Genomic DNA, 60,948 nt, shown 5'->3' with positions numbered 1-60,948 from the left:
GGTCTGGACCACTCTTAGCTTTACCTTATCACTGTTGCAGGTCTATATGAATATAATTCAGAAGTTTTAATACACCCAGACAGTGTTCAGTTAGGCTAATTCAATTGTTTTCATGCAAAGAGTAAAATTGTCATTACAATGATTGTTGTTAGAATTTTAATTATGTTATTATATAATACAATTTTATAAATTTATTTTAATTAAAGAGCGCTTTTAAAGGCCAGTGAAAGCATAGGCTACTGTCAGTTAAGTCCTATTCGGACGCTAATATTGTTTCTCATGGGCTTGTACGGTATTTTAAACATTTACAGGGGTAAGTCGGTTATTTCAGTGTTTTTTCTCACCCAACCTGTGTAAAAATCCCTGTCCAAATTAGTACCTACTGTTTTTTGACAAACAGGTCGTGTGGGAATTTAATTGCCGTCTGAATCCACATTTCCGAGTTTTCAAAAAGAGATTCAAAATCCACTGTTTAAACCCTTTTGGATCACTGCCGAGCACCGTACGTGACGTACACTTTTATTTACTGAAATGCTGGAAAGTATTTACAAGAACAATATTTCATCGCAGCTCCACCTCAGCGAACAAAAATGGGAAAGAGAAGAAAGCACATAAAAAATTAAAATGGTTATTATGGCAGCAATATATGATAGCCTATAATTTTAAAATATGTAGGCAAGTATAGGCTAGTATAGTTTGGATTATTTTTTTAAATATCCCATGAGTCCTAATAAATGCAATTTAAATTATTTCTGAAGTGATTATTTTATAAAGAACACCACTTTCTAGCTTAACGCAGTGAAACAGCCCCTGCACGAGAGAATAATTGATTCTCGAGCCATCGATTTCAACCAATTCAGCACCATCGCCACGGATAACGGGTAACGTCGCACATAAGAAGGTATATCTTAAGCAGCTTCCTAAGGTATGGTTCGGGGAACACACCTAGAAATGGTATACCTTCAGTTAAGTTATACCTTAAGAGTCTTCGTAGCGCGCTAAGAGACAACGTTATCGGAGAACGCACCCCTGCATTTTATTCTCTGCTATGTACAGCACTTTGGTCAGCCTTGGTTGTTTTTAAATGTGCTTTATAAATAAATATTGTATTGTATTGTATTGTATATCCAGGCTGCTATTTTACATACAAGAACGGAAAGTGAATATGTCTTGTACCATAAAAGTAGTTCATTCATCTTGCACATATTCCAAGTCTTCTGAACTGAAGTCAATTAATGGTTTATAATGAACTGACTGAAATTTATTTTAATTTGAGTCTGTTCCTCACACAAAGCCTCATATGATTTCAGCAGTCATATCGACTAACAGCAAGAACAATCTCCAAAATTTGTTTCACAATAGGAAAAAAAATCTGTTTTTTAACTTTTCCTCTAATTTTACCTAAATAGACCCCTTATGAATATTCAAATTATGTTATACATGCTATGTATTTTCTTTTTAGGGCCCAAGCCCTGAAAGGGCGAAGGCCCTATTGTTTCCGTAAGGATTATTTAGGGCCCAAGCCCTGAAAGGGCGAAGGCCCTATTGTTTTCGTAAGGATTATTATTTTTTTTTTTCTTCATTATTTTTTTTTTTGCCTTTTTGCCACTTTTGGGGCCCTTAACATGCTCAAAAACTCTTGAAATTTTGCACACACGTCAGAACCTGCGGCCATCAGGGCCGGGCTGAAGCTGGTACTGGGGCGTGGCAGGGGGGCTCGACAGCGCCCCCTGGAATGGGGTCCGAAAACTTGGTCCATAAATCAAACACGCTTGCATGTAATAATATGAAACTCAGTACACATATAGATCTCATCGGGCCGAACAACTTTCGTGCTCTAAGTTTTACAAAAGCCCAACAGGAAGTCGGTTATTATACGTTGTTTGGAAAACGCATACAATGGAATGTGAAATACTCCTCCTAGGGATTTCATCCGATCGCCACCAAACTCGGTGAGAATAAAGTCAAGACATTGAGGATGAATTCTTGCGAACGGATTTTTGATATCTCGAACGGTTTGGCCGTGGCGAGGAAACAAATTTATGGCGAATAATGGGACACAGGAAGTGTGTTATAACTTCTGCATACATTAACTGATCTTGATGAAACTTCAGCAGTGTGTTCGTTGTAAGAGGCCGATCACATGGATGTGACTATTGTGAGTCAAAGTTATAGCGCCACCAACTGGCAGCAGGAAGTGTGTCACTTTCAAAATGCTTTGAAGTCACCCTCTTAATTTTACCCGATTTGCTTCAAACTTTATGTGTATAATGTAAACACAGGGCAGATGTAGACCTGTGAAAGGATTATTGATATCTTAGATACTGTTGCCGTGGCAACGCATCAAGTTTTAATATTCTTTTTGGATGCGTTTGAGACTCTTAACATGCTTGAAATTGGATGAAACTCGACAGACACATAACACTTATTAGCCAGTAGACATGTGAAAAGTTTCAGAAACGGGCGTGGCAGGGGGGCTCAACAGCGCCCTCTTGAACAGGGTCTGAAAACTTGGTCCATATATCAAACACGCTTGCATGAATTAATATGAAACTCGGTACACATATAGATCTCGTCGGGCCGAACAACTTTCCCTTTGTCAAGTTTCACGCCAGCCCAACAGGAAGTCAGCTATTATGGGTTGTTTGGAAAACGCTTGCTGTGGAATGTGATGTACTCCTCCTAGAGAATTCATTCAATCACCTCCAAACTCAGTCAGCATGAAGTAAAGACATTGAGGATGCTAAATTGCGGACGGATTTTTGATATCTTGAACGGTTTGGCCGTGGTGAGGAAACGAATTTATGGCGAGAAAAGAGAGACACGAAGTGTGTTATAACTTCTGCATACATTAACTGATCTTGATGAAACTTCAGCAGTGTGTTCGTGGTAAGAGGCCGATCAGATGGATGTGACTATTGTGATTCAAAGTTATAGCGCCACCAACTGGCAGCAGGAAGTGTGTCACTTTCAACATGCTTTTGACAAAAGTGGGGGGGTTAGTTTTAAATACAGTAAAAAAAAATTGTTTTTATATTGTTCTCATCAAGCCGGACAACTTTCTAATTTACGTTCATTAGCTCAGAGCAAAAGGAAGTCAGATATTTTGTTCTGAATGTGGATTTTTTTGCAAAATCAGCCTATGAATTTTTAGCCACTCCTCTTAAACTATTTATTTTATTCCCACCAAACTTTTTCAACATGATGAAAATACATTAAATATGCTAAATTGTGAACGGATAATAAATATCTCAAACGGTTTTGCTATGGCGAGGGATTAAAGTAATGTCCAAAAAGGAAAAACTAAAAGCCTCAAATTTTCTAAAAATGTAATTATATACCATTTATTTCTATATAAAAGTATACAAACATCACAACTAAACATTTTATTCTTTTTTTCAATTTAACCTGTTAACCGTTGCCAGAGCGCGGGCGCACTGAAGCGGTTTTATTTATATATAGTTCAAAGTTACTATCAGATTTAATGTTATACCTTGACAAACTATACATCATTAAAAAGATATAAGACTCAAGTTTCAGAATTTGACCACTATTGTATTCTGAGAAGCTTATAGCGACAGTTATTTCTTAATTTGTGTCAGGAGTTATGAAATGAAAAAATGAGTCGATACCTTTGATATGAATTATGCGTGTCAGCCGCTTTCATTCATAAAAAAACTCCCGTGCCGTCGTCATGACAGCGATACACAAAACACCGTCCTTCTAGGCTTTAGCTCAAAAATGTGCAGATTTGGAGAAATATTGATATATTCTCATAGGTTTACATCAGATTTCTATAGACAGGAATAATATTTATTGAATTTATACCCAAATGCGTCGATGTAATCATTATGAGCGTTTGTATACTCTGTTAATGTGTTTTCAATTCATACCAAAAGCCTGAGGGCGCCCTCGCCGCCCTGTGCACAGTATTAGAACATGAAGAAGTGCCATAATCATGTGACAATCCAGGAAGCCTCGAACACACACACAGCTAACAACAGATCGCGCTGTAACATGGAGAAACAGTCGTTTTGAAGACAATAAACATGTTTGCTATGATATTTGAGTTACCTGTGTTTTTCAATCCATGCCAGGTATTTCCATAATAATAGATTATATTTATAATGTAATGCTAATCTATATAGAATCGTTGTGCAGAACAGTATTAGACATTCTCTGACAATAGTATATTTTCTGTCTGATTTTTTATCTGAAGCCAAATTAGATCACAGAAAATTATTTAAAATACTCGATTTGCTTTATAAAGTAAGTTTATAAGCACAAACATGGTTTTAATCTCATAAATTGTCGTGTATTGATGGTGTGCTAAGCTAACATGCTAGCTAGCCCTAGGTGCACCTGCCACCTAGAAGTTATATTTTTATTATTTTTTGAAAGCTTGCTGAAATGTTTCTTTATTCAAGAAATGCATTAGATACAGTTTAAAATGTAAGGGTGAACTTTGAGAAAAGAAATTGGTGATTGAAAGTGAAACCATATGAATAGCCAGTCGTTAGTAACTATAATGCAGACAAAAGAAATGCATATTTACAGCCATAACCAGGCTGGAGAGGTGTGAATGTGTTCAGGGGGAGACTGAGACTGAATGGGGCTCGTTTGCACCACAAAACAATAAAGACAATATACTGGATAGATGGTTAGAAGATGGCAATAAACATCAGAAGCATCTTAGCGTCAAATCAAAATAAGGTCACATGACATGGTCTTGAAAAACATTTCACTAAATACAGAGTTTTGGACTTACTATCTTAAGATTTTAAACATAAAATGTTTAGACATGTGGCATTAGCTGTAGTGCATTTCTAGATTGCTCCAGTGCCAACTTCAATTTTATTTTCATGAGGATATTTCATAAAAAATAATTTCTAATAACTTTACAAAACTTTGAAGCTATTTATAACAATTTTTGTCATTATGACAATAATTAATTCTACATTTACAATAAACTGCCAGGTGTCAGCTTTCAAATGAGATCATACTTGTGCTTTTAGTACAAAGGGTTCATGAACTGTATCTGTTTCAGTTTGGGTATGTCATTTCTTGGGATTTTTCAAAAGTGGGGTTGCAGCTTAACAGGTTAAGAATGAATTTTAAGTTTAAAAACTGCCAGAATGGTTGTTTAGTCTAAACAATACATAAATAAAGTCAAACATAGTGCTATACTGCCCTCTTGTGTTCAAAATCAGGTAGGCCTATTATATCTATATAAAAATATACTAGGTATGTGACGGTGAGAATATTTTACCACCGGTTAAAGCTACAATATGCAAGAATTTTTTGCCACGAGAGGGCGCTACATTCCAAACAACAACAACGGCGTAGCTTGATGACGATGTGAAGGAGCGGGAATGATGGGAACTGTCGTTTTAAACTCCACCGTGGATGTAAATCAGTCAGATGGGAATCGAAAAATCATGTTCATGGATGAGGCTAAGTTCTATTTTTATAATGACATGCTTTTTGTGGCGAGGGGGGCATGGTTCAGCGCGGTCTGTAATGGGAGAGAGAAGAGAAGAGCGTGGGACGCAAGTAGGTCAAGTGCAAATGACGAACACCTGTGTCTTATTGCTGTGATCCGCTTGGAGAGACTGCTTATAAGCCGCGCTGGAACGAGAGAGAGACTGAAGAGAAAATTGGACGCAGAGAAAGAAAACCGGTGGATCTGAGCTCTCATTTTTGAACTGTTTTGTGCCGTCGCGGTTGCCACGGTGAATGCGCGTTGTGCATGACTTTAGTTTGTTTTGCTTTATTTTAATAAAGTACCAGTCACGCTGACCCCTGTCTTCTTCCTTCCTGACTCTTAAACCTCATCACACTTTTATTTCATTAAAATTAATTAACCGCAAGAAAAGTAAGGTTTAATACTACACTGGTTATCATAGATGTTACTGTGTATGTAGAATTCATTGTTGTGATAAAGCGGCGCAGTTTTACGTGTTCTAAACCATTGTTGTAAAAGTACATTCGAACATACCCACATCATTTGCCAAAATACTGATTAATCTTTATGTATAACACATGCTATATTTATTTACATGGCCATAAACACCAGACATGATAAACAATGTCAATGAACTAAACACAAATCTAAAGCAATAATACTTCCCTTACATAACTATTACAGAATGCTACATTTGGAAAATATAAATTTAAGCATGCTTTGTCGACAGAACCAGCTGCAATCGGTAAAGAATAATTGTGTTCCATAACGACTGCACGAAACAAGCTAACGTTTGTTGCTTGATAGACGCTACAATTACAACTTCCGCATTTGTCTAGGACTCCACGCAGTACGAGCGGAAACAGAGGGTAACGCGGATGTGACGCAATTGACTGGCGACTCCCAGGTCCCCCCTGCTCTAACGCCCCATTTCCTTGGTTAAAATCGCAATTTTCTCACGATTTAAAAATAGTTGGAAACATTTGGGATATTGTAAGTAATCAACTTAACAAAATATATAACACTGGCCTTGAGATTATGGGATATTTTAATGCAAAATTATTGCATATTGTACCTTTAACTGACGTGTGACACCGCTGGGGGCTTTTTAATCGCTAACTTAAAAACGAAAGTAAAATATGTTCGTCCGCACTGACATTTATATTGGTTGAGCGAGCGTTTCAAATGAATTCCTATGGAAGTAGGAATTAACTGAAAAACGTTCACTCTGTTCTGCTCGTTCCTCGCAGTGGACGCGCACCGTTATGAATGCCCGTGCCGCCATGAGCATTTTAGTTTCATTTTAAAATTAGCGCCTTTCGGGGGGTGGATTGCTTGAAATTATTTTACAAAAGCACAATTTTGTGTTTTATTGCAACTGTACACAAATATAAGTTAACACTTTGCAGTTTGAATGTCGTCCTGTATAATGACGGAGTGTGTTTTTATGTGTCTACTGTTCAATCGCGCCCACGCCACACACACACACACACACACACACGGTTTACTATCTTTGTGGGTACTCTCCATGGACTTAATGGTTTTTATACTGTACAAACTGTATATTCTATCTCCTCACACTAACCCTACCCCTAAACCTACCTATCCCAGAAAACTTTCTGCATTTTTACATTTCCAAAAAAACTCATTCTGTATGATTTATAATCTTGTTTACCCATGGGGACCTCTATTTAGGTCCCCACTGTGACACGAGTCCCCATGAGCCTGTGTGCATTCAGGTTAAAGTCCCCACCGGGATAGAAAAACATGAACACACACACACACACACACACACACACTCCAGCATTACAATCTTGACATCGCAGCCTGTTTATTATAGCCTTAATAAAATATAATAATAAAATAGTCAACCTAACATATAAAAATTACACTGCTCTAAATAGTCAGTAGTACAATTCGTACATTCACAGTAAGCACCGCTCGCTCAACTGTGATGTTTCCAAGCAAATTTTTACGCATGTGAAGAGGATGATTTTTTTCCGTCGATATTGGAACACGAGTGAAGAACAAAGCCTATAATAAAGAATAGTTTAGCATCCAAATACATCGCAAATGTTGAAACATTTTGATTCTGATGAGAGGGTTACGTGAGCCCAACACTGCTTACTTTCATTTTTACTTTACATTAAATTTAAAGGATTTGTTGTGGAATATTTTGAGTGTATCATAAAATCAGAATAAAAAAATAATAATAATAAAAAAATAAAATGAATGAATGAATGAATGAATAAATAAATATATATATATATATATATATATATATATGTATATGTGTATATATATATATATATATATATATATATATATATACATATATATATATATATATATATATACACATATACATATATATATATATATATATATATATATATATATATATATATATATATATATATATTGCAGCGATGAAGGGCCAAAGCCGGCGGCACCGCCACCCTAAAGGCACCGGGGTTGCGGTGCCACCGGCTTGGGCCCGTAATCGCTGCTCGCAGCTATATTTATTATTATTATTATTATTTTGTCAACCTTTCGGCCACTTTTGGGGCCCTTAACATGCTCGAAAACTCTTGAAATTTTGCACACAGGTCAGAACCCGCGGCCATCAGGGCCGGACTGAAGCTGGTACCCGGGCGTGGCAGGGGGGCTCGACAGCGCCCCCTGGAACGGGATCCGAACACTTGTCCATAAATCAGACACGCTTGCATGTAATAATATGAAACTCGGTACACATATAGATCTCATCGGGCCGAACAACTTTTCGTCAACTCTAAGTTTTACGCCAGCCCAACAGGAAGTTGGCTATTTAGGGTTGTTTGGAAACGCATGCTGTGGAATTTAATGTACTCCTCCTAGGGAATTCATCGATTCGCCTCCAAACTCGGTGTGCATGAAGTCAAGACATTGAGGATGCTAAATTGCGGACGGATTTTTGATATCTTGAACAGTTTGGCCGTGGCGAGGAAACGAATTTATGGCGAAAAAATGAAACAGGAAGTGTGTTATAACTTCTGCATACATTAACTGATCTTGATGAAACTTCAGCAGTGTGTTCGTTGTAAGAGGCCGATCGCACAGATGTGACTATTGTGAGTCAAAGTTATAGCGCCACCAACAGGCAGCAGGAAGTACATCACTATTAAAATTCTTTGAAATCACTGTCTTATTTTTACCAGATTTGCTTTAAACTTTATGTGTACAATGTAGACACACGGCAGATGTAAACCTGTGAAAGGATTTTTGATATCTTAGATACTGTTGCCGTGGCAACGCATCAAACTTTAATATTCTTTTTTTATGCTTTTGAGACTCTTAACATACTTGAAATTGCATGAAACTCGACAGACACATCACATTTATTATCCAGTAGACATGTGCATAGTTTCAGAAACGGGCGTGGTGAGGGGCTCAGTAGCGCCACCTTTAGTCATAAGTGGGGGGGTTAGTTTTATCAACAGCAACAAAACTTGGTATGTGTATTGTTCTCATCAAGACGGACAACTTTCTAATTTACATGAACCATCTCTGACCAACAGGAAGAGAGATATTTTGGTTTGAATGTGGATTTTCTGAAGAATTTTCTCTCCCTCTCTTTGTGTCTGTGTGTGTGTGAGGGGAGGGGGGGGATTTGACATATTGTTAATCAAGGTTTCAGGGGCTTTTGGGGTCCTTAACGTGCTCAAAAACTCTTGAAACTTTGCACACAGGTCAGAACCCACGGCCATCAGGGCCGGGCTGAAGCTGGTACCCGGGCGTGGCTGGGGGGCTCAACAGCGCCCCCCTTGAACGGGGTTCTAAAACTTGATCCATATATCAAACACGCTCGCATGAATTAATATGAAACTCGGTACACATATAGATCTCATCGGGCCGAACAACTTTACCCCCGTCAAGTTTTACGCCAGCCCAACAGGAAGTCGGCTATTATGGGTTGTTTGGAAAACGCTTGCTGTGGAATGTGAAATACTCCTCCTAGAAAATTCACCGTGTCCCCTTCAAACTCGGTGTGCATGTAGTCAAGACTTTGAGGATGCTAAATTGCGGACGGATTTTTGATTTCTCGAACGGTTTGGCTGTGGCGAGGAATCGGAATTTATGGCGAGAAAAGAGAAACACGGAAGTGGAATAACTTCTGCATACATTAACTGATCTTGATGAAACTTCAGCAGTGTGTTCGTGGTAAGAGGCCGATCAGATGGATGTAGCTATTGTGAGTCAAAGTTATAGCGCCACCAACTGGCAGCAGGAAGTGTGTCACTTTCAACATGCTTTTGACAAAAGTGGGGGGGTTAGTTTTAACTACAGTAAAGAAAAAATAGTTTGTATATTGTTCTCATCAAGCCGGACAACTTTCTAATTTACATTCAATAGCTCTGGCCATCAGGAAGTCAGATATTTTGGTCTGAATGTGGATTTTTTTGCAAAATCAGCCTCTGAATTTTTAGCCACTCCTCTTAAACTATTTATTTTATTCATACCAAACTTTTTCAACATGATGAAACTACATTAAATATGCTAAATTGTGAATGGTTAATAAATATCTCAAACGTTTTTGCTATGGCGAGGGATTAAATAATGTCCAAAAAGGAAACACTAAAAATATTCTAAAAATGTAATTATATACCATTTATTTCTATATAAAAGTATACAAATATCGAACTAAACCCATTTTATTCTGTTTTTGCAATTCAAGAAGAATGAAAAAGTTAAAACAGGCTATTTAGTGCTATTTGGTTCAACAAAAAAGCAAACATAGGGCTATACTGCCCTCTTGTGTCCAAAAGGACATCAAAATAGTATATAAAACTTTTTACCAGGTAGGCCAATATTGTATTTAAATATACATGTATTAGGTATGTGTCTGAGGATATTTTCCCACCGGTTAATCGACGTGTGACACGAGTGGGTGCTTTTAAATCGCTAATATAATAGTGTAAGAAAAACAATGATAATGTTGCACACACAAATCACACACGTGGGAAAGAATGATGCTTTTAAACAACACTAAACCGCCATTAGGTGTCGCCAGGCATCCATCTTAATAAGCGAGTCATTGATTCATTCGTTCAAACGATTCGTTCAAATGAGTCGATCATGATTAAGACAGATGTTTATGGATTGATCATTCAATCTTTGAGTCAACCGATTCGTTAAAAATGCTGAATCGTTCAGTTATGAGAAAACACGTGATGGTTCTGCCGTGATCTTTGTTTAACTATTTTCGCTGCTGAAACAGAACAAAAACAGTCAACATTGAATCTAAAATGTAAGTGACTTAATTGTAACTGTTTATTAACCTGTTGTATGAAATCTAGGGGTGGGAGAAAAAAATTATTCTTAGATGCATCGCGATGCGGACGTGGACGATTCTGAATCGATTCACAAATGTCAAAAAATCGATTCTCTAAAAAAATATTTTTCTAATAACGTAATATTGACGGAAGGCAAAAGGCGGAACTCTAAGCGGACGTGCGTGCAGTCTGTGGCACGCACATAACAGAGAAGTTTCTTCTGCTCACCAAGGCTGCATTTATTTGATTAAAAATACAAACAAAAACAGTAATATTGTAAAATATTATTCCAATTTAAAACAGCTATTTTAATATATTTTAAACTGTTATTTATTCCTGTGATCAAAGCTGAGTTTTCAGCATCATTACTCCAGTCGTCACTGTCACATGATCCTTCAGAAATTATTCTAATATGATGATTGATACTCAAGAAACATTCATTATTATTTTAAATGTCGAAAACAGTTGTGTACAGTCTTTGATGAATAGAAAGTTCAAAAGAACAGCATTTATCTGAAATCTAAAGCTTTTGTAACGTTAAACACTACCGCTCAAAAGTTTTGGGTTAGTAATAATTACAATTTTATTTTTGGGGGAAATAAATAAAATAAATCAGTACTTTTATTTATGAAGGATGAGTTAAACTGATCAACAGTTACAGTAAAAACATTTATAATGTTAAAATATATATATATATGAAATATATGCTGTTCTTTTGAACTTTACATTCATCAAAGCATTTTGAAAAAAAAAATCTGTACACAACTGTTTTCAACATTGAAAATAATAATGAATATTTATTGAGCATCAATCATCATATTAGTATGATTTCTGAAGGATCATGTGACACTGAAGACTGGAGTAATGATGCTGAAAACTCAACTTTGATCACAGAAATGAATTACTATGTAAAATATTTAAAAATTGAAAACAGCTGTTTTAAATTGGAATAATATTTCACAATATTACTGTTTTTGTTTGTATTTTTAATCAATAAATGCAGCCTTGGTGAGCAGAAGAGACTTCTCCTAAACATTAAAAATCTTACTGACCCCAAACTTTTGAACAATAATATATATATATTATATATATATATACATATATATGTATGTGTGTGTATGTATGTTTATATATATATAAATATAGCTGCAAGCAGCGATGGAGGGCCAAAGCCGGCGGTACCGCCACCCCGGTGCCTTTAGGTAACTAAAGGCACCGGGGTTGCGGTGCCACCGGCTTGGGCCCGTAATCGCTGCTCGCAGCTATATTTTAAATTATTATTATTCTTTTTAATTGGGAATATAAATCAGAGTAATTAGAGAGGTTTCTGCAGTCTAAAAAAAGATGAATAACAGGTCAACCTATAGACATTTCCATCAGTGTTAAACTAACTGCTTTGGTGGATTATATTGACTTGTTTGTTGACCAAGGCTAAATCATAACAATCATCTCAACATATGCGATACCTTCCACAGACACACACATACAGCTGACAAGAATTATTGTAGATGGTGCTGCATTTATGCTGCTTAGGTGAACAGTGTGAGTCAGTCATCTCTTCATCTGAGAGACAGCAGCAGGAGATCTTTAGCATGACTCACTGAAATTAACATCTATTTCTAGCCCACTGACTCACTCACACACTGGAACACACTGGAAAACAGCGAGACATCACTCACTATAACATATTTCATACTATGGAAGCTTGTTTCCACCACGTAATAAAAATATTAATAATAATTGTGACTTTTTATCTCACAATTGCAGAGTATAAACTCATAATTGTGACTTTATATCTCACAATCCATGACTTTGTTCCTCAGAATAGAGAATGTAAAGATATGTCATGCCACTTGCTGGGATAGTTGCGCCATATTGTGAGGATCACTCGCTGCTGATACTGAAATTGATACGATACCTGCTTATATTTTGTTTTGTTTACTTAAATCGTTGAAATCTCGAGGGAGTGGTGCTCAAGCACCTGCCGTTTTGGCCTCTGAGTCTGATAAGTGCCCTTTTGCAATATTTTAGTTGTTTAAAATTGGCCCCTGGCATAATTCCTCATTTCTCAATCAATTCTCAGCGTGTGTCCGACAACTTGTTCATAATAATTCTGCGAGACAGCACCTTCAACTCTTTGACTTCCCTTGTCACAGCCATCACAGCGCTCTGAAGAGTAGGCCAGCAGCATTCGAGCCTCCCGGAACTGCCTTCACAACAGCCAACGATTGTGTTTGCCCTAAACTTCACCACTGTTTGTCACCGCTGTGAAATTAAACAACACAAAGCGATGTTTCCTTTTTCAATGACTCGCCATTTTTGATTGAATAGGGTGAGTCAATGGCTGCGTCCGAAAACGTAGGCAGCTGACTTGTTGCCTCGCTGCCCTATCAGGCCCCAGACAGCAACAACGTGTTGGTAGAGATCTGGCCCACATCTGGGCAGAGTGGAATCCACGTGTACCAGATATGGGCCGGATCTAGGCCGACACTATGTTGCTGTCTGGGGCAATGATTTTGCAGGTAGCGTTTGCGCGCGAAGGTACCTCATGAAACCGATTTCGGCCAGACTTTTGAGGCAGCGTAACGGTTTAATGATCTACAGCAAAATAGAGCAAGCTTCTGTGAAAACTAAGTGAATATTTAATGACTACAATAGTAATTTCTCGCTAGAAATGACATAAGTGTAAAATGTTTATCAAAAAAGTACATTTACACACAAACTGAGGTATTTCAGGAGACAGGAAGTGAAACTAACATTGCATTCGGACGTGCCTTGATGTATTTCCACCTTGGAATGCGTCCTCCGAAGGCAGCATTTATCAGTTTTCGGATGTAGCCAATGATTCAATAGGCTTGTTTGTGATGAGCAAAATCTGCACAGAACCAATCACATGTGATCACCGAAAGACGCATACAGGTTCGAAAAGTGGGCTGCGTTCCAAAACTGAAAAAGGCTCCCTCCGCAGGCAGGATACGGAGGTAGGAAGGTAACAAGACAAGTCCGAATCCAATGATCATGCCACATCCTGTCCCCTGAGATACCTTCATCTGATTGATTTTTGAGGGCAGCATAGATTTATTCTTTGCTGCCTTTGATACCCCACAATCTTGTGCTTTCCTTTCCCTGACTGTTGAGCTAAAAAAATAAAGATAGCATCTGAAATTTGAAGTTTGTGGTCACTTTGTGCGTAAGATGTACATTTTTATCAACTTTTCCCACTTTTGATGACATTTCTAGTGGGAAGTTAGAATTGTAGTAATTAAATATTCAATTTGTTGTCACCAAAGCTCTGTCTGTTTTGTTATCGATCATTAAATTGTTACGCTGCCTCAGAAGTCTGTCTGAAATCAGTTTCGTGAGGTATCTTCATGCACAAATACTGCCTGCTAAGTCATTGCCTGACAGGGCAGAGAGGCAACAAGTCAGCTGCCTAGGTTTTCGGATGCAGCAGTTTTCTGACTTGCTCTAATGTCATGCTGACATAATCAAATAACTCCCACCAGCGAGGCAGCCGTGTCGGATTGCACAGTTGCTCTCCCTCGACTGAACTGATCAAAAGCACAACAGGAAACAAATAGCTGAGAACACAGTTTAAAGCCACAATATGTAAGTTAAAATATCCAAATGACCAATTGTTATATTGACTTGTGTACTTACATTATCCCAAATGTTTCTAACAGTGTTTAAATCCAGGGAAATAAGCTATTTTAACCACTGTAACGTCCCTCCTCATTGCATCGCCTGTCAGTGCCATCATATCTTTCCCTCGATTTCTGGTTTTACTTTTGTAGAAACCATGAAAACACCACAGACACTTTAATATGTTGTTTTATTAGAAAGGTGAGCAACTGTTTGGATACCTCATCAACAGAAAAATAATCATTGTTATATTATATAGCTCAACACGGTTAGTCTTACTGTTTGAATCTCTCGTTTTCTTGATTTACTGCGAGTTACATTTTTGTACCATGCGGAGATAACACTATTCTGTCAAATGGCTAGCATAACCAGAAAGAGCTTTATAGTTACAGTAATACAACATTTTCTCCATCATACAATATACTTTTAAAATTAATTGCATACCAAGTCATTTATTAAAGGGATAGTTCACCCAAAAATGAAAATTCTGTCATAGTTTACTCACCCTTAAGCTGTTCCAAACATGCATGAATTTATTTCTTCTGCTGAACACAAAATAATATACTTTGAGCAATATGGGTAACCAAACAGTTGATGGACCCCATTGACTTCCATAGACTGTTTGGTTACCGACATTCTTCAAAATATCTTCTTTTGTGTTCAGCAGAAGAAATTCATGCAGTTTGGAACATCTTGAGGGTAAGTAAATGATGACAGGTTTTTCTCATAACCAATGAGATTTGTTTTCATGTGTCAAGCAGGTTTGGTTGAGCTTCTGTTTATGCTCGCTGATCAATGTTCATGTGGATAAAAGCCTACATTTAATTTGACTGAATTAAACTGTTCATAAAGCAATCGAGTTTCTTCAGAAAATGTGGACTAAAAAGCTAAATTGATATGGATTAGTTTTACGATCTCTTTATGAACTTTTTGAAGCGTCAGGCTGCAGTTGTAGCGAAGAGTACAGAACTGGCTCAGAATTTATTAAAAATAGCCTCATTTGTGTTCTGAAGATGAACGGAAGTCTTACAGGTTTCAAACGACATGAGGGTGAGTAAATGATGACAGAATTTTAATATTTGGGTGTTGTTAACAAAGAAAAGGTATGCATTCCAGGGAGGGTAACGTCCCAGATTTCTACAGGATAAAAAAAAAGGAGGGGAAAACTTAAATAATGAAAGCAAAGCATTGTTAGGGGAAGATTGAGAGAGAGCTGGTGGAAAGCAATATATCATTTGGAAATGTATGGAAACTATTGCTGGCACTCTACAGTATATGAACTCTAAGGTGACACTTGAAGGTTATAGATGTGAACCAGCTTGCACACAAGTTTAATAAGTTCAGTATCTGAGGTTTGAAACCCACAATTTTAAACAAAATTGTTTCGTACAGGAAAATATGTTAGAATCTAGTCATTAAAACATGGAAAACATGTTATGTACATTGAAACTTACCTAACATGACCACACTTTTTATACCATTATGACAATAAGCGATAGTCTGTATTATGCAATTAATTAATGCATTACATGAATGATGGGAACTTTTTATATACTGTGATTAATTGGTATCTCAAGTTCAATGTGCAAATTCAAAGCAAACAAGAAAAACAGACATTGACGGTAACAAACAGTTATTTTTATTATGTTTGCTCCAAAAGACATGTTCCAAGAGCAAGAACAGCTCCAATACCTTCTCCTTCCAAATAGAAGACGGCACAAACCAAACAATAAGCTTTGATAGTTTGAGATAATAACCAGCATTGTAATCTACACACCTCTGCAAAGTCACAATTTCACATACAGTGTAATTTTAAACAAGAAGTATCAATTCTTGAAGCCGCTTATATTATAAATGTTATATTTCAACTTGATTTAGGCCTGTCTGAGAGATTAGATTGTTAAATATCCTGTGATTAATGTGTTCATTAGCAAGCCTTGTCATTTCCAAATATCTGAATGCATATGCAGTATGCTCAACGATAGTTCATAATAATCAGTAAATAAAAGATTACTCTCACAGAAGCGACTACTGTTTTTCATTCTTCTCAACCTTGAAAGTAGTTTACAATGTTTAATCAAAGTGAATAATATGACAATAATAAAAAGAAATACCTGCACAAAGTAATCGTGTTTTTAGGAATGAGTGTTACAAACAATTAAATGAAACTGTGCAACAGCAGTGACGCTACCAAGAATCCAAACAGAAACACACACACAAGAAAAAAAAAAAAACAGACAGAAAGAAAAAGTGGCGTTTTCTACAGAACATTAGCAGAAGCGCATGGAAAGTCCTAATGGGCTCCGCTCCAATGAGTGTAATTACCAACAGACAAAGACGGCGCTTAATGTCCTCTTGAGAAAACAAAGGCTGAAGCAAGAATGATGTGCTACACAATGAGAGGATATTACATAATCCCACAGGCGTATCTTGACGTTAATCTATTTTCGCCCCTTGATATCGCAAGCAATGATGTATTTGAGTAGAAGGGATGCGTGGTATTGAGATTCTGCCACATGATGTGAAATTGTGGCTTCAGCTGTCTGGAACGCATTGTGTTCTGTCAACTAACTATTGATTGACTGTAGCAATAGAGCATGAAGCGTTCGCTTGGAGAGATTTGGAGAAAAATTGCACCTTAGGTGTTGGCAATGAACCAACGTGACGGCTTTTGAATGAGCAATAACAAATCATTGTAGTTTCCGTTGACAGTGTTAGTAAGGCAGCAATGATAAATTAGCCAGTAACACGCACAGCCTTCTTTCTGCTTGTTTATGAGTGACTCTGACTAGCTCCATCTCATATATCACAATGGAAATTGTGATTAAAGCGAGAGGCTGTGAAGTAGCGAAAACTGCGAGGATCACTGCAAGATTTGAGTGTAATAGAGAAACCATTCTTACTTATTCAGTATTAATATGCACATGCTAAGACACCTCTGAAGAATATGTTGCTCTTTGGAACAGCTGCCTAAAGGTGTTCTGATTCCTAGCCTTTGTTATCAGCATAGCACACAAGTATATTTGTGCTGTTTGTCTATTCAGGAGCACCACGTTTGTGGCATGATGATTTACAGGGGTACGCTTACGTTAAACACCAAATACTCTCTGTACTCTTGATCGATATAGACGAATGATTTGCGCCGGAGAAAGTGCAGTGTTATCTATCTCTACTGTTCCTGGAACTGTTGTTTTGAACGAAACCATTGTAATCTCGTTTTGCTGACGTTTAACTGTGGTGAGGGCTGAGGTCAGGTTTCCGCCCCGGGTTGGACGCTCTGAACCTTGGAGAGCGTCACGGGCACCTTGCCCTCCCCCGGGGTGGGTGCGCGGGTGACGGGCTGAACGGAGGCCTGGATCTCGGCAAGCCGCTCTTTGAAGCGCTGCTGCAGATGGAGCTCTTCCTTCGAACTGCCCTGAGAGCAGGCAGCCAGAAGTAGCCCCACCGCCATCCCGCTACCACCCACGCAGAACAGCACGGCTCCGGCCAGCTTACAGGCATCCAGTGCCCGGTTAAAGCGCACAGCGCGTCCGTCCACGAAGAGCAGCTCATCTTCTCCGAATGCCTCGAGTCGAGGTGGCGTGGCGTAGCCCACCAGCAGCACGGATAACCCCGCTACCAGAATCAGAGCTCCTAGCGCGAGACAGACCTGACAAAGTGTAAAAGAACAACCAAATTACTCTATTCAACAGCAGTGGCTTTAACAGGATGACAGTACTAGCATCTGCTGCATAAGTTCATTTATGAATCAACCTCAAACTGACCGTCTGATGACTGCACAGAACTAGCAGAAAACTGGGGTCACAATTCATATTAGGTGGCCTTAAAGGGATAGTACACCCAAAAAATGAAAATTAACCCATGATTTAATCACCCTGAAGCCATCCTAGGTGTATATGACATTCTTCTTTCAGACGAATGCAATCAGAGTTTTATTAAAAAATGTCCTGGCTCTTCCAAGCTTTATAATGGGAGTCAATGGATATATTTTTTGGGAAGTCCATCAAAGCGCATCCATCCATGATACAAGTGCTTGAAACGGCTCTGACGGATTAATAAAGGTCTTCTGAAGTGAAGTGATTCGTTCGTGTAAGAAAAATATCCATAATAAAAACTTTATCGACTAAAATAACTAGCTTCCGGCAGACGGCCGTACGCAAGTCGATTAAAGAGTAACCCTTGAACTTGACTCACAATGTAATGACAAACGAGGTTGCCCAGCCCTGTTTGTTTGAACCACGAGAGGCGTCAAAGCTTACACTACTCCTACATCCTACGTCATACACATACATCGTCAAGTGACTTCCAAAAAAATATACCCATTGACTCCCATTATAAAGCCTGGAAGAGCCAGGGCATTTTTTAATATAACTCCGATTGAATTCGTCTGAAAGAAGAATGTCATATACACTTAAGATGGTTTCAACATGAGTAAATCATGAGCTAATTTTCATTTTTGGGTGAACTATCCCTTTAACTACTATGTACTTAAAATTTGATACAATTTACTTTAAATGTAATTACAAATGCACCAGTGGCGGCTTGCCTATATAGGGCACCGCCCTCCCTGAACCACACACACAAAATTATTTGTATTATTATAAATTATTTAAATTGATATTTCTATGATGTGATATGGTAGAAAATCATCTAATCATCAAAATATATACTTTCTCCATATGTCCCGTCTGCACATCTCAATTGCAGCTGTGGGGCGAGCCCCCAGGAGGTGGGACTTTGTAGAAGTTTAGCCAATTGATGATTCAAGATATAAATTTATTCAAAATTTTGCCAATCAGCTTCCTCTAATCTAATCCGACAAGGGCACTTATTCAATCGCCCATAACTGCTAAAATCAGGACTGATCTGTTGGCGCAATTTGAACAACATGACAAAGGCGGACACAGTCATCAAACCTAACTCTGTAAAATCTATAATCCAATGTCCGTTTGAGTAGAGAACTTTGGCAGAAAAACTAAAGGTAAAAGAGCTGGGCCCAGACCAACATGCAGTTTTTTTCACCACATTGATTTTTTTGGTAACACTTTATAGAATAAGGCCTCATTTGTTAACATTTGATAATGTATTAACTAACATGAACTAACAATGAGCAATACATTTGTATTTAATGTTAGTTAATACAAATGCAGTTGTTCATTGTTTGTTCATGTTACTTCATAGTGCATTAATGTTGAAATTAACATTAACTTACATTAATACATGCTGTAGGAGTATTATTCATTCTTAGTTCATGTTAATTAAAGTAGTTTACTAATGTTAACTAATGAAACGATAGTGACAACTAATGATAGTTGTCCTCTGTTTCATTTGTTTAAATCGGTCATAGAGGTATCCAAAATGTAATTGAAACTGGTAAATTAACTCATGATAGCTGATTTTATGAATAACCAGGTGTCAAGGTCAAGGAGCTGTTCTTGAACTTTGCCTGTTTTGCAAATAATCATACTGCAACCTGCAACGCTTGCTGAAACTGTTTGATATGCCACAGCCCCACCTAGAAAATTATTCACCAGCCACCACTGCAATGCACCAACATTTACTTAAAAATTAATTGCATTTAATTAACATTTGTAGTTACACTGTTAACTTTACCCCTAACAATGACCCAACCATTACCTCAAAACCTAACTCTAACCCCATTAATCCTAACCAAAAGCCATTTACTCCTAAATTTAACCATAACGCAAACTCATTAGCAATAAATAATGTTATTGTAGTTTCACAGTAAATACATATTATTGTGGGTATTTAATGCTAGTACATAGTAGTTAAGGCCACCTATTATAAAGTGTGACCAATAAATGCAGTTCTAATCTGATCATGAGGCTGCTTTGGACCGGCTGAAAAGATGATGGAGGGGGATTTGTTTTCTAAAAAAAATCTTGGGTTTCACTTTTTTTTTAAGGTCCCTTTAACACATTCTGTTGACTATAAGTAGTGTTGCACCTACATGTCTAATAACTCTCATTAGAGTGTTAGTAGAGTATTAGAAGTAGGGCTGGACCCGAACATTCGAATATTCAAATATTCGTTCGGTGGGTTGGTATTCGATTAGAAAATTTGACATTCGAATATAGGTTTTTTTTTTTTTTTTTTTCACACCCGGGATCTAGAGATGTGACGGTGATAATATTCTCCCACCGGTTAATCGACTTGTGACAACACCGGTATTACCGGTTTCATCGTGGGGGTGGGGGGTGTTAGAGTGATGTCATTTTTTTTTATTTTTTTTTTTACATGGCGTCAATTCATAATTCGTATTGAGTTTGATTGACATGCGATCTAACCAATCAAATTCCACCATTTTTGTGCGATAAAGCAGTCAGAAGAGTTATTGATTAACTTCGGTGGATTTGAACTTGGCTTTAACTGAGGCAATCTGTCACGACACATTAAAGAGCCAAAAAACGGTAGGCCTATTTTATATTTGTTTGACTGACCAAATTTGAAAGTTGAGACTTTGTTTCATATTATTACCTGCTCGGTCCTGTCTTTCAGCGCGTTGTCCGTGTCCTCTATTTTTCACTGCTTGAGATCATGTTGAGAACAATAACGCCCTATTTGAGGGTATAGGGCGTGATTTCGGATTCAACCACAGTGTTTGAATGGTGGGTTCGTTATTATTCTTGAAAAACGCATGTTATTATTTCAGCACTTCGCGAATGGACAGCGACTCTTAAGTATCACGAACGCGTTCTCGCGCATTCATGTTAAGTGTATTTTTGGGAAACGCGCGTGGAATTGCGGCGTGTGATGAGCGTAACCTTGCACATAGAGAACGCTCTTAAGATCAAAGATACATCGTTATCGGGAAACCCGGCCCTGGTCTCCGCACTAGCCTAACTGAAAACTATGAAAGCCGTGTGACCGGCCAACCGGTAAAAATAAAATAAAATAAAAAAATACATTAAAGAAACTATTCCCTCTGATTTTGTTTCATTAATAAAGTTTGACTAATCGTAGCAGTCTCACATTCGTTTAGAGCTCGTGTGAATTGCACGTATAAAATGAAGTTAACGAACAACCTCGTTCCATCAGGAAACGCCACATGAATTTCACTGCGCTTTATGAAGAGTTTTTATTTTGCGTGAAGAAGCCGTTCGCCGGAGATGTGTTAAAAGATTAATTCATGCACACAAGAGAGTGTATTCATGATTATTAGGCTACCGGTATACTAATCCTCCTGGCGCGGGGTCTGAGTGAGTAATTTACCTTTGTTCTTTGATTAACATTAATGACACTCCATCTGACACCGTCCCATTTTCTCACAAATTTCTACATTCATTTATGATATTATTTAAATCATTTGCTCTTATGAGGACACTCGACAAAACGGACATTTTGGCATAATTTGTGTGTGTTATGTTTTGTTCAAGGCCGAAAAGAGAACTCGATACTGACGCGCGTCTTTGTGTGTGTGTGTGTGTGTGTGTGTGTGTGTGTGTGTGTGCGCGCGCGCGTGTGTGTGTAATAGGGAGGACTTACAGCGCGGTCTCTTGTTTTGTCGCGCTTGAATGGTTGAGCGTGATCATACAACGCTAGTCAACTGGTGACAGAAAATACGGATACTGCGTAATTGCTTTAAAAAAATTTTTTTTTGCGGTGCTGCGGTGGGCAAGTGATGAAACCGGTGTTGCGACTGAACACCGTGTAACACCGGTAACACCGACTATCGCGCCAAGCCTACCGGGATCCCCCGCCAACGGTTCTCATTCGCGCTTGAATAAGGCCAGCGACACACTGGCTGCGTGGCGTGGGCGTCTCTTGCACTCCCTTGTGAAGTCGATTGGATGAACGGTTCTCGAAATAATCAAAATGCAATCGGACATACAGACATAGAGATTCCTGCCTTTATTAGAGAGAAGAATATGTTCAGCCCCCTCTTTCCGAAGCTTCGAATATTCGATGTTCATTACGACCGAAGCTTCGAAGCTCAAAAAATGGTATTCGGACCAGCCCTAATTAGTAGACTGGTAGGGTTAGGGTTAGAATAAGTTGACGTACTTTCAAAATTACTTATTGTCTGTAGTAGGGGTGTTGAAATTAATTGTTTCTACGAAGAATCGCGATGCGTACGTGGATGATTTTGCATCGATGCAGTAATAGACCATAGTCGATAATAGTCTACAGACATTTCTCTGACGTCATTCATCACATACGCACTTCTTGCGCTACTAGCGTAAAATGGCAGAGGGAGGCAAAACACAAAAGCAAGCAATAAAAAATGCATTTACAGCATGAGCGTGTGTGCGAGCGTGTATAAGTACACTACTGGACAGTTTCAAGCGCTTTTAGTATTTACTAGTGTTTATTAGTTCTAAATGCTCCTGTTGTCTGCTATGTTCAGACTTAAGTTTTGTTTGAAGATTGCTACTTTCAAGTAGTGTATTTTCTTAGAGCAGATAAAATAAAAAGGGAGTTCATTTATCTGACTGCTTGTATTCATTGACGAAAATGTAGCCACGTGCAGTAAAATTGAGATATTGAATCAAATCGAATCGCTGATGTGATAATCGTAATAATATAATTGAATCGTGAGACTAGTCTGTAGAATGTCTGTTGGGGGAGCATCACAATAAAGAGTTAGCAGATATTAAGCAGACAGTCTACTGTACGAATACTCTAATGAGAGTTAGTAGACATGTAGTTGCAAAGTTACTTATAGTCAACAGAATGTTCAAAAGGGATAATCAAAATAAAGTGTTACCAAATCTAGTAATCAGCAGTTGAAATTGTTTCTGGAAATTCTTATATTAGAATAGAACTAAATGTACAGTAGTTTGTGGTAACATGACATCCTTAACTGCAAAATGACTGTAAGAACTACAATTTAAACAACTTTACAAAAATTATAATCCTCACATTTTAGCCTAATAAATTAACATGTTATAAGTATATTATACATAATTGGTTTGAATAAAAACAGCAGATTTGCAAATTCACTGAAATTCAGCAGCTACCCTGGTTACCCCAGTACACAAAGCAGTGCTGTGCTTACAAGCACTACTTTATTAGTCATCATATGAAGAAAAGAAAAAGCCATCTAAACATTTCTAAATAAAGTCTAAATAAACATTAATGTTCCCCCCAAATAAAAGCTCAGATTTGCACAAATCATGTGAATGCAAGAAAGGTAAATTTCGCCAAAAGGCAACGAGTTTGCAGGTATGATAATCATTATTATTTTGGTCAATATTGAGATCGCCATTATTAAACACAACTACTCACTGACACTGAAAACATCATCATGGATTCATTAAACTTGAATAATAAAAAAATAAAAAAAAGTAAATAATCTTGGTTTGAGCTACACTGAACATGCCACAGCTTGGCAGAGAGTGTGTTTAGGCTTTTATTAAGGGGTGAAAGTGCATTGCTGTAAAGGAAGTGGGTGTGCTCACTGTGCTGGATTTAGAACACAACACAAAATGAGAGCATCATTGCAAAACTTAATGCGGCACAATAATCGTTAAATCTCAATGATCTTGTTTTCATAAATGTTGAAAGCTAAAACTGATTTCGCCCAGCCTTATCTGATCGCCTGTCTTCACATGACATCTGTCTGTGGGGTGGACTGGGTTGATACAGCGAGAGCTTTTGGAGGAAGAACCAGGTTTGTGATTGGCAACACATTCTGCTAATGTCTTTTGTGTTTCATTAACTGAAATTTCTAAATGTTTGAATGTTTTTTTACCCTGCAACAAACTGTTTGGTTGCTTTACATTTCAGTCAGATAGACTCGAAGTGTCAGTTCATGGTCAGAATAAGTTGCAAAGTAAACCATATTTTATACTGACAGTCAGAAGTCTGGCTACATTCCTGCAAACATAAAAACGTGCTTACAGCTGCAACTTTTTTGCATAGAAATAGCACATGGCCAGCCTTCACAAAAGCTCACCTTCCAGAGCACAGAGCTCCAGCGATTAGGCGATCTCTGTGTCTGAAAATCTTCATCGCGCTCCCAGATGGAAGCGGTGCACTCCTCGTAAAACTGGTGCAAGTAGGAACGCACCCCGTAACCCTGGTGACCGCTGCTGAGTGCACCGTGGCTCTGCTCAGCGTAATCCGACCCACAGATCTCTGAGCAAGAAGTCATCCTTCACATCTGCACACACACACACACACACACACACAAAAGAAACACAGTCATTTAGTTAAGCAACATGGACATTTATAAAATGCATTTTGTACTCAAATTAACAGTCAGCAAATAACCAATCTCAACAAACAGCGTTCAAATTCCAAGTACAGATGCGCCGATTGCAATTTTCTTGGCCGATTTGTGTGACCTACAGTACCAATACCATTTTTTGCCGATTCCGATTTTCTTTCAAAGAACTATAATTGACAAAAGAGTATAACCTGACCCAAAAGAGTAACCCCTGACGCGATGTATGACGTAGGATGTAGTAGCGTAAGCCTACAACCACATCTTAGATGCATCTAGTGGGTCAAACAAATAGGGCTGGGCAACAAACTCAAGCTCCTCTTCTCTTATAACGAAATCCTCCAATATTTTTCGTGACCGGTGTTTGTTTTGCTCTTTCCTCTACACTTCCGCGTTCATGTTCAGAAGTTCCTCTTTTGCCATAAGTGGATTTGCGTAGGCCGTCTGCCGGAAACTAGTCATTTTGTTTTAGTTTATAAAGATTTAAATATAGATATTTTTCTATCCATAAAGAACGCGCAGCTGGCGTTATTGCCTGTGCCGCTGGCAACAAAACGGACCGGCTCGGAATCAGAAAGATGTGAGACTGACTGGCCAGTTCCGGGCCGATCATGCGGAAAATCGTCCAATTCCGGACCCTGGCCAGTAGATTGGTACATCTCTAATTACAAGACCATGTAGTTTAAGTATAATGAATACACAAATAACTGACTAATAATGGGCGGGACAACCTGTCACTCACATGAGATCAACCCATAGCAAACCACAAACGTCCAATCAATTCCTCATGGACAAAATCAAGTCCTGTCCTACTTTTTGTTGATGTTGTTGTTCCAGTAGCTGTTTCACTTGGATATATGTTACAGTAGGGAAGAAAAGACTATCACAACTTCTGTTTCATGCCGACAGTCACACTGGTGTGCAGAAAAACAGTTCTGATCTTCTGTCATATGCTAGATGTGTTCAAACACCATATGGTTTTCAATGTGAGTTATTTCTGTTGAGGTTCAGATATTAGCATTTTTAAAGGATGGTTTGCGTGATGGGAGCACAAGGGTAAATAAGGCTGTTAGCTTCCAGCAGAGCGCTGTAATTAAATCACGACTCAGTGTGTACCTGCTGAAACCCATGAGGAAATGACTCAGCTGCCCTTCAGCATAGCACTCTTTTGACAATATCAGTTGTTTAATTTGAATATTTAAGCCCATTTTGTAATTAAAGTCATGTCATGCAAAGATACAGAAAATGAAGCCAAATTTACCAATTGTCAGTAAAATTTCAATACCATTACTTTAAAAAGAAATATTGGTTTAAACATTATAATCCAAACCAACTAGCTATGAGATAAATCACAACATTACAAACTTTGACTTGTAGCAAAGACAAAAATATTTGAAAATCAGACAAAAAGACAAATACAAGAAAGACCTACAATCCCATGAAGCATTGTGAACGACAACTGAGGTTAAAACGATGAAGAAATATAAAACTATTGGTTTAAAGATGTTGATTATGTATATAGAAACAATATATTTGACATTTACTGTAAAAATTCATACAAATATTTAAGAACTTCGAGAGCATGGGGAGACCAACTCAATTACGTCATTCGCATGGCTTCAATTGAAGTCAGGGAAGTGAAGTGTTATTTTGATTTCCTTGTCCTGATTATCTGATTGGTGGAGATTTATTTGCAGACTCATGAGTAATGTAGTTTCTAACAAGGAATTCTGCTGTTGAGCACAAATATATATATATATATATATATATATATATATATATATATATATATATATATATATATATATATATATATATAACAAAAAGGAAATAATGTGGGCGGATGCCTGAACAAAAGCAAATACCACTGAACAACCTCGTAGCTCACAGTAGTTCTGCCTTTGACAGATTATAATATTGTTTTTAAAAAATCTATTCCCCTATAGAGAAAATAAATGGTATATGTTTTTCCAGAAACAGACATTTGCTATCTATTTGGGCTCCATAAATGTCATGATCAAGTCTTCTTGATACAACAACTGTAACCACCGTCTCTGGATGATAGCCAAATGAATATGCAAACATTCTGGATTCTTTCTAAATATCATACATCTGATTTATTATAAATTATATTATTATCAGTAACAAATATTAATTGACCCGAATTTGTCAATGTCTTTGAATTTGGTTTGATAGCATCTGTGTCAAGCAAGCTGTAGGTTTTCCTGTGATGAAAGAGCAGTAAAACGTCAAAGACGACGTCATCCCAAGCTCTTCATGTCATCTGATGTTCCTGAACAACTGAGACACTCTGTACCCGACAGGCGACAATCCCCTCATTAGAAATCTGAAAATATATTAATAGCTGCTGGCATGTCCAACGAATGTTTTTTAAAAAAACGTTGTTATCCAACAATACAGCACAAAACAGCATTTTACACATTTGATGATCACTATATTAGTAGATTCATCCAGCAGTCACAGTCTTACCCATCAAATGTGTCCTTCGTGACAGACATAACAACGATGATATCTGCTATAAGAGCTGTATAAGTGACCTCGAGAAGCTTTGATAGATCAGTGTTTTGCGCATAAAATATAAAAGTAAATATAGGCTACCTGTCATTACCGGGCTGGAGCGCGATCGCTGCTCTTCACTCTTCACAGCCGACGACTCAGTGACGCAATGCGCATGCGTTAAATCCACAGAGGTGGGAGTCTATTCTGATCAGATGCTTCTCTGAGTCACCTGAAAAAGTATGTAATGCATTTTTAATGAGGTTTAAATCCCTTATCAAGTGAAAGAAGCTGCTCTGTCCTTACTCATATGTTACTCCTCGGAATACTAAATCATATAATCACTATTTAATACTAAAGGGGAGGTGATTCCCTTCAATCCTAAATATCCAGAAGAACTAGGTTGGCTATTTTTTGCATTGTGATTAAACACATTTAAGCTTTTACAAATTTGTAATTGCACCATAATTGCATAATAAATATCAGATTTTTTCATATGTAGGCCTATATCAAAAGGTAGCCTATAGTAGGCTAGGTAGGCTAGAAAAATGCCACATTTTATTTTTGTCATGCAATCAAAAATAAATAGTTTAATAAAACATTTGTATGTTATGCTTTTATTTTCCAGCATTATATTTAAAAAGCTCTACCTATTATGAATAATGAGATAATCATTTGCTATATTAGCAAAGTCACAAATCATAAAACTACATTTTCTTGGTTGCTGAAATATTGCAGAAAGTCAAACATTTTCAAAATGTCTAATGTTCCTTCTCTTATTCAGTGTATAGTGTACATTTTAGTTTATCATCCAACAAAACCATGTAATAGTACATGCTATATCTCACACATAACTAATAATAGTAATAAATAGAACAGAATGCGAATTCGCTGTGACATCATGTCAGAATCACATGTAATAAAATACCTAACTTTATCATTATGAATATAAACAACTAACATGGCTGTTAGTACTCACTATCAAGCTAGCATATCGATACTGGTAAAGTTTAAAATATATTGAGTTTGATTCGGTAACGAGCTAGTAACATAAGGCAAAGCTAAAAACAGGTTGCATTGATACACGTTTTCCCATTACCATCAGTTACACTGTGATGAAGGTGAATTTCGTGTAAGATTCATAACATATACGGTGTTTTGCATGTAAGAGCTTCCACAATGAAGGCTCTGATGAGGACTAACATTACACTCCAGAGACTCAGAACCAGGACTTGAACTCCGGTCTCTGGTGTGAGAGTCAGACTCTCAAACTTTGAGCCACTGGAGGATGGTGAACCCAACTGTAAGACGCACTATGGAGAACTTGAGATGCAGAAAGTCTTTTAATAAGAGTTCAATCAATAGTCCACAGATAGAGCAAAAAACAGCAAAAAGTAGTTCTCAAACAAAATAAGTCCAAAAAGGGTATTCCAGAAAATATTCAAAAGATTCAAAAAATCTTAAAGCAAAAACCTCCAGAGGAGTAAGTCCACAAAAACAAATAAAACTGATAAGGAAAAATCCACAGGCAAAAGAAAATACAAAGTCTCAGAGTTAGAGAACACCTACTCAGGCAACTGGCTTCAAAACAAATAAACACCAAGCAAAGAAGCTATGAGACAGAGTCACTTAAATACACACGGCAGAACGAGACACATGTGGACCTAATACCACTAATTACAAGCTGAGTAAGCTGGGCATGAGGGCACCATGAGGACCTCTAGAGGCCAAAACACAACATGACAAGCAAAATACTGACAGGATCCCCCCCCCCCCTCTAGGAACGGCTCCTGACGTTCCTCCCAGGACGACCAGGCTTATGAGCATGAAAGTCTCGAATTAACTTGGGATCCAAGATGTCTCTGGCAGGAACCCAGGAGCGCTACTCCGGACCATAGCCTTCCCAGTCCACAAGATACTGGAGTGATCCTCGCACACGACGGGAGTCCAGTATACGGTGGACCGTGTAAGCTGGTTGGCCTCCAACAATGCGAGGAGGAGGAGGAGGTTTACCTGCCGGAGCAAAGGGAGAAGACAAAACAGGTTTTAGAAGAGAGACATGAAATGTAGGATTAATCTTTAGAGACCTAGGTAAGTATAAACGGTAAGTAACAGAGTTAACTTTCCTCACCACTTTGAAAGGCCCAATGAACTGCTGAGAGAGTTTGCGGGACTCTACTCGTAAGGGAAGGTTCTTTGTGGAGAGCCAAATTCTCTGTCCGGAACGCAGGGTGGGGGCAGGTCTGCGTCTACGGTTAGCCTGTCGCTGGTACTGCTGAGAGACTTGAAGAAGCTTGTGTCGAGCTTTCCTCCAAGTCAGATGACAGCGTCTGACAAACTGCCGAGCGGAGGGAACTCCAACTTCAACTTCTTGATCAGGGAACAATGGAGGGGTATAACCAAACTGGCATTCGAAGGGAGACATGCCTGTAGCCGATGAGCATAGAGTGTTGTGGGCGTACTCTGCCCACATAATGAAGGATGACCAGGAGGATGGATTATTGGCAGCCATGCACCTCAGAGTAGTCTCCAGATCCTGGTTTAACCTCTCCGTTTGGTCATTGGACTCAGGGTGAAATCCAGAAGATAGGCTCACGGTTGCCCCCAGAAGTTGACAGAATGCCCGCCAGAATCGAGAGGAAAACTGAGGACCTCTATCAGAAACAATGTCCTTTGGGATGCCAAAAACTCGAAAAACATTGGTAATGATCAACTCTGCAGTCTCTTTAGCAGTGGGCAACTTAGGCAAGGGAATGAATCTGCCAGCTTTAGAAAATCTGTCAACAATGACCATAATGGTGGTGTTACCTTGGGATGGTGGGAGTCCAGTGATGAAATCCATGGAAAGGTGAGACCAGGGTCTTCGAGGTATGGAGAGAGGATGGAGCAACCCCTGAGGCAAGCGGTGAGAGACCTTCCCCTGATTGCAAGTTGGACAGGCATTTATAGGTCTTAGTATCCTCTTTGATATTTGGCCACCAAAACCGTCTCTGGAGGAATTCAAGGGTGCGAGTGGTACCTGGATGGCAGGTCAGACTAGAGGAATGACCCCACTGGAGAACCTGGGAGCGAACAGCTTTAGGGACAAACAAGCGGTTGACTGGCCCCCCTCCTGGGTCTGGTTCCCGGGTCTGGGCTTGTCTGACTGTATTTTCAAGTTCCCATCTTACGGGGGCCACAATCTTGGAGCTTGGGATTATGGGTGTGATGGGATCTTCTTGGCTACTGCTTGCGTATACTCGAGATAGAGCATCAGGTTTAAGATTTTTGGAGCCAGGGCGGTAGGATAAGATAAACTGAAACCGGTTGAAGAATAGAGACCAGCGCGCCTGACGAGGGTTGAGTTGCTTGGCCTGCCTCAAGCCAGTGTCTCCATTCTTCAAGCGCCAGTTTAACAGCTAACTTACGGTCTCCCACATGGTAATTCCTCTCAGTTGGTGTAAGACAGTGTGAAAAGAATGCACATGGATGAAGTCTGTTATCCTCCCCCCTCTGGGAAAGCACAGCTCCAACACCCATATCCGAAGCATCCACCTCCACAATGAAGAGTTTGTCTGGGTCAGGGAGATTAAGAATGGGTGCTGAAGTAAAGCGGAGTTTGAGTTCATTAAAGGCTAACTCTGCTTCAGGACTCCAGCAAAAGACTGCCTTATTTCCTTTAGTCAGAGCTGATAGTGGAGCCACCACAGAGCTGAAGTTCAAAATGAACTTGCGGTAAAAGTTGGCGAAGCCAAGAAATCGCTGCACCTCCTTCACAGACGTGGGAGTGGGCCAATCCGTAACTGCTTGAACTTTCTGAGGATCCATTTGAATATGACCAGGCTTACTGATGAATCCCAGGAACTGTACTTGGGTCACATGGAATTCACACTTCTCAGGTTTGACAAAGAGGTGATTATCGAGAAGGCGTCTAAGAACCTTCCTGACATGCTAAATGTGTTCACTGAGGGAACTTGAAAAAATGAGAATATCATCCAGGTAGACGAATACAAACTGATTGAGCATGCCTCGAAGGACATCATTTATCAGAGCCTGGAAAACTGCAGGAGCATTGGTGAGACCGAAGGGCATAACTAGGTACTCATAGTGCCCGGTGGGAGTGTTAAATGCAGTCTTCCACTCATCACCTTGTCTAATGCGCACTAGATGGTAAGCATTGCGCAAGTCGAGTTTGGTGAATATGGATGCTCCCTGCAGTATCTCAAAGGCTGTGGCCATAAGTGGCAACGGGTAACGGTTCCGGATAGTGATTTTGTTAAGGCCTCTGTAATCTATGCAGGGTCGAAGGCCCCCATCCTTTTTGCCCACAAAGAAAAAAACAGCACCAGCAGGTGAAGTGGACTGACGAATGATGCCTGCTGTGAGGCCCTCCTCAATGTACTTGTCCATAGCAGCACGTTCGGGAGAAGACAAGGAGAATATGTGGCCTCTGGGGGGACAGGTACCTGGAAGCAGGTCAATGGCACAGAGGTGGCTCTCTTTTTACTGAAGACTGCCTTGAGATGGTGGTACTGAGTGGGGACTTGAGATAGGTCTAGGGGATCTTGAGACTCGAGAATAGGGTCAGGGGAACTCTGGACCAAACAGGTGACATGACAAGTGGAACCCCAACTGAGGATAGCGCCAGTGGCCCAGTCAAGGTGAGGGTTATGGTGAAAAAGACAGGGGTGGCCGAGGACCACAGGGAACTCTGGAGATTGTATCAGGTGGATACAAAACTCCTCTTGGTGTTGGTGAATAGAGAGGCGAAGGAGAGAGGTTAGAAGGGTTACCTTCCCGGGACCCAGAGGTCTTCCATCCAGTGCAATAACCGTCAGAGGGGTAGTGAGTGAGTCAGATGGGATCTGGAGACTCCTAGCAAGAGATAAGTCCATAAAGTTCCCGGCTGCACCTGAATCCACCAATGCCTTGAGTTGATGCTTATGATTTCCCGAAGCGAGTGTGATGGGGAGAAACAATCCTGAATTGGAAGGTGGAGCAATGCAAGTAACTCCCGTTACAGTCCTTCCTTGCCTGTACGGGACCGAGCGTTTCCCGAGAGCTCTGGGCAGGCAGAACGGAAATGTCCAGGCAGTCCACAGTATAGGCAACAACGCTCCCTTATGCGGCGGTCACGTTCTGATGGGGAGATCCAGGTACCACCCAACTGCATGAGTTCTGGAAATCCTTGGGACGGAGGTAAGTTCTCTGTGGGAACTGAACTGACAGGAGGTTTGAAAACAAACTGGCGACTCGAATTCCTCTCCCTCAGACGATTATCCAGCCGGACTGCCAGGTCAATGAGAATCTCTAGATCATGGGTAGGTTCTCGTGTTGCAAGTTCATCTCTGAGTGCCTCAGAGAGACCATTCTGGAAGCAAACCATGAGAGACTCGTTATTCCAGCCACTCCCTGCTGCAATGGTGCGAAAATGGATGGCATATTCTGCAGCACTGCGACTACCCTGCTGGAGGGACAGCAGTCGTTTAGATGCCTCTCGGACAAAGTTTGAGAGTCTCACCAAGGGGAGTTGTCGGCGCAGATTATGATATAACTTAAATAAATATTGTAATTTACTTTACTTTCAAATTTAAAATCATAATAGGCCTATACATACAAAACACGTAGCCTATCTAATAAATTAAAAATCAAAACATTGTATTTATTAGACTACTTTATGACTAAACATAAGTAGCCTACTGTAATGGTCATTTAATATGAAAAATAATTTTTGATTTGGTTATATATATATATAAATGTGCTCGTAATATGGTCGTCTTAATAATTGTAGAGGTCTCATCTCGTGCGTTTTCTTTCCCACCTGCAGCTGCATATAAGCACCCAGCTAACACAGTTACGTTATGAAGACGTAACCGGACCAGACTATATTCGTCATAGCGACGTACCACACAACGTTTCAGCGATGTAACTTTGTGATTCCTATGGTATGTCGCAAGAACGTAACGAGTAGGCTACGTCTCAATGACCAAACTGGCATGTTGCGAGGACGTAACAACAAAAGACCACATTAGTCGGTATGACGTGCCAAATAACGTTCCAGCAACATAACTTTGTGATTCCTGTATTCGTTGTGGCGACGTTATAACTACTGTACGTTGCTGGAGCGTGGCAGGTACGTCCTAACGACCAAAATACCACGTCCACATATATTTTTAATACACTTCTCACCTTTAGTCCTGGGAATGAAGATGTGCTTGATCCATAACCTTGAAATCCGCAAAGAACTGAGAAGAACTGATCAACTCAAACATTTCATTCTCTGCAGTAAAACCTTATAAATTCAAATAGGGAATTCAGTGTTTTCAGTTAATACATTTAGGGATCAATTGTAACGGAAATACAAACCCATTAAATTCTAAAAAGAAAATGGCAAAACCACACTGCTTTCATTTATTTAGTGTTACTTACAATTACTAAGCCAGTACATTTTGAACATTAACGATTTTTTTAACCAAAGTGTTAACAAGTTATGAGTACAGAAAATTAACACGTCAATTAATTAATAAAAAACACAAATATAATCAATGAATAACAAAAAACATAATCAATGAATAATGTAACCAACTATTATTTTTTATTGAAAAAAAAGTCTTATCATTAGGGATGGGTGTAGTTAAATAATGATTTTATCACTGATACTTATCAATACTCGTATTGACACTCTTCTCTATAATTTGGAGCAAAAACAAAGACATTAAAAAAAGAAATAAAAAGATTCAGCAGTTTCTTTATTATTAATTTTATTTGCAGAAAATGCCATGTTTAATAAAAGTACAGAAGAAGGTGAAATGCAGAAAAGAGAAAGAAGAATATACAGAAAATAATTTCTTAGGATAACAGAATTTATGTTTTAGGTTTACATAATTCATTGAATATTGCTCATATAGCGTCACTTACATTTGAATGTCAAAGCCTTCTTAAAATAAATTAAATTAATATATTTTTTTTAATTTGAGATAATAAAAAGAAGGAAAAAACAGATGTGTGGTGAGATAGGTAAAACATATTGTGAGGAAAAATTTATATAAAGTTCATATTCATATTTAGTCATAGCCTACGTTTAGTCATACGTTTATTTAATAAGCTTCCTCATTTCAGCTGTCTCTGGCAGCAGCTTTCTTCATAAATGTTGAAATCGTGGAGCTATCCCTTATTTTGTCGCTGACATAAAATAACAGAACATTTATCAATATTTGTTTACCGGGAAAGATCAAAACGCATATGAACTAGTTTCAGACATTTTTTGCGCTCCGTGTAAGTGACGTCATCGATTAACAGCACATAGTCATTTATGTTAAATATCAGTTTGTTAAATAAATTAGCCAACTTCCAATCACCCATTCAACTGACAGCAAAACCTTTACAAGACTAACAAAAAATCTCGTCTACACAGACTTAAATAAAAGCCCAAACTTGTATAAACAAAAGTTTAGGATAAGCCTGGTTCACACGGGACGATTTTAAAATTGTCGGCCGATTTTCCAAACCTGAGAGAATAAATCTGAGAAAGTGAATATACACTGGTCACCAGATAACTTAAAATCTTTGATGAATAGAGTAAATGTTCCATATTATATCCAAATGGCATCACTGGGATAATACAATTGTAATACAATTTTCTTAAAAGTTATCTGGTCACTAGTGGACCACTGTACAATGTTCTCCATGGGATAAACTAGCGACGTCTTTTGAGTACGTGCCCACAACGTTTCTGGCACTTTCTTCCCTTATGATATAAAGTTAGAAAAGTCCACTTACTACACATGATTCAGCCACCACTGGCTTGGGAACAGGTAAAATTGTTGGTGTATTGTGTAAAACTGCACAGAAGAGGAAAGCACAATTTCATTACATTTACATTTATTCATTTAGCTGACGCTTTTATCCAAAGCAACTTACAATTACTAGATATGCATGTCAGAGGTTGCACGCCTCTGGAGCAACTAGGGGTTAAGTGTCTTGCTCAGGGACACATTGGTGTCTCACAGTGGATTCGAACCCAGGTCTCTCACACCAAAGTATTGTGTCTTATCCACTGCGCCACCACCACCCTTGACTCATTACCATTAAGTATACACTGGAGAAAAATGTGATCAGTAACTCATGGCAACATATTTTTACATTAACTAGCCTACAAGTCAAAGCTACTACTCAAGATTTAAGATTTGTTATGACTGGACCAGCCATTTGGATTATAGGCCTACTTAATTTAATGCAGTAACAAATTATTATAATAAGAGAATGTAAAGCTCATTTACCAGTAATGAAGGTGTTGCTGCTATTAGTCCCTGGCTTTGGGTCTAAGGAAGAGCTGACCCCAGGGATGCCCTCCACAATGGGTCGGTTTCAGAGGTGGGTAGTAACGAAGTACATTTACTTCGTTACATTTACTTGAGTAGTTTTTTGGAAAAATTTTACTTTTAAGAGTAGATTTGAATGTGGGTAGGCCTACTTATTACTTTTACTCGAGTACATTTCTAATGAAAAAACGGTACTTTTACTTCGTTACGTTGGGCGACGTTCGTCTCGTTACTTTATTTTAATGCAATATGTGTTGTTAAATGCTTAAGTGCGATGTATCTGTTTTCTGGGCTTGAGCGATGCTCAATTCACAAATGAATCACTCTTTTGAGTCGATTCTGTTCAAAGACTTCATCAAACAAGTTGGCAGATCTGTCTAAATCGGTTCGCGAATCAGTTTGAATGAACTGTTCAGTTCCTGCACGCACTGAATCGTCTGAAGCGATTTCAATTCACACTCGACTCGGAGTCGTAACAGGAAGATTTAAGCACATCAAGAGCGTTAGATGAAGTGGCCGTGGACCTACAGTACAGTCAAGTGAGAGCAAATCTGCAAATGCATCATATATTTGCCAGCGATGAAGATCTTTATTAGTTGAACATCTTCGTAAGCTGTCTGTGAATGAATGATTCCACAGGACGATATATTCGATTTCATTTCACTCAGGTAATACATTTTACAACCAAACAGATTATTACGCCATGATAGCACTTCTAGAAAGTATGACATTACCCGTTTTTTGGACATATACATTAATTTATACATTAAATAATCTACCATTGCCCACAGTTTATGAACACCCGCCATCCTGCGGTAGTTTGTGTGTATTGTTGTGCAGTGGCGTGCGAACTCGACTTGAAAACGAATGCCTTTAATTGCCTGCCGTAGACACAGTTAACCAGTTTAAACATGCTTGCAGAAATATACATTTGATTATATTTTGGAGAACCGACAGAAGAAGATTCGTCGATGTACTTTTTTGTGTGTGTTCAGATGTTCAGTAGCAGTCATGAGCGCGAGCACATGTGAAGAGTTTTAACTCTTTCTTCTCTGTGTCAATTGCATGCCTTTGAATGCAACACTCTACAGATTCACTTTATTTCAACATTGTCTAATAATCCAAATGTAGTTGTATAAGTTATATTACTATTATACAAACCAAAGGACAGGCAATGATTTTCTTTTTCAGGCTACAGATGGGAGAAAATGCTTTTTGTTGCAAAGAGAGCCAGACAGTCTACTTATGAAAATAATAGTCATTTAAATAAAAATAAAAAATTGAAATAATATAATTTTATATATATGACGACTTCAGATGCAAAAGCCTCTAAGTACCATCTGAAATTTTCTTCTAAAAGAGCATTTTTATCAAGCTTGTACATTTATGTTCAGTTATTTCACTTAAATGGCAATAAAAAGTACCTATTAATTGTCATTAAAGTGAAATTACTGAACTTAAATATACAAGCTTGATAAAAATGCTTGTTTTAGAAGAAAGTTTCAGATGGCACTCAGAAGCTTTTGCATCTGAAGTCTTCTTCATATATATATATATATATATATATATATATATATATATATATATATATATATATATATATATATATAATCCGAAGTAAGTTACTCGCTACTTGAGTAGTTTTTTCATTGGATACTTTTTTACTCTTACTCAAGTAACTATTAAGATTATTACTTTTACTTTTACTTTTACTTTGAGTAAATATTTCTATAAGTACTTGTACTTTTACTTGAGTACAGTTTTTGGGTACTCTACCCACTTCTGGTCGGTTTACATTCAACCCAAGGGCCAGCTCTTCTGCTGGGGTGTAACGTGGGGGTGCAGGACCACCACCTGTTTTTTATTTTATTTTATTATAGACTTTTTCTTGGTTGCTGTTATAAACAGACATGCACATCATTTAACAGTGCCTTTATAAGTAGCCTAGTAAAGATTACCATTTTTGTAGAATATTATTGTACTTCACTTTTACTTGCTCCAATGTACTAGTGGGTGGTGGCTCTGACATTAAAATGAACAAAGTAATTATGAAATTAAAATGCAAAAATATATATACTGTAATAAGTGATAAAAACATTTAACATGATCACCACTACGGCATTTCATTTGTCTGCTACATTTTGCCAGCCCTATCTCTTTGTTTTTGCTGACTTTTTAGGCATTTCCTGGCATTTTAATTAAACATTCAAATTCCGCATAACCTTCGACTACTAGCTCTTGCTTTGCTGCGGAAAAAAACTGGGCACGCTCTTTGGCCATGATGAGTAGCCAATAGCAGCGTTTCTGATCAATGTTTCTACTATCGATACATATTCCCTTTTAAAACAACGCATGAACGCGCACTTATCTCAGATAACTCAGTCCAGCGATAGTAATCATAAACAACTGGTGTGTTCGAAGAAACTAATTAGCCAGATCATAATTAGCCCGATGATATCATATTGGATGTGTCATTTGATCTTGGATGTTTTAAGCAACCTACGAAGAACGGACCCCATGAGGGTGAAACTAAGAATAATAGTGACAGTACACCCCCTTGCACCATAACAGATGAGATGAGTGAGGAAGGGTGGGGGCTTTGGAAGCGGACAAGGAGCAGGCGAAGGGCTGGGAGAAGACAAATAGTCAGGCAGCAGAGATCAGGAAAGAGTAGATAGAGGTAGCAGCCGATGATGGGAGGAGTAGCCAGGTGATGGTGCAGCCAAGATGGAAGGCCACGGCGGATTCAATGGCGGGAGGAGCCATGATGGAGTTTTGGCTGACGACATCCGGAGGATGACCGACAGAGAAGCCACTGATGGAGGTGGAGCCCAGGGCGCAGACGGAGAGCTGAAGAGACCAAGCAACACTGCTGGCACTGGAGATCTGAGATGGAACTAGAGTGACCGAGGACTGAGGCAGAGCCGGTGTGACCGAGGTGAAGCCGGAGAGAGGGCAGAGCCCGCTGGAGTATAGATGGTGCACAGCGGATGGGTCAGATCACAAAGGTGAAGACGAAGGGACGAGAGAACCCGGTGGAACCGCAAAGCCAAGGGTCTCTGGTGGAGCCAAGAATGGGAGGAGCCAAGGCGAAATCGACAGGTCGACAGGACGAGGTGGAGCAAAGGGATCAGGGGCCGGACACATTGCACATTGCTTCACATTGCAGCAAGGCATCACCGGTGAAGACGAAGGGCTGCAGGCATTCAGCAGAGGTGGGGCTGGAGGACTGGTTGAGCTTTGCGGTGGTGGTGACAGAGGTAAGCTCGACGAGATCAATAGCGGTAATTCCAATTCCCAACAGGTTAACAAAACAGTCTCAATGCTATCTTTGAACAGTGATGATGAAGAACAGACAAATGATTCAGAGTGGTATAGGGTGGGAAGCAGTAACTCCAGTTGCCGGCTCACACCCTTGGTCAGACTCACAGTCAGGATGTTTATTGGCACAGTAGTCAAAAGGCTCTTTTGTCGCAGCGGGCAAAAGCTCTTCGTCTGAGGGGTGCTCCGTGGTGTGGGGTGATTGTTGGCTGGGCTCTGGGCTTGGCTGCTCGATGGGTGAAGCTCTCTGGGGGTAGACGCTCTCCAGACATCTGAGGACAGCCTCCTTCCATGTGTGATGTCTGGGAGGTCTACTTGGGGATGGTAATTTGCCCCGATCCAATAGAGAGATTTTAAAGTATCATCATCAAAAACGTCAAAAAGACGTCATCTTTTTTCATCATGAAAAAGAGGGACGTTCTCTTACAAGAGTACTCTTGTGTTGCGTAAGCTAGCTTACGCTACGGGAACCCAATGTAAAACACAGTGCATGCTAGGATCGTCCACAACATAGTCCCAAGGGCATGTGCCCAGGGCACACATGATAAGTGGGTAATATCATGGCCAACGAGGAGTGGGCCTTATGAAATAGCATACGGCAATATATTTGCCTTATGAATAATAGGTGCTTAAGACAGTATGACAGTCAGGGTCGACAGAAGTCAGCCTGAGCTGTAGAATAAAATAGGTGCTTAATACAGTTTATCAGTCAGGATGGACATCAGTCAGCCTGAGCTGAGAATGAGATAGGTGTTTAACACACTATCACAGTCAGGAAGGACCTAAGTCAGCCTGAACTGTAGATTTTCACTCTGTACAAAAATGCAAAGCATAATATACAGTCTGGTCATCGCTGAGTCGAGCAGAGCTGTAGATATTACGATTAGACTGACAACAGTCTAGCCTGTAGGGCAGGAACTTCTAGGTTGTAAAACCTTATAACTGTAAACGGAGAGGCCCAGCCTGCCGCCATACAAATATCTTGAAGTGAGACCCCACTGGACCAGGCCCACGAAGAGGCCATGCCTCTGGTGGAATGGGCTCTAACGCCCAAAGGACAACGAAGGCCTTTAGACATATAAGCCAGCGCGATAGCATCGACTATACACTTGGAAAGGCTCTGTTTCGAGGTAGCTAGCCCTTTAGCGCGGCCACTGAAAGAAACAAAGAGCTGTTCTGACTGCCTGAAGGCAGCAGATCGTTCAACGTAAATTCTTAGCGCCCTGACTGGGCAAAGAAGATTCACGTCATTCTCACTATCAGATCCAGGGAGAGCTGAAAGGGAAAATCTGAACGGGGTGGAGAGCACTTTGGGGACATAGCCGTGTCTTGGTTTGAGAATGACTTTGGAGTCGTTCGGCCCAAACTCAATGCACGCGGCGCTCACAGACAGCGCGTGCAGGTCACCCACCCGCTTGAACGAGGCGAGAGCCACCAGGAAAACGGTTTTAAGCAAGAGATACCGCAGATCCACAGACTGTAGTGGTTCAAAGGGGTTACCTTTCATGGCCTGCAGGACCGTGGAAAGGTCCCATACAGGAACCAAAGGGGGTCGAGGAGGGTTTAACGTCAGGTCGATTTCCGCCCTGCCGAAGGTGTCCCATAGTAACTGGACTACCTGAGGGTGAAGGGACCATTCCCCTAGGGGAACATTGTCCCTGGACAGCATGTCTGGACCCACGTTCAGACAGCCTGGCACATGCGCTGCTCTCAGCAAGCGCAGGTTGTGCTGAGTCCACGCGAGGAGGCGTTCTGCCAGTGTGTGAAGGTTCCGTGATCTGAGACCGCCCTGGCGGTTTATGTAAGACACCACCAACATGTTGTCCGTGCGGACTAAGACGTGGTGGCCCCTTAAGAGGGGAAGAAAATACCCCAAAGCGTTCTCGACTGCTTTCATCTCCAGACAGTTTATGTATAAGCACTTCTCTTGGCCTGACCATAGGCCAAAAGTCGGCCTGCCCTCGTAGAGGGCGCTCCAACCTGAATTGGAGGCATCTGTCGAGATTACTTTCAGTTTCGAGACCACTCCCAGATCCACGCCTGACTGCTGCCAGTCGGTCGCCTTCAAGGGCTCCAGAGCTGTAACACAGTTCTTAGTTACCTTGAGGCATGCACGCCCGGAGGCCCATGCCCTTCAGCCAGTGCAACCACTGCCGAGGCCATAATGCCCAGCATCCTCTGAAAACTTTTGAGAGGAGTGACATTGCTGACCTTGAACGACGCCGCCAAGCGCTGTATTCGCAGAGCGCACTGTGACGTAAGCCACGCTGTCATTGACACTGAGTCTAAATCTGTTCCCAGAAAGGAGATTTTCTGGCTAGGAGACAGCGAACTCTTGGTCCAATTGACTTTGAGACCCAAGCCTTCTAAATGGCTGAGTATTAAAGCCCTGTGTGTTATCAGTTCCACCTCTGACTGCGCTAGAATTAGCCAGTCATCCAAATAGTTCAGTACTCGCATCCCCCGTTGTCTCAGGGGGGCAAGCGCTGCGTCTATGCACTTCGTGAATCTACGGGGTGCTAAAGACAGACTGAACAGAAGGACGGTGTACTGATAGGTCTGGCCCTCGAAGGCGAATCGCAAGAAAGGCCTGTGACGGGGCATTATTTGAATCTGAAAATAAGCATCCTTCAGATCCACTGAAATAAACCAGTCCCTCGGGCGAATTTGCGCGAGGCTTTGTCTGGTCGTGAGCATTCTGAATGATCTCTTCATAAGGGCTTTGTTCAAACGCCTGAGATCTAGGATGGGTCTGAGACCGCCATCCTTTTTGGGTACAAGGAAATACCGGCTGTAGAAACCCGACTCGCTCTGTGTCAGAGGGACGGTTTCTATGGCCCCTTTTTTCAGCAGTTTCGCTATCTCGGTGCGAAGTAGATTAGCTACTTCGCCTTTCACCGTAGTTTCGACCCTGACTCGAAAGCGTGGGGGTCTGCAAGCGAACTGCAGCGATAATAATATAATATAATGTTCGCACACGTCTTACACTTAAAACACGTTTGGTGTTTATTGATGGGAGCTCTGAGTGAGTGTGTGTCACTGAGCGGCCAGTGTTTGTGAGTAGGGGTGAGCACTGAACAGCGGGCACATTTCCTACGTTTAAAACACACGCGGCCTGAGCCGGTTTTATTGATGTGGGCCGTGAATGAGTGTGTGTCACTGAGTGGGCCGTGCAGACAGATATAATGCTCTTTTTGAGATCTATCTGGGTCGCTGTAAAACGGCGTTCGGGTACAGGCGGGGGCGCTGTATTCCAGCCAGGCAGCTGCTTTTTTGAGCGACCTGTCGCGGAACTGGAGCACCTGGGGATGAAATGTCGCATGGCCTGCGACGTTTTTTGCACCTCTGAGTAGCGCTCAGCAAAGCCTTTAACAGCCGGGCCGAAGAGACCGTATGGAGACAGGCGCGTCGAGGAAAGTAGCTCTGTCGGATTCCTTCATGTCGGACAGCGTTAGCCACAAGTGTCTCTCGGTGAGACGGTGAGAGACACCATATTCCTACCAATGGCCTGGCCTGTGCAGCGGACTTGGTGGCTCGTAGAGCTAAGTCCGTGGCGCTTCTGATATCCGTGAAGCTTTCAGGATCTGGGCCCGCCTCGTCCATAGAGCGGAGAAGGTTGGCCTGATAAATTTGAAATACAGCCATGGAGTGAAGCGCTGAAGCGGCCTGACCGGCAGTAGCGTAGGCTCGACCGATGAGAGCCGAAGTAGTCTGGCAGGCTTTGGAAGGCAAAGGTGTGTAGCTACCGCTTCCTCGACCGGAGGAATGGAGAGGTAGCCTTTGTCTTTCGTGCCGTCAACATTAGAGAGCATCGAAGAGACAGTAGTCCGAAGCCTAGCAGAAAATGGCGCCCTCCAACTCTTAGATAGCTCCTTGTGCAGCTCTGGCAGGAAAGGAGCGGACCTCGTGTAGTAAGGAGGCGGAGAAGTTCGGAGTCGACGGTTGCCTGCACGCCGCTGGACTCTTGCAGAGAAGGAGCGGGGTCCGGATTGGAGCCCGACCACCCTTCGCTCCCCGAAGCGAGAGGAGAGCAGCTGTCCTCTTCTGCGTTGTCCCCGTCAGACTCGTTGAGCACGGCGGGAGCGGTGGTGGAAACCGGGTGCTGACTGGCCGTGAGTGAGGTGGGGGACTCAGGAAGTAATGCACACGGGGATCTCACCGGCGTGCATTCGCGAACAGGATTATCCTCCGGTGGTTTCTGTGAACGGCGCTTCTTGCGGTGCGGCCCAGATGAGAGAAGCGGAGGGGCGGGGTCTACGTCGAAGGTGGCTAGTTGAGCCCGCAGGGTCGACATAGCCATGATGTCACATTTTGGAAAGCGCTTGGAAAGCGCGTGGTCCGCGTGGTTACGTCCCAGGCAGGAAACACACAGGATGTGGCGGTCCCCATCGCTGAGAGGGGCTCGGCACAAGCCACATTTAGAAATTCGAGCCATTTGAAACAACGCCTCGGCTCTTTTAGGAAGAAGGCACGCGAGTGTCGCGACGGCGAACACACGTGAAAGCAAATAAAGGATATGAGCGCTGGATGGCACAGCAGGAACGGCGGTTGAAAGCGGCGAGAAGACGGCCGGCTTCCTAGCTCTGCGATGCAGATGGCTCGTCCCGCTACAGTGCTTTTCCAACGGCGCAGGCTTCTTCCGGAGATCCAGCGATGTGTACACTTCGCTGAAGAGATGAAAAAGCAGTTGCCACACAGAGCAACCAATAGGCACGCGAGCTGCCTCGCCTAGGTCTGCTTTGTGCAGCAAATGCGTTTTAAATTAATACAAAATTAAGGATAATTTTTGGCTTCAGTATTCTCGAGAAAAGGGATTTTCTCGAGAACACAAGAGTACTCTCGTAAGAGAACAGTCCGCTGGGCAAGCTGACAAAACTGAAACGAGGTAGGTTTTGCTGGGCAAGACGAATAAACGCTGCTGAAATATCCATAATCCTTTCTGGTATGGTCGGTTCTTCTGTCAGATTTTGGCAGAGCGTGGTTTAGGCAGGGCGCGAAGACGAAGATAAAAGTGAACAGGTTTATTGACAGAAAGATAACTACACCACACTGAACTGAAGCCTTAATGAGAACCAACAAATGAGAACTAAAACACAGGCATATACTATACTAAGTGAAAACAAAGATGGTTGGACTAACAGGTGATACAAAGGAGGGAACTGATGAGTAACCATAGAAACAAACTAGAACGCAATGAGTAACCTTGGAGACAAACAAGTGGCGAGAAACTGAGAACAAAGGAGACATGTGACTGAAGGTAAACAAACTAAGAGGCCATGAGGATGAAACTAAGAATAATCGTGACAACACCAATTAGATTAAGGAAATTATTTTATTAATTTTTTATGAACAAATTAAAAGTGGTGATGAAAGTAGCACGGAACTCATTTGTTTTCTCATTGTGTGTGTATTTTTATTGAAGGAATTTTCGGGGAGAAACAGCTGAGACCAAGTTGATACTGAAGTAATACAGTATATGACTGAGGACTCCATTTAGTCTGATGAGCTATGAAAGAGAAACCTTTGAGAAATATACAGCTTTGCTCTGTACATGTCGAGAAAGAGATCTGTGTAACTCATCAGGTCAAAATATATAAAAAAAAAATTATTTATGTGTCATTGCATTTCACATAGAAAATTAGACTAGATGATTGATGTTTTATTTCAGAACTTTGCAATCTACACTGATAATGGCACAGGCTGTTAATCAATATTCTGTTATTAACAATGTAAACGAGAACTGGCTGATTCATTTTATTTTAGGCTACTTAACAACTGCAGTATTCCCACAGACTGGTTTCTTTTCTGTAACACTAGTGAATTATTTACATTCTGAACACTGATTGTTTATTGTGGGCTTTTGGCCAAACACCATCTAATGACTAATCAATAGTCCTCCTTTCAATCACATTGTACAATTCCATGTTTCACACTGTTCTCAGTCTCAGATTGATCCTGGCTGTAATTAATGTGTCAAGTTGCTTGTCTGTGCACTTACCTCTTTTCAGTCTTCTTTTCTGGGCAGTTTTCTTAGTTCAATAGTGCCCAGAATGGGTAACACTTTAGAATACTGTTCCGTCATTAATAAATAACTGCACAGGAACAAATGAGCAATGCGATATTAACATTATAGTAATTGCTATGACATAACAAGAAACTCTGATTATCGAATTAGTAAGTAATTGTGCTCAGTTGAATGGGGTAGTTCACTATTTAATCAGTAACTATTGTTTTTTCATACCTCACAGAGGACTATACAGATTCATAATTAATGAGAGCAATTCACAATACATGTATAATTCTAAAGTGAAGATCGTGGTAACTACAGTAATGACTCAAGTGTTTTCTACATCCTTCTAAAATTTGGAGTAGTATTCTAAAGTGAAAAGCATGATAACTCTCTAGTAAACACTCGTTACCATATAGGGAGTTATCATGCTTTATGTTGGTGTTTTAGGATAAAGGCCTGTTCATAACAAGAGCGATAACTAGGGATAACTATAACGATAACTATCTGTGCAGTGTCCACACCAATGTACGATATTGTTCTGTTTATTATAAATATGTGCTGCAGTTTCTCGTCCACCGCTTTAAATGCCTGGATGGATTCTGATTGGCTGTCAATGTTTTAATCGTTTATCAGCTAAAAAAAAAAATCATTTTGAAAGTGATTCTGACAATATAGTTTCTCAGTGCTGTTATTGTTGTAGTTGTGGAAATTGTGAAATCTCAACTCTGCTTATTTTTGTCTTGTAGGACACAAACGAAAGGAGAAGGACTGCTGCTCTGCTGGGTCTGCCACACTACCTAAGAGAAGAGCCATCAGACATCATCAGGATGTGTGACGTAAGACCTTTTTCTGTCATGCATTTATGTATTTTCTGCTTTTCAAGGCCCATGGTGAGACTCTGGCTGCAGCCATGGAGGAGATGCAACTTGGCCTGTTGATAGGCTATGAAGGTGACAACCAGGTTGCCTTTCCACGTGAGGTCTTCAATGTGGCAGTTGTGGTTGAGGCGACTGTTGTGCTTCACAACTTCAAGGATGTGCCATCCAGCTTTGCCATGCTTTTGGAGATCATCTACTGCGTTAACCTTGAGTATACACGAGCCATGAAGTATTTCTTTGAGTTCCTTCAGAGGGTAGTGATGAAGATCAAACCAGATCAAGCCTCTGCCAGAGTCTACGGCATCCGAAACAAGCTCCTGAGGTATAATTTGTAAACCATACCCAAACCGAGAATAGGATTTGATTTTTTTTTTTCATTTGTTTCTGTTGACATGCATACCAAAGTTGAAGGCAAACAGGAGAAGAGCCCAGATTTTTTTTTTTTTTTTTTTTTGGACTTGAATCATTTACTTTTTTTGGACTGTATTGATTACAAGTTTGAGATGATTGCATGATTGAAGTGTTTATGTCTAGCTTGTATTGGCTTAATATTGGTATTAATAAAAAAAAAAGATTTGTACTCAAATTTGTGTGTTTTTATAATTAAGTTAAAACAAGACGTTATTTTAGATCATTTTAACTTGATACCCTAATTCAAAGACATTACTTAATAGAAATTACTAAGTTGAACCCACTAATGGGGATAAGTGAACAGAATGCTCATTTATGAGTTCACTTTAATTTGAACTTGCATAGCAAAGTTGAAACAACAATAATTGTATAGTCATATTGACTCGCAGAAGTCAATAAACAGCTTAACAAGACTCAAAATAATGAGTTAAAACAATTCATTAATCCATTTTGTTTTTACTTGAAATTTTGAGGCAGCTGCTTAACTTATGATTTTAAGTAGAACCAAGTAGATATTTTTTACAGTGTACAGTTATCGTCCTTTGTGTGAATGGGCCTTTACCATTCTAGAGAAGTGTCAATGTTTAGGCTGAAATGTCCAAGTTCTAGCTTCGCTTTAATAAAAAAGCAACAATTATGTGAGTGTTATGTTATGAACATAACCATCATATTTGGACTGCCAATACATAACATCATGTGGGTAAACAAAAGTTTATCTTGCTCTTGTGGAAAGATGTCCACATAATTTGATTTAATTGTTTTAACTTGATTTAATCAAGTTATTTGGACATGTCTAAGTTTAGTTGAGTTTACCCCATCATATGAAACCATGTCCATATATCCATCATATGAAACCATACCCATGATTGAATCAAGTTCATTCTTTTTTGTGTGTGTGTGTGTTTAGCAGATGATTTTATTTGAAGTGATTTACAGATGAGCAATTCATCATCAAATATGTATATATATATATATATATATATATATATATATATATTTTTTTTTTTTTTTTTTTTTTTTTTTTTTGACATCCAGTTGATTTTGCGGTCTGAAATGTATTTATGCATCAAATATTTCCAATTTCATGGCATCTGTACGCTCATAGCATGCTTCCTCGTCCCCCACGGGGTCCTCGCATCAACGTGCATGCACAAGCCATTGACTCAGTACAGAGACTTGGAAACTGCCTGTAATGTTTTTATCATGGGAGCTTCTATAGCAACCACTTAACAATCTGTTGCTTCAGTGAAGCTGCTCCATCGTAAACTACACAATGGATTCCTGGATTAAGAGTCCTGCATCACCTTTTCACAGTATTTTACAGCTGTTCTGACTTTTATACAGCAGCTTATATTTTTTGTTGGGTACAAAAGGCTCATGAGCTTCATTTGAGCAGTTTTTTTTTATTATTATTGTTATTATTATTTTATGAACATGCTAATTCTTCTGCTTGTAATAAAAGGTTTTGCTGCGAACTAGTACCTGATTTGTATTTCATGGCAAATTTTATTTTCTTTCTATTCTAACACGCATGTTAACATGTTCTGCTTTCAATCTCAATACATTATAGTGTTTAACAGTGAATGAGCACCTGGCAAAGAGTCTGATTACAGTGAATGCACACCCCTCCCAGCATGCACGATTAGTCAAAGTGTGTATTTCCTGCATCTGTAAATAATGAAATGTTTAAACGTACATGCGTATAATACAGGTCTGAAATAAATTATATTCACTGGTGTGTTTTTTTGTCTGCACAGAAGCCATCTCTCTCTCCTTCTCTATCTGTGTGTGGACAAGCTGTGCCTCTCTCATACCGTTTCTATGGTTACAATCACACAAAGGTCACCTTCTGGAAGTTGCTTGCAAGCCGCATGCGCCGCATGATGACAGTTCCATAATCACACTTGCAATAACAGCTGATAAAACCAGACTTCATTAGTGTGAGTGTGTGTGAATCACTCAGATGTGTTACAAGAGCCACTGCACTTCATTATAAAAGCACTTTTACTCTCACAGCAGTTATATATCAGCTCTACATAATGATTTAAAAATACATAGTATTCTGTTGATCATGTTATGACTGCAATACAGCTCAAGAAGAAAAGAACAGAGAACATCTCTGAGGATCATGATGTAATTGTGTCCTCCATATTAACTTGCTGGATAAACAGAGATTTTTGCAAAATGCTCTAATAGTCTGTCATTGCATTACTGAGAGTGGATGATATAGTTCATGAATTCAAAATGCACATGCATCTCACTGTCCCTGTACACTGATTGCTTAAACAACATTAATATTGCACACACACACACAAAAAAAAAGAAAAAAAAAGAAGAAGAAGATCTGAATATACTGGAGCAACACTGGAGACACCATCTGCCTCCTAGTGGTTTATTTTGACATTTCAGATTTCATCAGACTTCATGAGCGAAGGAGCAACAACAAAAGTGGATCTCCCACACATCTATTAATCAGCATATTTTTATTTATACGCATTAATAAATCCATGTAAAGTGACACTTCAAGATTCCTGACCATTCCATCAGTCAAGGACTCAAACAAAATGATCTCTTATGTAAATGTAACCAGAAAACAAACAGATCTCTTTGTAGCCAAAGGCTTTCCCTCCCACACTTCATACAACAAATGATATGCTCCTTCACCTGAGTCGCTGTAATGGTTGGGTAATCATTTAATAACCAATCCCTGGATGCACAGTAATCAGGTTACCACCCTAGACAACCTCATCTTAATTTCAAAATAGCTAATGATAGTGTTGATTGGTCATCTGTCAGCTCTCCATGCTGATGTATGGAGTTTGCCTTCATTAGCCTTTGCCTCACAGAGAGAGTGTTACTAATGTGCCGACTGTTCAATTCATCACCACACACGTCTCTTACCAAGCTGAGCGTCGGAGAGCAAATGGAAATAGTTTTTGAGTAGGAAGAGATAGAGGTCAGTGTTTGTCATGTGCAAGTATAGACAATATGTGTTGATAGGCGAAGGAGAAATCGATGTACTATATACCAAGGTCTTACAATGTCAATGACAAATTTGTATGCATTTGAAAAGAGTTTAAATTATTATAAACAAATAGTATTTGAAGAATCTAAAGTAATCCCTTGTGAAACAAAAGTACATTTTAGCATACTTTTAGAATACTTGAAAACAATATACTTTATACTGCAAACTGAATGTAATGGTTTTGAACTCAAAGTGCATGTTAACTGCAAAAAAAAAATATATATATATATATATATATATATATAGTTTAAATTTATATTAAATGCAATTACTTTTGTAATTACATTTTCTAAATGTAATTAGACTTTACAGTGCTGTTTTGGATATTACTGGATCTTACCACGGCCTTTGATACAATGGATCATAGTATCCTTCTTTGTCATTTAGAACACTAGGGGCCCTATTTTAACGATCTGAAACGCAAGTGTCAAAGCGCAAAGCGCAAGTAACTTTGTGGGCAGATCTTGGCGCTGTTGCTATTTTCCCAGCGGGATAAATGACTCTTGCGCCAGGCGCAAATCTAAAATGGGTTGGTCTGAAGTAGCTTCATTATTCATAGGTGTGGTTTGGGCGTAACGTGAAATAAACCAATCAGAGCATCATCTCACATTCCCTTTAAGAGCAGGCGCGCTTTGTTCTAAAGCGGATTCCTATTATAACGGCGGATTTGCCAGGCACGCGCCAGGAGCGGTTCACAGCCGAGGAGAGCAACGCTCTCGTCAGGGACGTTGGGGATGGAGAAACCCACCCAAATTAACTTCGGTTAAAAAGGCGTATGATAATTTGGGTAAATGTGTAAGCTAGATATATGCTTTTATAATAAATTGTCTATCTATCTATCTATCTATCTATCTATCTATCTATCTATCTATCTATCTATCTATCTATCTATCTATCTATCTATCGTAATAATGTATGATTTGCAAAAATGAAAACTGCTGCTTCTGTGTAGATGAGAGAATCAAAGTGTATGCGCGTTGTGCACACGCTACATTGATTATGGCCAAGCATGCGCCCTTAAAATAGCATATGAATAACAAGCGCAACGCGCCACTGACTTTAAACTATTTTTTCCTGGTTAGTTGCGCAATTGTTTTCTAAACCTGCAAAATAGCATGAAGGAACGTTTGCGCCGGAACACGCCTCCTTTGTTGAGCTGAACCGCCCAGGGAGCGCAAGTTCATTCCCTAGTTTAGCGACGTGCTTCTGTGGAGGGAAAAGCGCGCTTTGCGCGGGTGCAAAATAGGAATGATACATGCGTCGGTGTACTAAGTCAATTGCGCTGGGTGCAAGATAGGGCCCTAGGTTGGCATAAAGGGTAGGGCCTTACAGTGTTTTAGTTCTTATCTTAAAGACAGGACTTTTTTCTGTAACACTGGGCAAGTTTTCTTCTTCCTCGGCTTCTATTATTAGTGGGGTACCTCAGGGTTCTTTATTGGGCCCGTTCCTTTTTTATAATTTATGTGCTTCCCTTAGGGAGTATTATTTAGAAGCATAATGTTTCTTTTCATATTTATGCAGACAACACTCAGCTCTACCTACCTTTGAAAACTGGTGCTGGACTGTCTTGATGACACCTCCTTGATTTGGAGGTGGTCTTATCAATGAGCTCGGTAAGCATTGTCCTTCGCTTTCGCCCCAGGTAAGAAATATGGGTGTCATTCTTTACTCTGAACTTTGCTTAACTAAGCGAATCAAATCTGTTGTTAAGAATAACCAATAATATCAGTTATAAATTATCTCTATTTCAAATCATTTTTGTCTTTTCATGATTTGGAGAAAGTGATTCACACCTTAATTTCTTCGTGATTAGACTATTGCAATTCTCAGTTCCTCCTCAGACTTCTCTTTCACGCCTATAGATGATCCAGAATGCAGCTGCAAGGCTGTTGACTTCAGCAAAGAAATACAATCATGTTACCCCAATATAAGCCTCTCTTCATTGGCTTCCAGACTGTTTTATGATTCATAAAAAAAAAATAAAAAAAATGTTTTGTAATGCCCAATCTTATGTTAAATACATTATTATGCCTTTTATACATGTCGAACATTTAAGATCTGATAGGGCACTCTTGCACATCCCTCGATCTCACCTGTAATTAAAGGGTGAAAGAGCTTTCTCAGTTGCTGCCCCCTGCTTTATGAAATCAGCTGCCACTGGATATCTGCACTTTTACTCAAGGTTGTTAAATCTAGACTAAAAATGTATCTATATTCTCATTTTGAGTATTAATTCATGTTGTTTATATTATGCCATGCATTTTATTGTGTTGTAATCTTACTTGTGTTCAGCACTTTGGTCAACTTTGTTGTATTTAAATATGATATATAAATAAAATTTCCTTACTGTTTTAAACCACTTAAATAGGGCTTCAATTAAATGGATGTTATTATTTGGAAGTTTTTTGTATTTCCTAATTCGGGGAACAGACACAGTCACGATGATACATAGGTGAAAGAGGCTCTATGTGATGGGATTTATCTGACCATGGTGACGTGAGACAGCTAGCAGACGGTTGGTTTAGCCAGTCTGTCTGCTTCCTGACCTGGTGCCCCAAGTCATGTTTGAGCTCTAAGACTATGTGCCATATTACTAGAGAGAAGAGCAGCACCATCCCAGGAGGGATGAATACCAATTATTTTTAACAGGTCAGGTCTGCCCCAAAAACTTTTCCAATTGTCTATGAATTCTATATTATTTTGGTGTGTTTTCCCAAGGTGCACCGTGCCCAACTGGGTAGTGAGCTTCTTCCTGGGCGTTGACACAGAGTTCCTCGCAGACAGATCTTTTAGAGCTGCGGGCTGGGTGGCACCAGCACATTCGCTAGGAAAATAGCCTATGTGTCGAGCCGGTTGCTTTCCGTGGGCTCCCTTCACATGAAGCCAACTTCACTGTTAGCCCGGTTTGTAGTGTCGGCTTGATGCGCCATTCCCCTCCTATGGACTAGATGCGCACCATTGCTCCAGTTGAGTTCCCCTTTAGCCGAACCCTGTTGAGTTCCTCCACACCCCTTCGGCATTGGAGGTGGCGGAGCATCCGATGCTAGGCTTACCACTCGCATGCACTGGTGGAACTTGTGCTAGGCTGGGTACATATGTTGAGATCCCTACGGCGATTCCATATGTATATGCTCCCTCCGGCGAGCCCGTGTTTTCCCATAGCAGAGCCTGCTCTGCTCTGCACCTCCAGAGCCTGCTCTGCCATCACTGACCAGTTGTGTCTCCCCCCTGTTATCGGCTGGAGCCACCTCAGTGACATTCAATATGTTGTACTGTCCGGTAATTGATATGTGTTATTCTGCACATGTTACCTCCTTACGGGTAGGATGTGTCCTGTGGAACAGCAGTGACTTTCCTGGCCTAAGCCCTGTCCTTTAGTTTAGTCAGTGCAATATTTCCATTAAAACATAATATTGCCTTTTCAGGGAAAAATCAGCTCAGTCAGTCAGTCTATGTCTGTATTCATTTCTTTCTATTCTAACCTTATTCCAGAACTGCAATAACCTGCTCAGAGTTTCAGACGGTACATCATTTACCCGGTGACTCTCAGTACGATCATGCTATGTTCATTTCCCCTGGCATTGTTAATATTAAAAATAAATGTATTGATGTGGGAAGCAGCGGTGTTTTGGTGGGAAATACATTGTGAGTGATGCAGATCCAGAGGCCATGCACCTGCTTCTGCATGTATAGCCACACATCATTTATCATGCAAAACAGTTCACGCTGCTCCATCAAAAGATGGCTAATAATGCGTTGGGCCCGTTGCATGGCTGGGCGGTTGGGTTTTTTCTTGTTAAGTCTCTTTATTTGTGTTCTGGATAAATCTTATTTTTCTGTTCTCTCTTTCTTTATTTCTTTGTCTCCCTTTCATTGTACCTCCTGTATCTTCCCCTCACCCCCTCTCTCCATCTTTTTTTATTAGACCTTTTATAATTGCTCATTTGTTTGAAAAGGCCTCAGTTTGGGGATTACGGAGGCCAGACAGCATCGTGATAAGAGAAAGGGACAGGCAGCAGCACACGGCTCGTTCACCTAACAAAAGGACCCTGGCACGAGTCACCACAGCGTTACCTAGACAGCGGGTGCTCGGCAACAGACACTCGTGGCTTTGGCTGAGCTCTAATTATGCCTGCAGCTGATGCTGCGGCCCAATGAATAGAAGCAGCTATTTGCTGCTGCGTGCCACTGTTTTCACAAAGTCTGCGTCCATGGAGGAGTGCTTGTGCACCTGCCTCTCTCAGCGGTCTGAGACTCTTTTCTTACACGTGTAATCTCTGCGGGTCTGAAGCAGACCAGGAGCTTCTCTAGGAAGGTGACAGGGGAAAAGGTTTGTGTTCATGGAAAAAGCCAGTCAAAATATCAAAAGTGAAAAGCTTGTATATGTCTCAGTATATGATTTTGTTTTAGCAGTCTGTTATTTGTTGTATTTTATTAATACCTCAGATGTTTCATTAGAATGGGTGCAATTGATATTATTCATTTTTGCTGCTGTACTATAGGTACTACAGCTGTAAGAGGTGAATGCAGTCTTACTTTAGGACTGTAATTTGAATTGTTATTTTCATATCAATTTAACACATTTCCCCCCAATTCACATTTTTCTTAATTTTCCTGTATACAAAAAATACAGTAAATGTATGCACACATTACAATAATTGGGGGGAAATGTGCATTAAAATCATTTCAGTATGCATATATCTCTTTTTGCACTTTATATTACAGTGTCTTTGTTACATGTTACATGTACTTATTATAGTAATAACAGTATAGTATGCATAATTGCATGCAACTAACCATAAACCAAACCCTACCCTATAGTAACATGCATTTAATTCATAGCAATTACATGTATAATGCAATGTAACTGAGACACATTGATATATCATATTTTTTTCATTCTGCATGCACAATGCTTTTTTTTTTTTTTTTTTATATATATAGTTTGCATGATATTTTAGTTCATGTAGTCCAAGACCTCTAATATGAACCTTCTGTAGGGGCCTGACACTGAAACGTCTCAGTGTTTCACAAGATATTTCAGATTATTATAAAAAAAAAAAATACATAAAATAAAAAATGTTTCAGTCTATTTGAATAATGTTTTGTTATTTTATGTTTAGATTTTATAACATTTCAGCTAGTTGCCAACACACAATTTCTAATTTTCATCCAAGTACTAAAATAACTAAAACTGAATAAATTAACTTCCTGTGCATTACAAGTGTATGCAGGCAGGAAGACTGTGACGATTAAGTCCACTAGAGGCAAGTTGAGGTGAGAACCCAAACGCAATTTATTTACAAAACAAGTTAAACACAAAACAAAAGCATGACAATGCATGGAAAACTCTAAACTAAAACAGGAACACAAACCAAGACTAGAAAACAAGATACTAGAGCCGGGGCATAAAACAAACAATACTCAGCAAAGACACAGGGCAAACATGAGGGCTTAAATACATACAGGACTAACGACGAAACACGGGACACCTGTGAACATTTAAACAATCAACCAATGACAACATGACACAACAGACAAGGGAACACAAGGCAGGATCACATGACTAAAACAGGGGATCACATGACAGACCAGAACAAGGAACAAGAAACAAACACCCAAACGGTGACACAGACGAAGACACAGAAGATTAAGGTTCCAACACACAGTTTACTTATAATCCAAATGGGTAGCGATCCAAACAGGTAGTAGAAACACACACATAGGTACAGTATAACAGTGGCCGGAAAAGAAGTGCAGGTGAAGGAACAACTTTAGTAAATATAAATGAGGATAATTAATAAAGCACAGCTGACACATATGAACTAATAATGACGGTAACCAAGGAGACAAACGAGTGGCGGGAATCTAAACAAAGAAAACACACGACAAATAAAAACAAACTAAAAGTCCATGAAAACGAACAAAACTGAATAGAATGGTGACACTGTGAAATCACGTTTGTATATGAATCATCTCCTCTCATGGTCACCAGTACAGATGAAGCAGTATGTTTCTGTTCAGCAGGAGGGAACAGACATCCTCCTCCTCATTATGCCTTGTTCTGTCCTTTCTGTGATGTCACTTCCTGTTTTTTCTGCACGTTATTGCAACATGATTTTGTTTTGATTTGTTGGACAACATTTTTAAAATATAAATAAGCAGTGAAGCAATTATTAAAATATGTATATTTCTAAGAAACAACAATAAAAGGTTATGTAAAACTAGCAAAGCTTGCATCAATCTGTCTTTTTTTTTTTTTTTTTACTTCATAATTTAGTAAATAAAATCATGGTCATCATAGGTGTATTCAAGTAATTGTACAGGGGTGGACAATGAAACCTCAATCATTTATTAGTATGATGTAGGGTCTATTTTGCGATCAATAAAGCATCAGTTTGTCTTGGAGTGACAGTCTTTCACAGTGGTCAGAGAGATTTTGAGCCATTCCTCTTCCAGAACAGTGGCCAGGTCACTATGTGATGCTGGTGGAGGAAAACATTTTCTGACTTGCTCCTTCAAAATTCCCCAAAGTTGCTAAAACATATTTAGATCTGGTGACTGTGCAGGACATGGGAGATGTTCAACTTCATTTTCATGCTCATCAAACCATTCTGTCACAAGTCTGGCTGTGTGTATTGGTGCATTATCATGCTGATATACGGAAACCCTTTTCAGGGTACAATGTTTGAACTTTTAGGTGCACATGGTCCTCCAGGATGGTTCGGTAGTCCGCACAGTAGGGAATGCCATGATATTGCAGCCCAAACCGTCACTGATGATTCACTCTGGGAACGAAACAGTCCGGCTGTTAAGCCTCTTTGGGGCTTCTCAATACTCTAACTCCCACGGATATGGGAAAGGCAGTGAAGGTGGACCCTACAATTCATGTTTCACTGATGTCTCCCATTATGTTGTGTGGATTGCAGTTTTTTTTTTTTTTTATGTACTGCTGTGCTATTGCTCTGCTAATTCAATCTTCACACTGATGGAATGTAAAATCAGTGAAGATTGGCCACCGGCCGCGCATATAGACGTGAAACCTCCAACACTATATTGGCCAGAGTTTCAGTTTCATTGCCCAACCCCTGTATGTATAAATAAAACAGTATTGTATTGCATTTTATTAAATTAATAGTTCTGGAAAAAAAGAATGAGCTTACTTACTGAGTGGCTTCCCATCTAAGTTTTATCAGTTGGTTGATGGATCGTTTAAATTATGATCTTTTTGGTGCCATTCTCATTTGATCTCGCTCTTTATTTCCTCTTTCTCTCTCCTCTCGACCAGCGACTGGAATGAGGTATAGGTGTAACTGAATGGAAGAGCATTGCTCTAATCTTTTGAAGATGTGTTTGAGCTGCAGGCCTTCTGTCAGATTGTAAGTGGAGGAAACTGTAGTGTGTGTATCTGAGTGCAGAGCGGTATCGAGCCACACAGCTTTAGGCTGGAGACTGCTAATAGATCTTTATTAATCCAGAGCAGCAAAGCTTGAAATAGCCTTTTAAAGGCCAATTTTGAAGCCTTCTAAGTGTAAAAAAAAACTTTAGCGCTGCTGCTGAACTTCAAAGGGTGCCGCCTGTGTTTAAAGCTTGTGAACTGAGATCACTGATAACAAATGATCCTGTGAGTGATTGGGTTGATAGTACGAGGCTTGGAAACATTAGGTTACTGTTAGTTTTACCACACAATTATTCATCTTATTAGATACGCTGTGATATGTTACATGGGAAGACTTCTGATGTAGATCATCAAGGCGATCGGAGCTGGGCTAGATGAGCATGAATTTCCATCCAGGCTATAGATGCTGGTTTAGTATAGTCTCAGTCTCAGACTTCACACCCACAGACCGATGGCTGAACGTCTGATGCATAAGGCACACAAAACTGGAAACACTTAGCAAGTTTCAAAGTTGTCATATGATTGGTTGAATTCTACAGGATTTCTGGTAAACGTGAGTGTCATGTTCTTTAACCGTCTGACTGGAAACAGCCGTTTGTGACGTCAAACCCCCATGGAAGAAAAAAGCTGTTGTGTTTACAGCTGTAACGATGAATGCTTATCAGGATCAACAAAACGCTGGATTTTCAAAAGTATGTGAAGATGTGAAGCTCTTTAACTCTTTCCCCGTCGGCATTTTTGGTCCTTTTCACAAAAAGTTCATGGTTCCCAGAATATTTTGTTGTATGAATATTTTAGCATGCAATATATCAAAAGAAAGAATAGAGCCTCTGTTTTTTTTTTTAAGTTTGATTCTAGCTTAATGCAATTCTTTTTTAATGCATCCCCCATTTACTTGAATGTGGGTAAGTTTTATATCATTTTGAACAAAAAGCTGAGAAAATAGTGTTTTTGTTAAAGACTTCGATTCAGAATGATGATCAAAACATAGATTGGAGTAGGCTAGATCGAGTCCATCAACACCCCCAAAGCTTCACAGTCGTTAACCCTTCCTGGGTCAACATTTCATTCAGTAACATTTGGCAGTTTTGATTAATGCTGTTTAATGTAGATGATCACGTTATTTTACATGCATATACTTACATATGCTATCACTTGTTTCTTTTTCGCCTTTGTTTTGATCATGTGATTCAGTACTCTTCAAGAAGATGCGTAATAGCGCCCCTCACCGTATAACAGTGAAAACACAAAAATTTTCGTCAATGCGTTCGGAAGCGTTAAAATACGTCTAAGATTTTTACATGGCAGTCTGAGACATCGACTTTACATTTTTACGCATCTAAACATGATGATGAACAAAACGATCTGTGATTGGTTGCTTTACATTTCAGTCATGTAGCTTAAAGGCGGTCCTTGGCCAAGCTGCGTCTCATTTCGAAGGCTGCGCCCTCCGGAGGTCATATTTGTAGGCTGCTTCATTTCAGTAAACTGACCACTACATTCCATAGGCATTAAGAAATTACAACAATTTATGCTTCACTAGGAATAACGGTCAATTTTATAATGGTTACTGTTCTGAAAAAGACATGCTTTATGACGTATGCATTATGACAAATGCGACCTCTTGAGGACGCAGCCTTCAAAATAAGACACAGCTATGGAGTCCATAATGTAGGATATACCAGGCTACACTCTCACACACACAGTCCAGGTCAAGTTCAAGTTTAAGGTCAAAGTTCAAAGTGCTTTATAGTCATTCCAACCATTCAACAGTGTACATCAGAACGAAATTGCACAAGTACAAGCATAAATAAGACAACAACATAAGGGTAGTACGAGCTGGACAACAGCAGGTGGACGTAACATACACCATAGATAGACAAAATAATAAATCCACATATTATCCACATATAAGACAATCCCAAGATTTGCATGTTGCTATCAAGAGCCGGAGTAGCCGCTGCCATACCATAGGGCACCGCTATTTTTTGCAATTATGCACTCGCACACACAAACGCACACACACACGCACGGCACGCACACACACACTCACAGGGACAATCCATAGAAATAATGATTTTTATACTATACAATACTGGGGGTTTAGTGAGCAGTCAGCTTAATGAAATTAAAGGGACATTCTCGTGTCTGTGACCAGTGTTTGTGTCTGTGACCAGTGATCCATAAACAAATTGACTATTAAAAAGAACAGCTGAACATCAGTTAACAAATTAAATATATTGTTTTAATTTTTACTTCATGTAGTTATTATTTTGGAATAAATGTAAAAATGCTTAAAAACATTAACTTGGTGAGGTTTATACTTGGTTTTAAAAGAATAGAACATTAATGGCATTGTTAATGTAAAAATACAAATTAGAATTGTATTTAGTTTCTTTTTTATGTAATGCAATGTTTATCTTACCAGGAAATGTGACAACTTTAAGTGTAACTGGGACATTGATTTACATTTGATTTATAAAACAAACAAACAAACAAACAAACAAACAAACAAACAAACAAACAAACCCCAAAACTGGAAAAGCCTAGTCATTTCAGAACACAACTCCACACCACTGACAACTATGTACTAACATTTAATAATTTGATACAATGCACTAATTCTGTACAATACAATGTTTTACATTGTGCTTATATTTAGAAAATACCTGCATGTAATTACATCTGTAATTAATTTATGTGATTACATCTGTAATTACATTTTTGACCCTTCCCTTACCCTTTAACCCACTTTTAAACCTAAATACCACTAAAACTGTTCCTAACCTTACCCATATCCCACCTCAATAGCAACACAAGTGCTATACATGAACACACCTAATAAAGTGTGACCCTGTAAATTATGCATAATTATGCAACTAACCCTAAACAAAACCCTAACCTTAACCCTATGGTAATGTAGTTTATTAATATTACTCAGTAATTACACTGCAGCATAGTCACCTTAAAATAAAGTGTAACCAAAGAGAAATCTTCTCTTTTTTCTTGTGTGATAAACGCAAAATTACTGTAGCAGAGCAATAACGCTTCAGCAGGTTCTGGGTCAATTCCTCCACATAATGATGAGATTAGAGCTGTCAATCTCTCCTGACAGAAACAGTTAGACCTGTGAGCACCTGACGGACACAACAGAGGGATGGGGGCGTTTTACAGCTCAATATGTGAGAGTTTTGTCAATTTTGTGAGTTTAAAATGCCCTATAATGCTTTTCCAGTTCCAGGCTGAGTGTATTCCTCAGTGACAGAATGCAGGAATAGTGTTATTCTTTTCTTTCTGAGTTATCTGAGTTTCTATGTGATATGGCACACAGTGCATAAAGAGATATCACAGGGACACGATGAAAAAAGCAAGCAACCACATACACACACACACACTCACACACACACACACACACACACACACACACACACACACACACACACACACACACACACACACACACACACACACACACACACACAGGGACATTCCAAATAAATAATGATTTTTAGACTGTAAAATTTTTATACTGTATATTCTAGCCCCTAACTTTAAACCATCACAGAAAACTTTCTGCATATTTACATTTTCAAAAAAACATCAATTAGTATGATTTATAAGCTGTTTTCCTCATGGGAACCAAAACATTTTCCCAGAAGGACAAGGATTTCAGATATAGCCATCTTTGTGTATTACAGGTATACCTGAACCACACACATACATATTGGGTTTCCATGTTTTATGAGGACATTCCATAGACATAATTATTTTTATACTGTACGTTCTATCCCCTAAACCTACCAATCACAGAAAACATTCTACGTTTTTTATATTTAAAAAAAAAAAAAAAAATCATTTAGTATGTTTTATAAGCTGCTTTCCTCGTGCCAAAAAATGTCCCCGCAAAGCAAAACATTTTGGTATGGTCATCCTTATGGGGACATTTGGTCCCCATGCAGCATACCACACACACACACAGACAGAGCGTCAGACTGAAGGTTGATGCTCACTGCAGTGAATGCACTGATGAGTGGACTGCAGTAATGGGGTGGTGCGCGTGATCACACTAGGTGGTCCACATTAAATACAGCGGTGAGAGCTGAGCCTGACACAAACCCTGCAGCACGGCTCCACTGACCGCTCATTTAGCCCGCTGATAGATTCTTGTGCTCTTGCAGATAATAAGGAGCTTGTGGGCTTGTGGGCTTGTGGGCTTCATCTCCTCTAAATTTATCATACGCTAGTCACATGACAGGCCTTAACCAGCGGAAGGGTCTCCTTTAATTGTGAACCGGCCCCCTCCCATGTAACAAATCACCTGTCGAAGCAGCATTTCTCAGAGGAGCACTCAGAAAAAGAGAGAGAGAGAGAGAGAGAGAGAGAGAGAGAGAGAGAGAGAGAGAGAGAGAGAGAGAGAGAGAGAGAGAGAGAGAGAGAGAGAGAGAGAGAGAGATTTCTTTAAAGAATGCTGCAACACAGG

The 60,948-nt window shown here is 39.6% G+C and overlaps 1 protein-coding gene across 3 annotated transcripts; it reads right to left on the bottom strand.

Moving 5' to 3' along the window:
* Nucleotides 1-16,036: 16,036 nt before the first annotated feature.
* Nucleotides 16,037-27,467, bottom strand: nrsn1 (neurensin 1). 3 transcript variants are annotated; one of them, XM_081387921.1, is made up of 3 exons: nucleotides 27,227-27,467; nucleotides 24,338-24,544; nucleotides 16,037-18,067 (listed from the first exon to the last, which is right to left on the bottom strand). In XM_081387921.1, the coding sequence occupies exons 2-3, from the start codon at nucleotides 24,533-24,535 to the stop codon at nucleotides 17,669-17,671; spliced, it is 597 nt and encodes a 198-aa protein (XP_081244047.1). In that variant the 5' UTR covers nucleotides 24,536-24,544; nucleotides 27,227-27,467; the 3' UTR covers nucleotides 16,037-17,668. The 3 variants fall into 3 exon arrangements, with proteins under 3 accessions (XP_081244047.1, XP_081244048.1, XP_081244049.1); XM_081387922.1 differs by having other exon boundaries at nucleotides 27,237-27,337; XM_081387923.1 differs by having other exon boundaries at nucleotides 27,098-27,256.
* Between the last annotated feature and the right edge of the window lie 33,481 nt (nucleotides 27,468-60,948).

The sequence above is a fragment of the Scardinius erythrophthalmus genome (assembly GCF_964197995.2).
Source record: "Scardinius erythrophthalmus genome assembly, chromosome: 16".
NCBI lineage: Eukaryota > Metazoa > Chordata > Actinopteri > Cypriniformes > Leuciscidae > Scardinius > Scardinius erythrophthalmus.
Note: the sequence above shows the minus strand (reverse complement) of the source record. Positions and strands in the feature narration are given on the sequence as shown.

Bases quoted from the DNA above. Each gene is read 5' to 3' on its own strand.
- nrsn1 (XM_081387921.1), bottom strand. From the start codon at position 24,535: ATGACTTCTTGCTCAGAGATCTGTGGGTCGGATTACGCTGAGCAGAGC. The intron at 18,068-24,337 runs GTGAGCTTTTGT...ACACTTTGTCAG, and splicing joins GGAGCTCTGTGCTCTGGAAG to GTCTGTCTCGCGCTAGGAGC.